This window comes from Diabrotica virgifera, chromosome 2 (genome assembly GCF_917563875.1).
Source record: "Diabrotica virgifera virgifera chromosome 2, PGI_DIABVI_V3a".
Classification (NCBI taxonomy): Eukaryota; Metazoa; Arthropoda; class Insecta; order Coleoptera; family Chrysomelidae; genus Diabrotica; species Diabrotica virgifera.
Window position 1 is genome coordinate 223,851,047 of NC_065444.1, and position 72,089 is coordinate 223,923,135.

General features: G+C 33.9%; 1 protein-coding gene and 1 long non-coding RNA gene across 2 annotated transcripts; one reads left to right on the top strand and one right to left on the bottom strand.

Moving 5' to 3' along the window:
* Window positions 1-990: 990 nt before the first annotated feature.
* Window positions 991-26,191, bottom strand: LOC114345135 (cathepsin B). Its single transcript, XM_050644259.1, has 5 exons — window positions 25,976-26,191; window positions 19,857-20,193; window positions 14,471-14,671; window positions 11,291-11,552; window positions 991-1,261 (listed from the first exon to the last, which is right to left on the bottom strand). Exons 2-5 carry the CDS (start codon window positions 20,181-20,183, stop codon window positions 1,056-1,058), a joined length of 996 nt encoding a protein of 331 aa, XP_050500216.1. The 5' UTR covers window positions 20,184-20,193; window positions 25,976-26,191; the 3' UTR covers window positions 991-1,055.
* A 34,829-nt stretch (window positions 26,192-61,020) lies between these two features.
* On the top strand, window positions 61,021-61,306 carry LOC126880424 (uncharacterized). The gene is made up of 2 exons (XR_007696589.1): window positions 61,021-61,069; window positions 61,168-61,306. It is a non-coding gene; the product is annotated as an uncharacterized LOC126880424 (long non-coding RNA).
* Window positions 61,307-72,089: the final 10,783 nt, after the last annotated feature.

The window sequence follows — 72,089 nt, forward strand, 5'->3', positions numbered from 1 at the left end:
TTTTTTGTCCACGTTTCGTTTTTCTTCTGTGTAATTTTTTCCGCACTCTTGCTTGTGCTTCTTTGTATAAAACCTTATCGGAATCTTTCTGTGTACTCATATATTTCCGGTACTTTTCTCTCTTATCGTCTATTTCGGTGGCTATTTCTAAGTCCCACCAGTATGGTTTATTTCTTATGTTGTCTTTGTACTCCCGAATGCCTCATATGCAGCTTCGTGTATACATTGTGTTATATGTGTATGAAGGTATTCCGTATTTATAAATGTATAGTGTCCTTTCAGTTTCTCGTCCAGTCGCTTTTCGTATAGCGTTCTTATGCTTGTTTGTTGTAAGCTTTCTAGGTTGTATTTCATTTTTGGTTCCAATTTGTTTCCTATTTGTCTTGTGGATTTAGATTTTTTTGAGATTTCATTCCAGGGAACAGTACTTCCGCTTTTAGAAGATGATGCGTCACTGCCGCATGTTGCTCCTCTATAAACCCTTACATCGTTAATTTTCATTCGACTCCGTTGTTTTATCAAAAGATAATCAATTATACTTTTCTGGTTCATAGTAGGTTGGGTCCGAATATATTTATGAATGCATCTATGCTGGAAGAAGCCGTTCATAATTCTTAAATTGTTCTGTTTACAGATGTTAATTATTCTTGTTCCATTATGGTTGAGTACTTCCTCGCCGTATCTGCCTACTACGTCATCCTGTTTTTTATTGCCTGTTCTGCCATTTAGGTCTCCTAATAATATAATTTCTCTGGCATTTCCTATTTTGACGATTTCATCGTTCAGCTGTTCATAGAACTCATCTTTGTTAGCTACCAGTGCGTCCTCGTTTACACCATATATTCCCAAAATAGTTATTCTATAGCCATATATGACCAAATTTAACCCAAAGCAGTTCTTAGATATTTCTATCAATTGATGTCACGGGAAAATCCTTAGTTCTTTGGTCTAATATTATAAGTGTTTTAATTATATTAATTAAAACACATATTTAGAAATAATTTTTTTATTTAAAATAAAACATATTAAACGTAACACTAATATTTCGTTTAAAATTAGACTTGAGCAGGTGCAGCAACAATAGAGTCCTCGAAGCCTGATTCATTATTTCCGCGACGTATTTTAAACAATCCCTTGTCTCCCCAATCTTCATTCCATGAATTAGCAACCAACCAATAAGGGACTCCACTCTCTTCTCCCCAACCTAAAATTCTGACGGCATGTCCTCCTAAATATTCTCCAGCAACATGTTGATAGACACCTAAAATAAATTTATTTCATGCATTAAGAATGTATACATAATGTGTACAGTATAATATACAATGTGTATTCTATCTCCAACCATATTTTTGATCTTAATCGACTGGGTCATGATAAGGCAACGAAAAATAAAACAGGAATTAGATGGAATGCTTTCGGTCAGCTTGAAGATCTAGACTTTGCAGATGATATATGTCTGGTGTCCGAAAAAAGACAACATATGCAGAAAAAAACAGAAAAGGTGACAAAAGAAGCAAGAAAAATAGGATTAGAGATTAACATAAGAAAAACCAAAGAAGCAAGAAAACTAGGATTAGAGATTAACACAAGAAAAACCAAACTTATGAAGATAAATACGGAAAGAGAAATGGGTATATTCATTGAAGGAGAAGTAGAAAATATACAGAAGTTTTGCTATCTGGGAAGCATAATTAACTCTAGCGGTGGAATAGAAGAGGAAATTAATGGAAGGATAACTAAAGCCAAAATGCGTTCTATATGCTGAAGAAAACATGGGAGTCCAATAAATTAACAACCAAAACCAAAATCAGGATATTTATTACAAATGTAAAGAGCATTTTGCTATATGCAGCGGAAACTTAAAAAATAGAGAAAAATATTATACAAAAGGTTCAAACATTTGTAAATAGATTCCTTAGACGAATATTGCAAATATATTGGCCAAATCGGATAAGTAACAAGGAACTTGGGAGAAAAACTAATCAAGAGTCGATAGCCAAAACGATAAATAGACGCAAATGAAAGTTTATTGGACACACTTTAAGGAAAAATGAAGATGATATAACCAAACAAGTCCTGGATTACCAACCAACTGGAGAAAGAAAACAAGGCAGACCAATGACATCCTGGAAAAGAAATATTACCAGAGAGCTAGAAGACAGTGGGTTAACATGGAAAGAGGTGAAAGCCCTGGCCAGAAACAGAGACGAATGGAGGGGGACTGTAGAGGCCCTATGTTCCAAATGGAATTAAGAGGAGTAAAGTAAGTATAGTGTTACTAAGTGTGGAAGTACGATTGCATCAAGGCTGGGTGATTAGTACTTATTTATTCTCAATAGTTTTGGATCAGATAACAACGAAACTACAGGGTAACATTCCTTGGTGCTTAATGTATGCTGATGATAATGTGGTGTTGGTTGGAAATAGTGAAGGCGACTTATAGTCGAGGAAATGAAGCATTTTGGCTCGCAATTTTTTCGTCCAGCATGGATTTACGTGAAATTTTCACAGAAGGTAGGGAATAGTCCAAGAATAATTTTCTATATCATGCTGCTGTACGCTAAAACCTTGGGGGTAGTTGCCACCCCATCTCGGGGGTGGGATTTTTTTATTACATTTTAACCATGCAAATCGATGTAAAAAGTAATTTTAAGAAAAAAATGTTTTTTACATTTTCTTCGTAAAACTAATATTTTTCGAGTTATTCGTGGTTGAAAGTAACAGTTTTTCGACGAAAAAATCGACTTTTTTAGAGGGTTTTTTGAGAATAACTCGAAAAATATGCATTTAATCAAAAAACTAGAGATATCATAATTGTATCTTTTAGTAACACAAACGAAACTGTTTTTCTATAATATTTTTACGACCAATACAAACCGAGATACGGCATGTTAAAGGTTAGCTTTTTTCGTCAAATGCATAATTTGAAATAATCAAAGCCAAATAACGGGAAAACTTTGCATTTTTTCAGGAAAACTCACCTAAGGTTTTTTCAAGCATACAATAAGGTTTTTCAAAAAAAAAATAATAAAAAGTTTCTAGCATAAAAATAGAGCAACTTATGATAAAAAAAAGTCGGTACCTCTTTTTCTCTACGAAAAAAAAGAACAGTGAAAACAACCCCCTAACTACCCTTGTAACTGAAAATTGGTCTTCTCCTTTCTGTAATTCCTTTTATATTTATATTATCAATATACCCAAAAAGTTTGACCTATTTAAACGGCCTAATTTTAGAAAAATTGGAGTTTAAAAAATATTAATTTTTTGCAATTTTGCATTTTTTATCCTTTTCTTCAAAATATCTCCGAAAATACTGGAGATACGAAAAAAATTATGGACTACTAAATTGTAGCTATTTTGATAGCTAAAATTTCCTTATGCAAAGATTTTCATAACAGTGAACAGTTAGCGAGATATAGCTGTTTAAAACATCTATTTACCAGCAAACATCCCCTTATTCGAGCCCTTTAAATCCACCTCAATTAAAAATTAAGGGATCTTACGGAATTTAATTTACAAAGTTTTATTACTCTTCAAAAATTCTACAAAACTATCATTGAAAAAACTTTTTATCGCCAAAAATGAAGGAGCTATGTTTATAAAACTAATTTTTTTTTTTTCGAAAAATTCGAAGTCCCCTTATAGAGCATTTTCAATGTACCTATATAATACCACAGAGCCGGTTCGTATACTGGATGACTAAAAACCTATTTTATGTGTATTTTATATATTTGTAAATTCGTATTTTTGTGTAAATAATAGTATATTGTACAACAAGAGAGAGAAAAGACATATTTCTCACGAGCGCAGAAGTTTGTTGGCACGAGCCGAGGCACGAGGCGAGTGCTGCAAATCAAGCGAGAGAGAAATATGTCATTTTCTCTCGTGTTGTACACTGTACTTTTTCTATGGATGCGTTTTTGTCAAGAGTTCAAATTTCAAAATTAAATAATTTAGGTGCTTTTAGGTATATTATATGCCTAAATTGAAATAAAATACATATATACACATATAGGTATTTAATATTCTTAATATTTATATACTTTATTTAAAATTATAATTCACAGTTGAATGGTCTTAAAAGGTAATTTTTGATAAGTTATGACAAGTTTGAACACATTTTATTTGACAAAAATAATTGTGTTTGTATTGTGCATGTTACCATGGAAATGGCGATCCTATGTATGTAAACCGGCGGTGAACCCGTGAGAAAAAATATTTCTCACTGCAATGGCCGACTTTTCTCACTGTCTGAGAAATTGTTCGTTTTGAATGTATGTAAGTAGTGAGAGAAGTTGCACATTGTATAGCATCCATAGAAAAATGTTTTTGTAATTCTTTAATTCTACTTTTTTTTCTGTATTTATTATATCTATTAAATTGTCTATTTATAAAAATTGCAAAGTTATTAAGGGTGGTTTTTAAGGGTTGAAATATTATGATATTATATCCTAAAGCATAAAACAATCATTATTTAACCAGTCAAAACCAAATTTTAGCTATATTAAAGTTTACAATGTTTTTATATAATTTTTGACAATAAGGGTAGTTTGCACCCCTAAAAATAATCAATGTCCTTGAGCATGATATAGAATATGTAGTACAGGGTAAGATGATCCTAACCCCAAATTTTTATGTAAATTGATGCAAGCCGAAATTATTCTTTTAAGATAAGTAAAGTTTTCATATATAGCTCCAACAAGGGTGGTTTTAAGGGTTGAAATATTGTGATATTATATCTTAAAGCACAAAACAATCATTATGTAACTAATAAGAAGCAAATGTTGACAATATTAAAGTTTAAAATATTATTTTTAATTTTTTACATTTAGGGGTGGTTTTCACCCTTAAAAAACCAAAAGCGTACAACGGCTCAATATAGAAAATGAACTAGAGGGTGAAATGAGCGTAATCCCAAATTTTTGTATAAATCGATGCTGGACGAAAAAATTGCGAGGTTTTGCCATTTTTCCAGCTTCATTTCCTCGACTATTAGAAAAAAAACTGGAACAGTGAAGACAAGCTCTTGAGGAAAAAGGTTTAAAATTTAGTAGGACAAAGACAGAGTATTTGGAATGTTCGTGTAAAGATGGAGTTACTACAAATAGAATAATATCTTTGGATGGTGAAATGATTGTGAAAAGTGAGAGTGTTAACTACCTATGATCGGTATTACAAAGTAATGGGGGAATAGATAAAGAGGCAGATGCATGCAATATAATTAGGGTTGTATGGATGAAGTAGAATAAAGCGAGTGGTGTGTTATATGACAGAGGACTTCCAATTAAGCTGAAAGGAAAATTCTATAAAAGAGCCATAAGACCGGCTATGATGTACCTACGAAACCGAATGTTGGGCAATTAAAAAGAAAGAGAAACAACGAATGCATGTGGCAGAAATGAGAATGCTTGGATTGATAAGTGAAGTAACAAAATGGAATAACAAAAAAAGGAGAAAATTAGGAATGAGTATATTAAGCGAAGTCTAAGGGTGGCATCAATTGATGCCAAACTGAGGGAACGTGGGTTAAGATGGTGTGGTCACGTTCAACGTCGAGACGTTAATCATCCAATACGAAGAGTTGCTGAACTGCAGATTCCTGGAAGAAGTAGGAGAGGAAGACCAAAGAAGACCTGGGCGGAGACGCTTAGGAGGACAGTCGGTAAAGGGGATTGATCTTGATATGACCCAAGAAAGAAACGAATGGAGAAATGCAGTTAGGAAAGCCGACCCCGCATAATGATAATAGCAAATAGAATGATGATGATATTATATGGAGCAGAAGCATTGTGTCGTATGAAAAAAGACGAGGACAAGCTAAGCATAATTATTGAAACAAACATTATGAGAATACAAGGCAAACTAAAAACACTAATAGAGAGAATCCATAAGGATGACAAATTTGGTACCCAACCAGAACATCAGTATTGGTGGGAAGGAAATAGAACTCGTAGATAGATATAAATACCTGGGACATGAAATTACGATTGGCAGGGATAACCAGACTCATGAGCTGAAGAGAAGAATCGGTCTTGGGTGGGCAGCATTTGGAAAACTGAGAGAAACTTTTAAAAGTGAGTTACCCACATGTCTAAAGAGAAAGGTATTCGATCAGTGCGTCCTCCCAGTCTTGACGTACGGATCAGAAACACTTACCTTAACTAAAGCCTCGGCAACTAAGAGTCACGCAGAGAAGAATGGAGCGGTCAATGTTAGGAATACCTCTGCGAGACAAAATCAGAAACGAAGAAATCAGGAGAAGAACAAAGGTGACTGACGTCATCGAGAGGATAGCCAGGTTGAAGTGGAGATGGGCAGGACACGTAGCCAGAATGACAGATGGGCGATGGACGAAGAGGTTATTAGAATGGAGGCCAAGAGAAAACAAGAGAAGCGTCAGTCGACCGCCTACAAGATGGACTGACGACTTAAGAAAGGTAAATAAAAACTGGATGAGGGCGGCGCAGGATAGATGGGGTTGGAAACGAGGGGAGGAGGCCTATGTTCAGCAGTGGACTTTTGAGACTGGATGATGATGATAAGGATGATGAAGCATGATATTATAATAAATATAACCGAAGGGGAAAATAGAGTAAAATTTATTAAAGCACAAAGACTCAGAAGGTTTGAACAAACACAAACAAGAAGAAGAAGACAAACTAATTACTTTAGGTTTTCCCCTTCTTTTTCTTCTTCTTCTTCGCGCGACTAGGATTACTCCTGTTTGTCTGCCTCTTATTCTGTTTCAGTTGTTGTTGACTGTACGTACATTTTCTTTCCACCTTTTCGGCGGCCTTCCAACGGGTCTTCTGCTATACGGCTTGTTGTTTTTACAGATGTTCGCTAATCTATCTGGTTCCATTCGGTTTACATGTTCGTTCCAGTTTTTCTTTCTTGTTTTTATCCATCTGTTAATATTTTGAATTTTGCATCGTTCTCGTATACTTTTGTTGCTTTGTCTGTCTCTCAATGATATGCCCGCTATTGATCTTAATACTTTCATTTCGATATTGTTGATTTGTTGTTTCGTCTTTCTTGTGTCGGTCCTTGTCTCCGCTGCATATGTTAGGATAGGTCTTACTGTTGCTTGTATACTTTTATTTTGCTTTCCGTGGTCAGATATTTGTTTCTCAATATTGTTTCTCGGAGGCAACCACTTACTCTTGCCGCTTTTGTTGCTTGTGTTCTGGTCTCTGTTCTTATATTCCTGTCACTAGTGATCTCTACTGTATTTTTACTACAAAAACGTTATTACGTAGGTCAAAATTTTTGACGTAAGAGAACTGTCAAAACATTAGAATGTGACTTTTCATTATTGCTATGTTTATTATAAACACGGCAATAATGAAAAGTCACATTCTAATGTTTTGACAGTTCTCTTACGTCAAAAATTTTGACCTACGTAATAACGTTTTTGTAGTAAAAATACTATAATTGAATTTCATTAATAGTCCAGGGCGCATCTGTTGAGATGGACGTTGAGAGGTGACTCAAATTTTTTTGCAGAAATTGCTTGAAAATAAATCAAATAATAATATTTGAGTTATCCTCCCTCTCAAAAGGGTCCGGAACATTGTTTAAATAATCAAAATGTCAAAAATTGAAGGAAAAATTCGATTTTTTTCTTCGTTTTTTGATTATAACTTCAATACTAAAAGTATTCATTTCCGAGAAAAGTTGTACTGACATAAAAGTTGCATAATTAAATTTCCTACAACATAGAATTGGTTAAAAATTTAAAAAATAGTCACCCTAGTTGCAAAATAGCAATAATTGCGAAAAAACCATACAAAAACAAGTATTCGCATTTTACGTTTTTCAACCATTTATTCTACACGTAAGACCTTTATATTTCACCCAGAAAAACTTCATGATACAGTAAAACAATATTGTAAATTTCATTAAGATCGGTTTAATAAATTTTGCAAAATAAATTTTGCAATCCAGCTTTCGCAAAAAAAAATTAATTTTTTCAAAATGTTACAGGACTGAAAATAAAGCAGATAGCAAGTTGAAATTTTTTTTTGCTTATAGAAGTGTACTGTACCTTTTATTTCCAATTTTCAAAATTAAAATCGATTAATTACCACGGCGTCAGAAAATTTTTGAAATAAACAATAATTTTTGGTGCTACGCGCAGGACAGCGGTGTTCGATTCACACAAGTTGATTTCCACCAAAATTTCTTCCAATCATTATCTAATATATTATTATCTTACTCTATATTTTGATGTATTTTAATATTTTAATTACACAAAAATCAAACTAATTTTATTATTGTTTGTGAAATATTGTTTAAACAATTGCATATGTTTTACTTTATATATACTATATACTTTTATTATTTAAGTTAAAATATATGAACAAAGAAAGTTTTTGCTAATAAAAGTGTTATTTTAAAAGATAGAGTATGTGTTTTTATTTTGCAATAAACAAATTTATTTATTTATATCGAAATGTAATAAAAATTAAAATGTATCAATCATTGTCAAAGGTCATTGGAATGCCCAATCAGAGCAAACTATCCGCTGTCCTGCGCGTAGCACCAATAATTAATGTTTATTTAAAAAAATTCCTGACGCCATGGTGTTAATCGATTTTAATTTTGCAAAATTGCAAATGAAAGGTACTTACACTTCTATATGCAAAAAATTTTCAACTTGCTATCTGCTTTATTTTCAGTCCTGTAACATTTTGCAAAAATGAATTTTTTTTACGAAAGCTGGATTGCAAAATTTATTTTGCAAAATCTGTTGAACTGATCTTAATGAAATTTAAAGTATTGTTTTACTGTATCATAAAGTTTTTCAGGGTGAAATATGAAGGTCCTAAGTGTAGCATAAATGGTTGAAAAACGTAAAATGCGAATACTTGTTTTTATATGGTTTTTTCACAATTATTGCTATTTTGCAACAAGGGTGACTATTTTTTAAATTTTTAACCAATTCTATATTATAGGAAATTTAATTACGCAACTTTTATGTCAGTACAACTTTTCTCGGAAATGAATACTTTTAAAGTTATAATCAAAAAACCAAGAAAAAAATCGAATTTTTCCTTAATTTTTTGACATTTTGATTATTTAAACAATGTTTCGGACCTTATTGAGAGGGAGGATAATTCAAATATTATTATTTGGCTTATTTTCAAGCAATTTCTGCAAAAAAATTTGAGTCACCTCTCAACGTCCAAATGTACTAATATTTTTACAGATGCGTCCTGGTCTATAATTGTTCTACAATTTTGCCGTCTATTCTAACTTGCATCTACGCGGCTCTTTACTTATCACTATACATTTAGTTTTTTCTACTGATATTCTCATATTAAGCTTATTTGCTGTGATATAGAAAGTGTGAAGCTGCCTTTGTATGTCATCCTCGTTATCAGCAATTAGTACTGCATCATCAGTATAGCATAGTATCGTGATTATATGCGCTCCCATGTGGTATCCATGTCGTTTTCTTACTTCGTGAATTATTTGATTCATCACCATATTGAATAACAATGGGCTGAGCGAGTCTCTTTGGCGGATTCCTTCTTTTAGTTCTATGCGTTCTGTTTCTCCTGTTGACATTATAACTCGGGTCTTGTTGTTCTTGTTAATTTCATTAATTAGCCTTATTATCTGGTGGTCTATTTGTTCAGCTTGTAATAAATAGTCCCTGTCGAAAGCACTTTTTAAATCTACAAAGCACATGTATGCTGGTTTTCCATATTCAATAGACTTTTCTACTAAGTATTTGCCTGATAATAAAAATTGCATCTATCGTGCTGCGGTTCTTCCGGAAGCCTTGTTGTTCATCTGCCATGTTCGCTTTTTCCTCGATTTTATCTTTTATGACTGCCGTCAACAATTTTAATGTGCTGTTCATCAGACTAATGCCTCTATAATTTTAAGGATTTTTCGAGTCTCCCTTTTTGAGTATCGGTAGCAGGAGACTTTCCTTCCATTCCGCTGGTACTACTCCGATATTTATTATATCGACAAATAATTTTAGGAGCCATTTGAGTAGTGTTCCTCCTCCATATTTTATCAGTTCATTATTTATCTTATCAGGACCAGGTGCTTTTCTATTTTTTAATTTTTTTATTCGTTCTTGTAGCTCTTCTTCTGATATTAGTACTCTATCGTGGGTTTCATTAATGTTCATTTCTCTGTTCTCTTCGTCTCTTTCTCCATATAATCTCGTGAAATGCTCAGTCCATTGTGTCGTAATGCTGCATCAATGACCATTTGACCTTGAATGCTGCATCAATGAAAAAACTAGAATCATTCGAGCTGTGGGTGTACAGAAGAATTCTGAAAATATCGTGGACAGAACACGTTACAAACAAAGAGGTTCTGAGAAGGATGAATAAAGAAATGGAAATCCTAAATACCATCAAAACAAGAAAATTGGAATATCTCGGACATATTTCACGTGGAGAGAGATACAGCTTGCTCCAATTGATTATGCAGGGAAAGATTCAAGGAAAGAGAAGCATAGGGCGACGCAGAATATCGTGGCTGCGCAACCTGAGAGAGTGGTACGGATGTACATCAAATGAACTTTTCAGAGCAGCCATCTCTAAAATACGAATAGCTATGATGATTGCCGACCTCCGCCGCGGAGATGGCACTTAAAGAAGAAGATTGTGTCGTAATGTTATCTATCCGTACAAATTCATTCATTTCTGTTTTTTGTCTCCTCTTGATTTGTTTATTACTAGTTTCCACTTCGTTATCTCAATTATTAAGAAGGTAACAAACTGGAAACTAGTAATAAACAAATCAAGAGGAAAACCAAAAGTATGAAGGCCAAACTGATAACGGGCATGCCAATTCCTAGAGGATATATCAAAGATGAAATCTGTAAACTGGAGAGATAGAAAAGATTCAGGACCGAAGAGAGCAGTGGAGTAAGATAGTAGATACAGCAAAAAACATGTCTGTGACAGATGCTAATGGCTGTGTACAGATCAAAGATATTATACACGGTAGATTAGGCTAGTCATATGCCTCTCAATGCATCGAGGTGTAACGCCCACATATGATTGAGTGGTCTAGCCATCTTTGTCGGTCACATGCGCGGGGTCGCTTGGTTAAAAGAGATAGATAGACCACCGATCGACTGTTTCCATGCTGTTTTCGCGTTACGCTTTTTTGGTGAGTATGCCGTGTCTACCCTTGACATGTCTCTGGTATAGATACCAAGAGTTGTCTAACTCGAACTGAGCCTACTTGGACAGTTTTATGTAACACGAAATAAATATTTAGTTTTTGAACTTGTTGCATAAATATGATTACTTACCACTTTTATAATTCACGAAGTCGCTGTACACATCAAAAGCTGCTTCTACCGGACCATTCGTCAATATTTCCTTTTGAATATTTGCAACTGAATAGAAGTTACGCACAGAACCTGAACCAAAAGTTAACTCGGACTTATAATTGAGTGCGGAATCGTCACATTTATGTTTACAAGAAGGTGTGTCATAGTCCAAAGTGCTGCATTGTACTTTATTACCCTCTGTATGATGTTCACATGGTTGAAGCGAATAAGGTTGACAACCCTAAAACAGTACATTTTAGCGCATAAAAGCATTTATTGATCTTATATATTGGGTGGAAGGCATTTATGGAATAAAATTATTTCTGTCCTTGTTTTAAAAAATTATAAAAAATGCTGAGAGTCGATTTTTATATATTTATAAATGTGCACGTTCTGAACGTAAATCTAAATGTACAGGGTGATTCACGCAAGCCTAGCATAAACTTTATTTTTAATGGAACACCCTCTATATTACCCCCTCCGTGGCTCAGTGGTACGAGCGCCTGCCTTTGGATCGAAAAAATCCGAAAGGTTGTGGGTTCGAATCTCACCAGGGTCAGGAATTTTTCATTTATTATACATTAATAAATAAATATAGTTTCTGTCCTTGTGGGATCGGTATACTCACCGGAGGGACCGCAGACGTTCGGATACAATTAGCGTCTCTTTGCAAAGACAATGACGTCGACTTTGCTAAGTAACAAGACACTTACTCAACACACACACTACACATTACTCCCCTGACTTAGTGATAAGTTATACAATTACGTGGCTAAAGGTTCTAGTTCTAAACCAAGGCCAAAATCAGAGAAAAAAAACCCTCTATATTTTTATATTTTTACGTAAAGATCTATTATGTAGGTTGTATTATGAATAATACAGGGTGAAATTGTAAAATTTTAAAGTACTAGAGATGTCGCTGTTTTGCGTCTCAAAGGTGGAATTACTGCATCGCGGTGATTTCCCTTAAAACGCAGGATTGTTGATTTTTTTTTCAGAGTTGGGACTGCATAGCTACACTGATGAAGCATAAGATGCAGAAATTGCTATCTGCAGATGGTGGTCCAACTCTGAATCAAATTAAAACAAAACTGCCTCCCCCCCCCTAAAAAAGAACTTTGTTTAAAAAAATAAAAAATAATTATGGGTGGGCAAGCCCCCTTTTTACTTAGTTTGGTCGTATCAACTCAGAAACCTTCCCAGGTTCATGTACAACAATTTTCATTAAGGTCATCATATGATCAAATGCATATTTTGCGAGTCTATAAGGTACATACATAAATACATACAAACATTCATTTTTATTTATATAGATGAGTTAATATTTAGATGGCTGTTAAAAAATAACGGTTGTGATAGAAAAGTGAAAATTTAGGGTTGAATGTATCTTTTAGTTCTATATCGTATAAAATTAAAAAAGAACAGTTTGTCCAAAAAAATAAAAAATAATTATTGGGGGGCAACCCCGTTTTTTACTTAGTTTGGTCGTACCAAATCAGAAACCTTCCCAGGTTCATGTACAACAACTTTCATTAAGGTCCTCATATGATAAAATGCATAGTTTGCGAGTCTATAAGGTACATACATACATACACACAAACATTCATTTTTATTTATATAGATGGAAACCACTTATAGAATAAAATTGTTTGTGTCCTTATTTTAGAAAATTATAAAAAACGCTAGGATAAGTCAATTTTTAATGGCGCATTATAAACATAAATCTAAATATACAGTGATTCACGCAAGTATAGCATAGTCCTTGATCTTTACTTTTAATGAAACACCTTGTACATTTTTATGTTTTTAGAAGCTACTTAACCACCTCATCTCAAAAAAGTGTATTCTGTAGGGTCTATTATGAATAATACAAGATGAAATTTAAAAATTACATAAATAGGTATGTATAATTTTCGTATAGACATTAAATACGATTAATAATTTAACGCACTTTAAATAAGGGTACCTAACTAAGTATCGATATATTGGGTTTTATATTCACAATATCTTGGCGAAATTTATATGTAAATAATTTCAAAAATTCGCCTTGTATATTCATAATAGGCCCTACGTAACAAAACAATGGTTTGTTAAATATATAAAAATATGCAGGGTCTTTCAATACAAATAAAGGTTTTGGACTATGCTAGGCTTGCGGTAATCACCCTGTCCATTTAAATTTATGTTTAAAAAGCGCACATTTATAAATATAAATCGACGGGTCTCGGCGTTATTTGTAATTTTTTAAAACAAGGACAGAAATAATTTTATTCCATATGTGCCTTCTACACTGTATAATATATACAGGGTGTTTCATTGGGAAACGAAAATACTTGAATGGCGAATAGAGGTCACTAAGGAGGTATCACGTTTATTACCCCACCAATTTTTATGTTTGATCTATTTTGTCCATTTCTTTCTGCACCCATAACTTTAGAACCACCTTGAAGGTCTTTTTGATATTTGGTACACATAAATATGTCTCATTTAGAACCCAAACCATCCAACTATTAATCACAAGAAAAATCCAGGTCAGGATTATCAAAAATATAAATTCTTTGTGACCTTAAAGCAACCTCTGTATTGAAATTTTCAAAATCCGTTTGCATGTTTAAAAAGAGCACAAAAAACAAAGTTTAATGATTCGCTTCAATTTTTTTCTCTGACAATTTATTGACTTTAATTTTAAAGTTAGATTGAAATTTTTAAGGACTCTGACATTATTATTAACTTTTAATAATAACTTATTTGAGTAAATACTCATTCTAAAAATAATCAATACTTATTTACTACATTGGAACGACCCACTTAGTAACCACAAGTAAAATCCAGGTCTGGATTAACAAAAAAATATAAAGAAATTGTGACCTTAAAACAACACCCTGTATATTGAAATTTCCAAAATAAGTTTGAACATTTGAAAATAGCACAAAAACTAAGTTTAATGATTGGCTTCCATTTTTTGCTCAGACAATTTGATGACTTTAATTGTGAAATTATGTCGACATTTTTAAAAACTGAAAACTCTAACAAAAATTGTCTAGTTTTCCAGTAGAATTCAAATTCAGTCGTCCTGAATAATCAAGCCTCTTACTTTCATAATTCATTGTGTGTAGATAATTAACTTTCTATATTGAAATTATTAATTGAAAAGTTTACCTGTTTGCTGCCATAAAGGCCTCCTGTAGTAATTCCTGTATCTATCCAATAACTCCATGCCATGGTTGGATATCCTCCTTCGCATCCATATCCACAGGAATCGCAGCAAGACAATAGATTTTCAGCCGAAACAGGTACTTTAAGCTTTCCCTGGGATGCTATGCATCGTCTGTCACTCATTGCAGAAGCTGCAGCGACGGCCTAAAAACAAATCTCTTATATAATCTCAAAACTATATGGCCTTAAGGTGAATGTAAAAAAAAACTAAAACAATGGTAATTTCAAAAAAGCACACATCTGTTCTAAACATCCTAGTCAACAATAATCTCGTTGAACAAGTGAAAAAGTTTAAATTCCTAGGATGTTGGATACCTGAAACCTTGGACCAAGAGCAAGAGGTTAAATGTAAAATAGAAAAGGCAAGAAATACCTTCTTAAGGATGCGACAGTTAGTCACTACCCGCAATCTTGATCTGTCCCTACGATACCGCATGATAAAGTGTTAAGTATTACCGGAGAACGGTAGTTCTCGTCAGTGGCGCACACACACACACACACCCCTACTCACGACACTATATATATACACGAAAATTGAGCCAACTCCCATGTTAAACTTCAGGAAAAGACTCACCCATTCATATGTCAACCATCCATTTTGGTCCAAGGGTGTGGATTTTACGGCCCTTCCTATTTAGAGTCTGTTTTTCGTTCTCATCCTCAAAACTCCCAAAAACTTCCGAAAATGTAAGTCCGACCTTTACGGCTTCTACTATGTAGTACTCATCATTACCTTTTCAACGCATGTCTAATTTTGAAAATCGGTTATACCATTCAAAAGTTACCGAGCTCAGAAATATGACTCAATTTCTATTTAAAAAAGGGAAAATGTTTGTGGATATGTATGTGTGTGGAAAAATTAAACCGATTTGAATTTTTTTCTGTGTTTGAAGAGGGGGTCAGGTCCGATTCAGAAACAGTGTAGTTTTTAAATTTTGACCAACCATAAGCAAGCTATAGGACTTGGTAGGTACAAAATAGCATATTTTTTGGGGGTATAATATATCTTCGGTTCAAGAAGAGACAGGAGAACCGCAAATAAAGCAAATCAATAGTGTTGAGTTATGCTTTCAAATTGTGTCTAAGCCGTCAGGATCAGACATACACACGGCTCAGTATAGCCGAAAAACTGAAAAACAAACTTTGAAAATTTTGGTTTTTCGACAATTACTCAAAATTTCAACCTACGAATTGCGCTAATAACTGAGCGTTTGTAAAAGAACTCTAGACGAATCTAACGGTGTATAGCTCATATCCGGGAAAATTCTAATTTTAAGTTATAGGCTTCATAAGTATAATCAAATCTATTTCCTATGGGAAAAACGGTTTTTCAAGCTCAATAATTCCTGTAATAGCTTTAGTTATCATTTATCATACTTGACCTTAGATGCATCAGATACTACTTGTCAATACGTTTTAAACTCACGTTTAGTGATCAAAATCGGTTAAGCCGTTTAGAAGGTATTAAGCTATAAAAGTATAATCCAATTAACGATTATTCCCGAAATGGTTTATGTAGTTGTAGTGGTTACGACGCTAAATTTGATCTGGCAACGGGCAATCCGAGTATATTTACCGACCGTCCCAATATTTTTTTCAATCTATTTCGAATAGAAAAAAATCTAGTGTACATTCGATGGACACTAGATCATTTGGGAGATAATGCGACAAAGGCGACCATTTATAAAGCTTAACGTGTAATCTAGAAACATTGCATTCAACTTCATGCATTTAATTTATAAATAACTTTGAAAAACTCCTGATACAAGAATAAAAAACCGCTAAACGCCGTAAAAATGAGTGGCGCATACAATATTCCAGCTACAAAAGATCTGATATGAATATTGCGTGGCGCGAAAATGTATTTTCATTTTGATGCAAAACAAAATTCTAGTTTTAAAAGATTTTTCCATAATAGGTTTGGATCCCGCGTATGAAAAAAAAGTTGATTAATAGCAAGCTGAAAATTTGTTATTAGCTTAAGGGTGTCTAGTTGGACAAACATTGATATATGGGAACACTGGAACAGGGGAAGTTTTAACTGTGGAACAGGTTAAAAATTTGGAACGGTCAGACCACGAAAACGGCACATGTATTTTGTCCGACAGAACAGACTTAAACTCTCCGAACAGAGATTAAACACTCATGCAAAAATCAGACTGCTATTTATCACCAAATTGGCGTTTTAATGAGTGGAACATGTAGAATATGTCAAACGACAGGAATTATGACATGTAATAAATAGCAGTCTGATTTTTGCGTGAGAGTTTAATCTCTGTTCGGAGAGTTTATGTCTGTTCTGTCGGACAAAATAGATGTGCCATTTTCATGTTCTGACCGTTCCAAATTTTTAACCTGTTCCACAATTAAAACTGCCCCTGTTACAGTGTTCCCATATATCAAAGTTTATCCGACTAGACACCCTTAAGCTATTAACAAATTTTCAGCTTGCTATTAATCAACTTGTTTTTCATACGCGGGATCCAGACCTATAATGTTTGCTAAATTTGAAGTAAACGCGCCACAGAAGAGTTTCAAAATTCACACTGTATCAAAGTTATTCTTTTGTGGCGCGTTTTACTTCAAATTGAACAAATATTATGAAAAATATTTTAAAATAAAACTAGAATTTTGTTTTGCATCAAAATGAAAATAGGTACATTTTCGCGCCACGCAATATTCATATCAGATCTTTTGTAGCTGGAATATTGTATGTGCCACTCATTTTTACGGCATTTAGCGGTTTGTTATTCTTGTATAGTGTACTATTACACGGCGTGGAAGCTTGGACATTAACAGTCAGCTTGTTACGACGTTTAGAGAGCTTTGAGATATGAGCATTTCGTCGTATGCTGAAAATATCATGGACCGACCGCGTTAGAAATGAAGAAGTTTTAAGGCGTATGAACAGAGGACGTGAACTCACAGAAATTGTCAAGAAACGTAAAACATCTTATCTTGGACACATATTTAGACACAACACGTAAAACTTCCTTCAACTTATTATAGAGGGGAAAATAGAAGGAAGACGCGGCCGGGTAAACAACAAATGACCTGGCTGCGCAACATCAAAGGATGGACAGGATTAGACTTTCAAAGTCTAATAAGAAAAGCCCAAGATAGAGAAGACTTTGCAGAAGTCATTGCCAACCTTCGCTAAGAAGACGGCACCCAAAGAAGAAGAAGAATGTGTTCTTTATTATCATTGTTCTTAAACTGTAGTTCAACTATTAGCAAACACATAACTCTATCAAATCTACGAAAAACAAATTAAATCTACCATGAATAAATGATAAATCTAGTCCAGTATCTTTCACAGAACTAAAATATGAACACATGAATATTCTAACAGGAATGGCAATGAACTGGTAAAATATGTGGCATAAATGTGCTTTCATTCAACCATCAATAAATATAATTCAGCCTTTATCTATTCATATCATCACTAGTCCAGAGAAATAAGATTTTTCTCGTGACACATCCCCCTCCAGGCCTAAACCAAATTTTTTGAGTAGTATGGACATCTATATTAATAAACTTTATGTTTCCTGCAGCCGATTTTGATGATATACATAATTATTATAAACAAATGAAGATCAAAAAATGGTAAATTTTCGTTTTTTCGTCTATAACCAAAAAGTTAGCATTTTAAACAAATTTGAGAGAAAAAACTGATAAATCGTCTAAAAAATTTCAATATGGCGTTCGCTGAATATGTTTGTCCTTATTGGTTGCTTAGAAAAATGCAAGATAAATCATAAATTTTGAGTTTTTATAAATATTTATAACTTATGTAAAAATTAACTTAGAACCTTCTTATTACACGAATTGCTGCGACTTCTGGTGCTTAAATTATATTTTAAATTTCAAAGCAATTGGTCAAATAGTTGAAAAGTTATTTAATTTGTTTATCCCAAATTCATTTTTTTTTGCAACACTATAAGCCAGAAAATTATGAGGTTACATTAAGACTTCTGACAGTCTATGGAAGAAGAACATTTATACTATTGACTTAATTAAAAAAAATGACAAAAAGTAATTTTAAACAGTGTAAAATTATTTTGCAAGAACACGTCGATTTTTTGCTTACTTATAAACAATTAGAATAACTTTTTAACCGTTACCCGTAGAAAAATTATTTTTTCATATTTGGAAAGACTTAATTTTGATACACATTTAGAAAGAAAAACAGTTGTCCTAGGACCATTAGGGACGAAGTTGTTAATTCACATGTTTTTGCAAAATAATTTTGCAGTATTTAGAATTAATTTTTGTCATTTTTTTTTAATTAAATTAATAGTATAAATCTTCTCCTTTTATAAACTATCCAAAGTATTAGTGTAACTTCACCATTTTCTGACTTATAGCGTTGCAAAAAAATTTATTTGGGATAAACAAATTAAATACCTTTTAAACTATTTGACCAATTGCTTTAAAATTTAGGGTATGATTTAAGCACCAGAAGTCTCAGAATTATGTGTAATAAGAACATTCTAAGTTAATTTTTACATAAGTTATAAATATTTATAAAAACTCAAAATTTATGATTTATTTTGCAATTTTCTAAGCAACCAATAAGGATAGACATGTTCAGCGAACGCCATATTGAAGTTTTTTATACAATTTATGAGTTTCTCACTCACAAATTTGTTTAAAATACTTAACTTTCTGGTTATAGACGAGAAAAGCGAAAATTTACCGTTTTTTGATCTTCATTTGTTTATAACTATGTATATCATCAAAATCGGTTGCAGGAAACATATAGGTTATTAATATAGATGTCCACACTACTCAAAAAATTTGGTTTCGGCCTGGAGGGGGTTGTGTCACCAACAGGATATTTTTTCCTTATTTCTCTGAACTACACAATAATATGAAATATAGCAGTGATGTTACAAGGAAATAGCCCATAGATATAATAACCTGTAGATTAGACAAAGTATGGGCCGCTCTGTGGATTGAGGTGTAATGCCAATATTAAGGATTAAATGGTCTAGCCATCTTTGTCTGTCACTTGCTCGGGATCGCTTGGTTAAAAAAGGTAGATAGACCACCGTTCGTCTGTTTCCGCGTTACGCTTTTTTGCTCAGTATGCTTTGTCTACGGTTAATATGTCTATGAAATAGCCTCTTTGAATCCTTTGAATTTTAATAGAAGGGTTATCTTCTTCTTCTTTAAGTGCCTTGTCTTCCCAGAATATTTGCGATCCTCCCAGAACATGATGAGCCTTAACACATGATGTTAATGATTGGCATGAGGATAAAATAGTAATTAAATACATGAAAAAGTAATGTATTGTCTTACTTATTTATTTAAATATTTCACTTACCCAGCAAGATCCACAATCGGATTGATCTACAACGGTGCTGATAACATCTGAACATTCTTTCCAGTTTTCTCTTGCATCGAAAGAATTGGGAACTTGAATATCTTCACTGTGTGTAAATTCTTTAGCCACGCCTAATTTACCTTTCTTTGCTCCTAACAAATTTTTGATCTCTTGGATTGAAAGGTTCTCATCAAAGTTTTTTCCAGCAACCCATGTACTTTGTTTGCTATTGATGTAGTTTATAAAGTCATTTGAAAGAGGATTTGGGTTACCTTTGTAACTTAATACAATAGGTAGTAGTAGTGTAATAATAAAAGCAGCCTTCATTTTCGTGAATCTGTAAAAGATTGAGAATTATAATATTTTTCTTTATATTATATGGTGGATAAATATATACCAATACCATTGAGAACTGCTAAAACTAATTCAGATTCAGAGAACTTCAAATTGGAGTGTGCCGAAAAAATTTACAATATCTTAGTTGCTATGGTACGCAGAAGCTTGATTAAATTTAATTAATTTAATTAAATTTAATTAAATTAATTAAATATTTTCATAAACAAAATCATAAAAGACATAAAAAAATCAAAGGTATTATAACTTTTTATGAGCTAAAAACTAGTCAAAATGGTTTTTTTAATAAAATCTTAAGGCCATATGGGTACATAATTCGCAAATATTTTTACGGCTATCCCTAATCTTTCTGTCTTTACATGGCAAATTACGTGTAGTAAAATTCACACTGGTATGAATATGTAAACATTACTAGAATGTCATTCTACTTGACAATGTCATAATTAACTTAAAGAGATGGCTTTTGAATATTCTTGGATAACTGATATTTGTATAATTGCAAATTATTAATTCAGTTAATAAATGTGATAATTTTTTCACTAACTATATATTCAGTGATTGTAATAATTTTTTATGTACAACAAAAACTAATACTCAATCGAGAAAAGAGGAAAAGTGGTAAAGTGATTTTTTAAGAGGAAACAGTAGCGATCAACAGGTAGCAACAAACGCGTTCCAAGATTGCGGCTGTAATTTTAAATATTTTGTCCAGATATTTGGCACACTTATTCGTAATATAATAAAGAATGGCGGTACATAGCCCAATTTCAGAAATATGTTAGTATGTGGAAATTACTCTATAACTAAATAAAATATTGCAAAAAGGAGCCTGTACCGCCATTAAGAAAGACAAAACATACACTTTCTTCAAATAAACCTTTTTATCCCGTGCCTAGATTTTGTGTCACATTGGAACTACTAAAAATCGATTTTTTTATAACAAGAAATCGAACGTCACTGACTTGGCAACATTTCGCACCTATGTGTATAAAAATTATCGTTTTTGATCACGGTTATTAGACTTTATTACGATTGCCTTGACCGACGGTGGTGGGGAGACTTATATTTTTATAAATTCTATCTTCTAAATTTTATATTTTCAAATTGGGCTCTGTACCGCCATTCTTTATTATATTATGAATATGTGTACCAAATATCTCGAAAAAATATTCAAAATTACATCCGCAATCTTGAAACGCGTTTTTGCTACCTGTTGATCGCTACTGTTTCCTCTTAATAATATATTGTTACTATGGAACGCTTAATATCTTGATGTATTCTCTGCTTGGATCTTCCATAAAAATACACAATAAATAACTTTTATAAAGTTCACGTCTTAAATCAATTATTTATCAAATACACTATATATCAATATTATTTAATCAAAAACTCAAAATATTCCCGATGCCATGTCAAATATTTAAAATTGTCAATGATTATCACCGACTGACAATATGCTGACAATATTCTATTCGACTGAGTGCGTTGTATGACAAAGAGATTTGGAAAATATTACCACGGACATTGTGTTCATTTTTTCGAATCCTGAAAAAACCAATAAATATTTTTGAAAAATTTAAACGCAAAATGAAAGACTATATTATTACCGAAGGCCGAAAGTCCCTTAGAATAAATAAAAAGTTTATTTTAAATGAGATATTTGAAATTAAAAATTACACTAAATTTTCTCTTAGTTTTTCACCCCTGTAACTTATTAAAATAAACATAGAAGTTCTCAGGGACTTTCGGCCCTCGCTAATAACGTAATCTTTCATTCTGCGTTTAAATTTTTCAAAAATACTTATTAGTTTTCTCAGGACTCGAAAAAAATCAATCCCCATTTGAATAGCATTGCAGCCGAAAATAAGTATCCATCCTCTTAATTTTTTTAAATATATTTTAATAGTATGGGAGCCCAAGCGGGGATTTTTGAAGTTATTCGAGCGCGTCAGATTATCACATGGGAAGAAACCTTGTACCCTGTAAATGTATTTCTACCATATATTGGCTCTTAATACAGGGGAGTTCGTTAAGAAAAAAATCCTTAGAAAAACTCGAAATCCTCAGATTAAGATATGGTTAAGTTAAGTACATGAAAGAGAGTGTATATTTCAAAATCTGACGATTTCAGCGGGGCGTAAGGAAATGTTTGAGTCACAAAGTTTTACAATAAAAAGCTAATATTTCGCGAAATGAACGTCAGATCAAAAAACTAAAAAATACGTGTTCAATATTTTTCAAAAATCTATCGAATGATATGAAACACGACCCCCACGATGGGGTGGGGAGTAAATTTAAAATTTTATATAGGAACACCGCGATATTTCGCGAAAGGAACATCAGGTCGAAAAACTGCAAAATACACTTATTCAATATTTTTGAAAAATGTATCGAATGGCACCAAACACGACCCCCCACGGAGGTGGGGTGGGGGTTATTTTAAAATCTCAAATAGGAGCCTCAATTTTTATTGCAGATTCGGATTCTTTACGTAAAAATAAGCAGCTTTTATTTTTTTATTTAAGACATTTTTTCGAATTATGGATAGATGGCGCTATAATATAAAAACGAATGTTGGAAATGGCAAATTAAATTAAAAAATGGAAAGTCCCCCACTTTATGAAAAACTTAACTTTTTTTAGGACCTACTATTGACAACCCAATAGGCCCCATAATGCTCGAGTAACTGCAAATTTCGTATACTTTGCTGCCCTACTATAATATATATTTTTTTTTGAAAAATGGCTTTGGCAGAGCCAATTAGCTAGACTTGTGTGTGATTGATTGCAGATTCATAGTCATAAATTTCTTATTTCATAACATAAGTACATACTACAATATTATTTTTAGATACATAGGTACATTGTGTTGCTTTTTTTTATTTTTTTTTTTTAATTATTTTACTGTGTTTTTTTAATATATATTTTAATTTGTGCTAAACACTTTTTTTACTTTTTTTTTTATTTTTCTTTTCTTTTTTATTTTTGTTTCATTTATATAATATTTATAAAATATTTAATATTTATATATTTACTATAATATTTAAGCCTCAAAAAATCGATTGCGATATGCTACATACCTCTGCAGTCACCGTTTGGGCAATTACAACTGTTTAAATAATCGTACTTCGCGATAAACAAACTAAATAACTTATAAACGATTTGGTCGATCTGGCTGAAAACTAGCACAATTCAATAACTCACTCATTTACATAATTCAAGTAGGTAGTTATGTTGCATGTCATTATGCAGAAAAACATTGTTAACATTTATAAGTTATTGCAAAAATAAAAGCTTTCTGTAATTTTAGTATCTCGGTCAATTGTTTATGTATTTTAATCTAGAAATTCGCAAATTAAAGAACATTTTAAGATCTAAGTACAATTTTTATTTGAATTATTTTTCTCTAAAATGTATAAGAAACCTTTTATAAGCAAAAACTATTTTTTTTAATTTTTAGTTATTTAATAAAAAAAAATAAAGAAAGCAAAATCAGCTTTACGTCTTCACGGATTCGTTATAATCTGGCCCTCATTTTAGAACTTTCAAATATTTTTTAAATATTTTTACGTGAAATCTATCATTTTTTCACCTATAGACTGAACTTTTTGTTTGGCCAAGATATATTAGTCCGTTCTTTAACGGTAAAATATTGCAAAACCTCTAAATTTTAAAGAACGGCTTGGATTGCCATGAAATTTGGCATACACATAGCTAACAAGTCAAAGAAAAAAAGTAATATTGTGCCGATATGTGCTTTTGCCCTGGGGGTGGTTTTCACCCCCTCTTGGGGGTGGAAAAATATTCGTCCAAAGAAAGTCAGGAAATGGATAAACTGGCTAATTTTAAGTAACTTTTGTTCCATAGAGTTTTTTCACTAAGTCAATACTTTTCGAGTTATTTGGCAGTGAATATGTTCATTTTTTCAACAAAACAACCAAGCTTTTAGACGGTTTTTCGCAAATAACTCAAATAGTAAGTATTTTGTCGAAAAAACATTCCTGGCAAAAATATAGCCTGTAAAAAATTTTAAAAAATGGTGTATATATCACGTCTCTACACCTAGTAGAAGCAGAGTTATAGCTAATGAAAAATAGGTTCACATTCGTCAAATTCCAAATGGAATATTTTAACGTGAAATAACCAAAAATGAAGCACATTTCGGGGAAAACTCATTACAACTTATTTAAAGAGTTTAAAAAAAGCTTCATTTTTGTTTTATAAAAAAAATTTCTAGCATCAAAATTAAACAAGTTACGCTCAAAATAAAGTTGTCCCTTTTGGTTTTGGTAAAAAAATCGAGAAAATCACCCCCTAATTAGTATCTTAAATGAACTTAATCGTTACGACTTCACAAGTTTCTTGACTCGTGTATATATTGTTTATGATCTGTAAGTTTCATCGGTTCAAAGTCCTTATTATTGAAAGGGCTGTAGTTAAAAGGGGTTGAACGAGTCACTGATCACGAATGTATGCAAATTTAGAAACACCAAATCTTAGTCAATTTTTGTCTAACAGAAAAACTCAAAAACACATGATATTCAGAAAAGCAAATCTGACTTTTTTTGTTTTTCGAGATTTTTGGTATCTCTAACAATTTTTAAGTTATTTTGAAAAAAGCATATTTTTCAAAATTTAAACTTTTAAAAATTTTACTTTGAAACCAAATTTTTTCAAAAATAAGCACTTTGAATCGATGAAACTTACAGATCATATAAACACAACATAAGTAAAATAACTTGTGGAGCGGTAACGATTAATTTCATTTAAGTTGCTAATTAGGGGGTGGTCTTCCCGATTTTTTTTTTGCAAAAACAAAAGGGACCAACTTTATTTTGAGCGTAACTTGCTTAAATTTACTGCCAGAAACTTTTTGTAAAAACAGAAATAAATCTTTTTTTAAATACTTTAAAAAAGTTGTAATAGATTTTCCCCGTAATAGATTTAAAAGTGCTTAATTTTTTGGATATTTCACGTCGAAATATTCTATTTGAAATTTGGTGAATATGAATATATTTTTCATTGGCTATAACTCTAGTTCTACGAGATCCAGAGACCTAACGTATACACCATTTTTTTTACTTTTTTATAGGTTATATTTTTACTAAGAAAATTTTTTTCGACAAAATACTTACTTTTTGAGTTATTTGCGAAAAACCATCTAAAAATGTGGTTATTTTGTTGAAAAATGAACATATTCACTCGCAAATAACTCGAAAAGTGTTGACTTGGCGAAAAAGCTCTATAGAACAAAAGTTACTTAAAATTAGTCAGTTTACCCATTTCCGGACTTATTTTGGACATATTTTTTTCACCCCAAAGAGGGGGTGAAAGTCACCCCCAGGGCAAAAGCACATATCGGCACAATATCACTTTTTTTTCTTTGACATGTAAGCTAGACGTATGCCAAATTTCATGTCAATCCAAGCGGTTCTTTAAAATTTAGAGCAAAAACCGTGAAATAATGGACTATATTATAAGTAAGATTTAATTAGGTATACAAATTAAGATTTTCGAATATTTGGTGAAAATAGAATAACTTATGAAAATAGTCCAAATTTTAAGAAATGAAATTACTTGGAGTCACTTTAATTCTACAAAAAGTAATAAACATGAAAATACATAATTAAATTAAGAAATACAGAAAAAGTTACAAACAATTTGCGTATTGCCTTACGTATATACAGAAACCATGTTTTATATACGTTTTAAATTAATTAAAAATATTTTTTTTTTGACAAATAATGCTGTAAGATTGTGACTTACCTGTATTCACTAAATACTGATTACGAAGAAAGCGTAAACACAATTTATATATTAGATACTAAGTCACGTGACTTAAATGTTTTTTAGTTCATTCAATATTACATCTATTGTTTAAATATAATCACTTTTATCTTTTGCAATTTTTTTATTCGAATTTTATACTTCGAACTTCTCATTTGTTGCAAAGGATTTCATCAGATTAATCCAAGAATATACACTTGAAAGATACTAAATCTTACTACTAAAATATTAAAGTATTACAAGCAGGTTTAATGAAATGAGATTAAAAAATATACACGGCGTGAAAAAATAGTACCATGCGGACAAATGGTAACGGACAATTCGTAACGGCGTCAGTTGCTAACAGCAACACTTCGTAACGGCGACAGTTCGTAACTCTACATATTCGTAACAGTACAATTCGTAACGCCAACATTTAATTTTTTTTCAAAGGAACCCGCAACATTCCTTATATGTGGAGCCTAGGTCTTCTTCTTCTTTAGGTGCCGTGTCTGTATTCAGACGTTGGCCGTCATCATGTTTACAATTTCCTGAAACCTCTCTCTATCGGCTGCTGCGCGAAATAATTCTTCTACTGTGCAGCCACACCATTCTCTAATATTACGCAGCCATGAAAGTTTACTTCGACCAATCCATGTCTTTCACTCCACTTTTCATTGTATTATAAGGCGAAGCAGATGATATTTAGATCCTCGAATTATATGGCCGTAGTATTCTGTTTTTCTCCTCTTTATGATGCTTATAAGCAGACGTTCTGAATTCATCATTTGAAGAACATCTTCATTGGAAGTGTGCGAAACCCACGATATCTTTAGGAGTCGTCGATAGCATCACAATTCTAATGTTTCTAATCCTCACAACCATACAATAGGATAGACCATACATAACATTTCAGGACCTTCTTTCTAATATTCATCGACAGGTTTCTGTTACATAAAACTGCTTTCCAGGTCATAAAAGCCTTCCGTGATATTTCGATCCTAGTTATTATCTCATCATCAGAGTCACAATTAACATTTAACCAGCTGCCAAGGTACAATGATTTACCCGTTTCATCTCATCTCCATCAAGAGAAAGCAGACCTTGATCTATATTAATATTTCCAACTGCCATCCACTTTGTCTTTGAAATGTTGATTTTAAGGCCTCTCCGGTAACTTGCTTCACTGACTAGATTTAGTAGCGTCTGAAGATCTTGTAAATTTTCTGCAAGAATGGCTGTATCGTCAGCGTATCTAATATTGTTGATTACTTCTCCGCCTAGCCTTACTCCCTCTTGTCTGTCATCCAAAGCATCCCTAAAGATTTCTTCAGGGTACTGAATAAAAAGGTTGGGTGATAAAACACAACCTTGTCGTACTCCACGTTTTACGGGTAGTTTTCCATTACTACTGTCTCCAATTTAGATAGAGTCTACAATTTGAATAGAAGTGAATGAAGTAAAAGACAGACGTACTCTCAATCATTTATTGTAACTTCCGACGACCGGTTTCGCTCTCTAAAGTATCTTCTTCTTCTTCTTCTTGACTGGCTTTACAACTCGGGGTGAGTCTTCGCCGCATCCACTATGGCCCTCCATCGTCTGCGATCTTGCGCTTCGATTTGCCATTGTTGTACCCCAATCCTAGATAGATCGGTTTCAACATCATCCTTCCATCTTTTTCTGGGACGGCCCACTGACCTTCTACCGTCTGGTCTCTCGAAGAACACTGTCTTTAGCACTCTGTCTTCCTCTGATCTTACTACATGACCTGCCCATCTTATCCGATTAGCTTTTATATGTCTGACGATGTTTTCAGTACCATATAGAGTCACCAATTCAGCATTGCGGCGCCTTCTCCACTCTCCTGTCAATTCATCTCTTTGAGGACCAAATATCATTCTGAGGACTTTCCTTTCAAATATCAGCAATTTATTTATTTCTCGCTGATGTAGAGTCCATGTTTCACTCCCATATGTAACAACTGGGCGAATAATTGACATGTACAGTCTTAATTTAGATTGTCTTTTCAGCAGCTTAGATCTTAATAATGATGATAGGGAGTATAATGCTCTATTTCCCGCAGCTATTCTTGCTGAGACCTCTTTTTCTATGTGATTGTCCTCTGTGATTACTGCTCCCAGATACTTAAACTCTTTTACTACTTCAAAGTTGTGGTCATTAATAGTTACGTTCTGTCTAACTCTTGGTCTTGGATTTTTGGTCAGCAGCATATATTTCGTCTTCTCTTCATTTATTCGAAGGCCCAGGTTACCTGTTTCCTCCTCGAGCTGTGAAAACACCTCTCTTACGTCTCTTGTAGAATGAGCGACTGCATCTAGATCATCGGCAAAGGCCAACAATAGTTTTGATCCTCGATTTGCGAATCCCCCTGTTAGTTCAGACGATATTTTACTTATTGCGTATTCTAAAGCCAAATTGGATAGCAATGGTGATAAAGGGTCTCCTTGTCTAAGCCCTGATGTTATACTAAATGGCATCGATGTTCTGTTTCCTATCTTTACCTGTGCATATGAGTCTGCCACGCACATTTGAGTGAGCTGCACTAATTTTCTTGGTATTCCCATTTCTAGCATTGCTAGCCATAGTCTGCTTCTTTTTATCGAGTCATATGCTTGCTGGAAATCTACGAAGATTTGGTGTACATCTCGGTTGAATTCCCAGTTTTCTTCTAATATTTGTCGGATGGTAAATATTTGATCTATTGTTGACCTTCCACTTCGAAAGCCGCATTGGTAGTCGCCTAGAATATCTTCCGAATACGGAGTGAGTCTCTTTAGTAAGATAATTGATAGAATCTTATACGCTGTACTAATAAGCGATATGCCTCTGTAGTTTCGGAATTGCTCTTTATTTCCCTTCTTATGTATGGGTATTATAACGCTTCCATTCCATTCTCTAGGCATTTTCTGCTGTTGCCATACTCTGAGAATAATGTCATACAATTTTTGATGTAAAACGTTTCCTCCTTTTTTTATCAATTCTCCATTTATACCATCTCTAAAGTATGCAGAGCATAATCAGGTCAACGGTTACAAGTCACTAAATGCTACAAATAAAAACCAGAGTTAGAACAATGTCTGGTTGTAAAAGATGCAAAAGATCCATAAGATTAGGCCAATATTGAACAACATACATAAAAGTAGTTAAGATAGCAGACACAAGCTCACAAACACATGCAGATGTATGCCGCCTATAATCATGCAATGATAACGTGTCTTACTTACATTCGGTTACAAGGAGCTTTAACCTCAGTGTTCATTAACATGATATTTCTGTTTAAGTTATGCTAACGGGATGTGGTGGAATAGACGGAGAATGTTGCAAAGGTAGACAAGTTTATGGAGTTTGGGAATTCTTGAGGGTGAAGAGATAGTTGGTGAAAGACAACCATCAAATCTGTGCCTGTTATTTTTGTTTGTTACGTAGACTAAAGTGAATGTCAAATATACAATTTTTTAAAATGTGATGGTTTTAAAGATTTTTTTTTCTATTTATTAAAAGATTTTTATTCCTATTTATATTTATTAAAAGACTTCTATTTATTAGCGTATGTGTTAGTGTAAGATTAACAACGTTTGGATCAAAACGGGTCAATATGTAATATTGATGTTCTAATGAAAGGAGTAGTGGTCGTATAAGGGATGAAAAGTCGGAAAGCTTAAAAAATTGTAGCTAAAAGATTATATTAGCAGTCATATAATAAAACAGTAATAAATGTGAATTGATATACAACAATGTAGGTACATGAAACTGAGATATAAATTAAGAATTAGAGTAGAAAAGAAAAGAAAGGAATTAAATTCAGTTGAAAGTAATTGATTGTAAATTGAGACTGTTTTAATGATATAAGCAGTGAAGAAATTTTAATAAACTATTGAATCTGATAAAAGAAAGGAATAGTAATAAAATATATTTTGGGGCTATACCTACATTGTGTTTTTAAATTCGTCAATAAATGAGTAAATTCACATCAAAATTAAAATTAAAATTAAAATCAAAATTAGTAAATTCACTCATTTATTGACGAATTCAAAAACACAATGTAGGTATACCCCCAAAATATATTTTATTACTAGTCCGTTCTTTTATTAGATTCAATAGTTTATTAAAAAAAATTTTTCACTGCTTATATCATTAAAACATAATCTCAATTTACAATCAATTACTTTCAACTGAATTTAATTCCTTTCTTTTCTTTTCTACTCTAATTCTCCACCCTTTAATTTATATCTCAGTTTCACGTACCTACATTGTTGTCTATCAATTCATATTTATTACTGTTTTTTATTATATGACTGCTAATATAATCTTTTAGCTACAATTTTTAAGCTTTCCGACTTTTCATCCCTTATACGACCACTACTCCTTTCATTAAAACATCAAGGAGTACTGACCTTAACAATTTACGTTACAGCTGCATATCCACATCTTACATACATATTACATATCGACCCGTTTTGATCCAAACGTTGTCAATCTTACACTAACACATATACACTAATAATTTTAATTTATATCTCAGTTTCACGTACCTACATTGTTGTCTATCAATTCATATTTATTACTGTTTTTTATTATATGACTGCTAATATAATCTTTTAGCTACAATTTTTAAGCTTTCCGACTTTTCATCCCTTATACGACCACTACTCCTTTCATTAAAACATCAAGGAGTACTGACCTTAACAATTTAGGTTACAGGTTACATACATATTACATATCGACCCGTTTTGATCCAAACGTTGTCAATCTTACACTAACACATATACACTAATAAATAGAAGTCTTTTAATAAATATAAATAGGAATAAAAATCTTTTAATAAATAGAAATAAAAATCTTTAAAACCATCACATTTTAAAAAATTGTATATTTGACATTCACTTTAGTCTACGCCACAAACAAAAATAACAGGCACAGATTTGATGGTTGTCTTTCACCAACTATCTCTTCACCCTCAAGAATTCCCAAACTCCATAAACTTGTTTACCTTTTTCTCCGTCTATTCCACCACATCCCGTTAGCATAACTTAAGAAGAAATCTCATGTTAATGAACACTGAGGTAGTAGCTCCTTGTAACCGAATGTAAGTAGGACACGTTATCATTGCATGATTATAGACAGCATACATCTGCATATGTTTGTGAGCTTGGGGACGTTTGTTACAGCCCCCGGTTTTATATGCATATGTATTTGTCTGCTATCTTAATTACTTTTATGTATGTTGTTCAATATTGGCCTGATCCTATGGATCTTTAGCATATTTTACAACCAGACATTGTTCTAACTCTGGTTTTTATTTGTAGCATTCAGTGACTTGTATCCGTTGACCTGGAGATGCTCTGCATACTTTAGAGAGCGAAACCGGTCGTCGGAAGTTACAATAAATGATTGAGAGTACGTCTGTCTTTTACTTCAGTCAAAATGAACTCTCACATGTAACCCATTCAACATTTTAATAGAAGTATTTCAGCAGTCTTATATCGTAGTGGTCAAATGCTGCTGCCTGCAGGCAATCGAAAAGTGTATCATGTTGTACTCGGTCGAAAGCTATCTCGAAGTTGATGAAACAAACATAAACGTTCTTTCGGAACTCACAACTTTTTGTTATAAACAGTGACATGACTTCCGACTTCAGTATACTGGGACCTCTGTCTAATTGGTTGTCACAGATAGTACTTATTTGGAGCATTTGGCCTTCTGAAGTTATTAGATTAATGTGCTCAATTAAGTTAAGTGCACTTATTCATGGTCATGATCGAAAATATTTATTATTGAAAGAAGAGAGACTCATTTTGTTCATGTCTATTTGCGTGTTGCATATGAATTCGTGGTCAAAAATAGATGCATCTTATTTTAGTCTTCAGAAAACCTCCGAAAAGGCCTCAGAAAACTGAAGAAGTGAGATAGAAAATGTGCTGCTAGAGCGACATAAGAATTATCATGTTTTCACGAATGATTCACCTTCTCCAATACCAGCATAGCTGCAGTTTCGCCTTATCTTCAGAAAGCGGCGGATCTACGGGGGAGATAGAGGAAATCCCCCCAAAACGGTAAAAAACTTAAAAAAATTAATAAACATACAGATAGTTAAATTTTGCCCGATTTTGCCGTAAACGATTCAAATTGAGCATAACATGACCTTAGCTTTTCTTACGGTCCCTATCAGCGCCGGATGTTGGCGATAACTTTGCTTGCTGCTATTTAGAATACTCCGATTGTAGATGTATTGAACCACTTGCTTAGGTTTTGAAGCCAAGATATTCTTGCCCTGAAAATTTAGTTACAACAAGCCACATCTCTATGCATTCCTTATAACATGGCAAAGGTATTCCAATTTACGCTTTTTGATTGTGTTAATAATCTGGCATTCTTTGCGCTCATTCTACGCAGGACCTCAACACTAGTCACACGATAGACCCATGAAGTAGTTGAAAACGGCAGAAAGTGTTCTACCGATTTCAGAAATGCAGCTTTAATTAATCTTTAAACAATATTTTACTCATATAGTTACTATTTTTTTCTACGACCGTTTAATAATATACTCATTATTCACTATTTTTGATATTATCGTATCTATTTCGTATCTTTGAAAACCCAAAGACAATTTTTGGGGTGCTTGGGACAAGGGTTAGGGTTAATATTTTGGGCTGAAATTTGAAATTTTGTAGGATACCAGAAAACAGCCGAGGAGATCAACATTTTTAAACTTTTAGTACGTTCTTTGAAGGTAAAATATTGCAAACCCTCTAAATTTTAAAGAACTGCTTGGATTGACATGAAATTTGGCATACACATAGCTAATAAGTCAAAGAAAAAAAGTGATATTGTGCCGATGTGTGATTTTGCCCTAGGGGTGAGTTTCACCCCCTTTTGAAGGTGAAAAATATATGTTCGAAATAAGTCCGGAAATGGATAAAATGCCTAATTCTAAGCAACTCTTGTTCTATAAAGTTTTTTCACCAAGTTAATACTTTTCGAGTTATTTGCGAGTGAATATGTTAATTTTTCTACAAAATAACTACGTTTTCAAACAGTTTTTCGCAAATAACTCAAAAAGTAAGTATTTGGTGGAAAAAAAATTCTAATCAAAAATATAGCACGTAAAAAAGTGAAAAACTTGTTGTATATATTTAGGTCACTGTATCTAGTAGAAGCAGACTGATAGCTAATGAAAAATAGGTTCATATTCGTCAAATTCCAAATCGTATATTTTAACGTGCCATAACCAAAAAACGAAGCCCTTTTTTGGGGAAACTCATTTTAACTTTTTTAAAGTGTTTAAAAAAATGCTTATTTTTGTTTTAAAAAAAAATTTAGCATCAAGAGTAAACTAGTTACGCTCAAAATAAAGTTGGTCCCTTTTTTTGGTAAGAAATCGGGAAAATCACCCCCTATTGTGATTGTTATCACATTGAAATTGTTATCACTTCACAAGTTTTTTACTCGCATATGTATTGATCATACGATCTGTAAGTTACATCGGTTCAAAGTCCTTATTTTTGAAAGAGCTGTAGTTAAAAGGGCTTGAACGAGTCACTTATCACGAGTGTATGCAAATTTAGAAACACCGAATCTTGACCAATTTTTGTCTTACAGAAAAACAAAAATAAAAAATATTCAGAAAAGTAAAGCCGACTGTTTTTATTGTTTAAGACTTTTGGTATCTCTAACAATTTTTAAGTTATTTTGAAAAAAAGGATTTTTTTCAAAATTAAAATTTTTTAAAATTCTACTTTAAAACCAAATTTTTTTCAAAAATAAGCACTTTGAATCGATGAAACTTACAGATCATATAAACACAACATAATTAAAGTAACTTGTGAAGCGGTAACGATTAATTTCATGTAAGTTGCTAATTGGGGGCTGATCTTCCTGATTTTTTTTGCCAAAATAAAAAAGACCAACTTTATTTTGAGCGTAACTTGCTTACATTTGATGCTAGAATTTTTTTATAAAAACAGAAATAAAGATTTTTTTAAACACTTTAAAAAAGTTGTAATGTGTTTTCCCCAAGAATGCTTCATTATTTGGATATTTCACATTGAATTATTCTATTTGGAATTTTTCGAATATGAACCTATTTTTCATTAGCTATAACTCTGCTTTTGCTAGGTATAGGAACCTAATATATATACCATTTTGTTCACTTTTTTATAGGCTATAGTTTTGCTAAGAATATTTTTTTCGGCAAAATGATTACGTTTTAAGTTATTTGCGAAAAACCTTCTAAAAACGTGGTTATTTTGTTGAAAAATGAACATATTCACTTGCAAATAACTCGAAAAGTATTGATTTGGCGAAAAAACTCTATAGAACAAAAGTAGCTTAAAATTAGTCAGTTTATCCATTTCGGAACTTATCTTGAACATATATTTTTTTACCCCCGAGATGGGGTGAAACTTACCCCCAGGGAAAAAGCACACATCGGCACCATATCACTTTTTTTCTATGACATGTTAGCTATGCGTATGCCAAAGTTCATGTCAATCCAAGCGGTTCTTTAAAATTTACAGCAAAAACCGTGAAAGAATGAACTATTTGGTTTTTTCGGAACACCCGCCTAATCATAGATAATAGTAAAATTTTAAAAATAGTAAAATTATTATTATCTTCTAGACACATCGTCATCACATTATTTTCTTAAACGAACCTATGAGTGTATTATTATTATGGTAGAATATCTAAATTACGTATTAAAAAATGTAAAATAGTACTTTCAATCGGATCAACAGAAGTTTAAAAAACTGATAACGAATATAAATAGATCAAGTTGAATTTACATTATTTGAATTTTTTCGATCTGTATCTTTAAATGTGAATTACCTTACAAGTATTTTAACAGATAAGTTTTACATTTACGACTTTCACTTTTTTCTGGAATGAAATACCCAAGTGTATGACAGAGTATGTTGTCTAAGCTAAATGTATTTATTTGATTACCTTAACAAGTAGTTAATGAAATTATTTCAGCATTTTTAGCACCAGGAAATTTGGTGGATTCACCCATAAGAATTTACATGGGCACCTCCACCAAAATATAAGGTCCATTCTAGTAATTTTTCTCTCGTTATGTGGACCAGCTCGTCAGATCGTGACGTATGAGGGGTCGGTGAAAAAGGGTATAGTACCTAATAAAGGGCTTGAGGCTAGAGAACGGATTGCCAAAGAGGCCTTAAGTTAATAACGCCCAAACGGCTTATAGCCTAGTCGGGATAACATTAAGATCTTCAATTACGAGCCGCCCCAAATTTTATTTTTCTAATATTTAGAGGGGGTCAATAGTAATGTAAATTTAAAATCTCGACTGAATTTCGCCGTAGCGTTAGCCGCCATCCTTATTTTAAACGAGAACCGTTTTGCTCAATATCTCCGCCATTTTCAACTTTTCGACAAAAATTGTAACAACTAAAATTGTTGAAAATGTGATTTTCTATAATTTATTTTATTAAGTACAATTTCCTACAATTTCTTTTTAACAATTTTTTTCATGTGGTTGATATTTTTCGGAGTTAAGTGGGAAAATAGTGAAAAGTGGTGGGGGAGCATAATTATTGAATTGAATCTTGTTTCCGAGCTGCCTCCAATTTCGTAATTATAACCTTTTGGAGAGATAGATAGTAGTGTAAATTTAAAATCGCGACTGAATTCCGCGGTTGCATTAGCCGCCATATTGATTTTAAAGGAGAACGGTTGTTGCTTAATATCTCCGCCATTTTCAACTTTTCGACAAAAACGGTAGGAATTAAAATTGTTGTAAATTTCCTATTATTTCTTTTGCATAATTTTTTTATGCGATCAATATTTTCCGAGTTAAGGGGGAAATAGCGGAAGCGGAGGGGAAGCATAATTATTGAATTGTCTCATTTATTATTAACTTTGCGACATAATTGTACCTAAACAAAAATAAAGAGAATTATATTTTATGCAATTTTTGAAACTTCCAATGAAACGTCAACCAAACTAAGTATATAAAAGACATAAAAAGACACTATATGCATTAAGTTCACTTAATTTTATTAACTAGCGAGTTTTATTGGTTGAATTTGTCGGTCGATATTTTAAGTTTTATGTCAGCTAATATATCGTGATGTTTCAACAATTTTTTTTTTTAATGTTGGAGCCTGTTGGGGGGAATTTTCCCAAGTTCATAAAACACTAAGGGCCGGTATTTCAATAGCTACTTAAGCTTTTGCTTAGCTAAGCCTCTGTCAAAAGTTAAGGAGAAGCTTAAGCCGGGTGCCGTATTTCCATCATTTCCTTAACTAAACTGATGCTCAACTGTAAAGTTAATTGGTTTGGTACCTCTGAATACGTCAAAGTGCCAAAACTAACTGTTCTGAGGTAAAAACAGGTAAAAACCACTACAGTTGACGTTTAATTTTATCTTGTCATCGGTATCAATGCCATTTACTTCACTTAATTTTGTGTATACCCTATTCCACGAACATACGCCTGTTTTGGATTACTTCGACAACGAATATTTTACTGTGCAAAATAAGAAGAACGAAAGTAAATTGCAAATTACATTGTTGTTTATTGGAATGATTATTAGCGCCATTTAGTTTCGTACCTCTTATGTTGCACAGTAAAATATTCGTTGTCGAAGTAATCCAAAACAGGCGTATGTTCGTGGAATGGCCCATACATGGTGCATGTTTTGTTAGTTTATTTTATTGTCGATATTTTCTCTAATTATATTGTTATTGTTATTTTGCATAAGCAATAGATCCGTCTTTGTAATTTTGTTTATTGAATATATTCCTTAAAATGTCAAATTCGAATGTAAGTTTATTTTTGTAAAATAAATATACCTACCAAGCATTGTAGAAATAAATACTTTTCATGTGCCTATACCTTCCAAAAATAGTAAGAATTTTAATAATCGTTATTACGATTAATAAATTAATAGATTATTAGATTATTTAATAATCTAATAATAACGTTACTACTCAAAAGTTGGTTTTCAAAATAACTCTCTAATTAATAATCTATAGAAATAACCTCAAAAAACAGAAAACAAATTTTAAGCAAAGGCTTAAACCAACTCCTGCGCGAGCTTAAAATTATTTGGTTTAAGCCTAGGCTTAAGCCTCAATTTGAAGTGGAAATACAGGCATCTCAGCTTAAGCAAAGGCTTAAAGTAAGCTTTGGCTTAAGTGAGGTTGGAAATACCGGCCCTAAAGGCCGGTATTTCCAACGGCCCTAACTTTGCGACATAATTGTACCTAAACAAAAATAAAGAGAATTATATTTTATGCAATTTTTGAAACTTCCAATGAAACGTCAACCAAACTAAGTATATAAAAGACATAAAAAGACACTAATATGCATTAAGTTCACTTAATTTTATTAACTAGCGGGTTTTATTGGTTGAATTTGTCGGTCGATATTTTAAGTTTTATGTCAGCTAATATATCGTGATGTTTCAACAATTTTTTTTTAAATTTTGGAGCCTGTTGGGGGGAATTTTCCCAAGTTCATAAAACACTAAGTACATAAAAAACATAAATAATAACTTATATGCATTAAGTTCATTTAATTTTATTAACTAGCGGGTTTTATTGGTTGAATTTGTCTGTAATAAAATAAATAGTAAAATAAAGAGGACTATGTTGTTCTGAAGCTATTTCCTTGTGGCATTTTTATGATTAATTATTTATATGGGAAATAAGCCACAATTAAAATGAAAAAAATAATTTTATTAACGTTTCGACGCCCAAATCGGGTGCCGTTGTCAAAATACAAAATATTACTAAATAAACAAAAATGTTGTTGCTAAGCAAAAAAATTCTTCTAATAATTTATTTAATCTGACTCATTTATATTGGCAATTTAGACATATATTATACATTTTAAAGTAGAAGACTTTAAAATGATATTGCCAAAATTTATGAGTTGCGTTCCTGGGACGACTTACTGATTTGTATTTATATATATACTGTTGATTTTTGTATTTATATAATATTTGTATTTATATAATATTTGTATTTATATAATATACTGTTGATTTCATGTAATCGAATGAACTATCTTTCAGTAAGTCGTCCCAGGAACGCAACTCATAAATATTGGCAATATCATTTTAAAGTCTTCTACTTTAAAATGTATAATATATGTCTAAATTGCCAATATAAATGAGTCAGATTAAATAAATTATTAGAAGAATTTTTTTGCTTAGCAACAACATTTTTGTTTATTTAGTAATATTTTGTATTTTGACAACGACACCCGATTTGGGCGTCGAAACGTTAATAAAAAATTATTTTTTTCATTTTAATTGTGGCTTATTTCCCATATAAATAATTAATCATAAAGAGGACTATATTTCCTACTATTTATTTCCCGACAACATATGTCTATCACCCACCGTTTAGAGGGGGTGGCGCCCCAAAGTTGACAAATTAAAAAAAAAAGATGTTTTAAAAAAAAATATTTTTCCCTAACTGTAATGAAATTTAAGAAGAAACCCTGCGGCAATTAATCACAAATAAGTGGCTGATTTTTTGGTAAAGGTTTCATTTATGGACAATTGCAAATTTTTTAATTACAGGGTGTTATATTTTAAAAAACCCCTTTTTATATCATATGAACCGCCTATGCTAGAGTAAAAAAACTTTCAGCGATCATCCAAGTACTAGTGTTATTTACAAATTTGTATAATTCACCCCCATATTTTCCCCGGAACCACCCAAAAAATAAGGAGAATTAATAAATAAAATAATCAATAATTGATTTTGGGCCACCACTGTGGCTTTAGGGTGCAAAGAAAATAAAATATGCATAGGTCATAATGTGTAGCAGACAGTGTGTTCTTTTATTTTCCATAAGTACATTATCCATAAAATGAATAGGTGACCAAAAAAAAACAAAAACTGGAGCCCTCCAAAGCATTTCTGAGGTTTACGGCGCCACTGTGCCGTAGCGATTGCTTATATGAAAAAAATGCATAGGACCCTTTTGTAGAGAAAATAGTGGTCTTGAATTCTGTATAAGTTTTGTTTTAAAAAAATGCATAGGTAATGATAAAATCGTCAAAACATACTCTCCAAGGGATAGGGGTAGTTTCTGCAGTTTATTTTCAAGGATAGGGGTAGTCTCCGCAGGGATGTTCCAATAATCATATATACGGGTCGAAAAGCAAAAAAACATTTTTTCAACCCCCCCTTTATTTATTTTTTTTTTGGCTACAGGGGTTGCATTAAGAAATCGCTTTTGGTGTCCATGCGTGGGTAATACGAACGTGCACAGAATAATATATTATGAAGTATTTTAATAAAGGGTATGGTGTGTGAAGGATTCCAAAAAAATCACTTTCTTTATTAATTCTCCTTTTTTTTTGGTGGTTCCGAAAAAAAATGGGGGTACATTATAGAAATTTGTAAATAACACCAGCACATGGATAATCGCTGAAAGTTTTTTACTCTAGCATAAGCGGTTCCGATGGTATAAAAAGGGGTCTTTTAAAATGTAACAGCCTGTAATTAAAAAATGGGCAATTGCTCTTAAATGAAACCTATACCAAAAAACCAGCCACTTACTTGTGATTAATCTCCCCAGGGTTTCTTCTTAACTTTCATTACAGTTAGGGAAAAATAATTTTTTTAAAACATCTTTTTTAAAAACTTGTCAACTTCAAGACGCCACCCCCGCTAAACAGTGTTTGATAGACATATGCTGTCAAGAAATAAATAGTAGAAAATATAGTCCTCTTCATTTTACTATTAAGTAAATTTTTTGCAAAACGTACAGGAAGGGCTACGTTTCGCAAAAACCACAAATTACCCCCTTTAAATGGATAAAAAGGGGGTTCCGCGGCGAAATTTTTTAAGAAAAATTAGTCTTATAATAAGCACCAATTGATATACCAGACAAAAAAAAATAAAACCTGACTTGTGTCCATTTTGCGAGGGTCAACCTCTATTTCCTACACTATGTCAGCTAACATATTTTTATTATTCAACAATTTTTCTTTAATTTTATACCCTCTTGGGGGGAATTTCCCCTTTCCTCCCCCTCGTAGACCCGCCACTGCTTCTCTCGAAAAATTGTAGTAAATCGTAATTGCAACAATTTTAGCTGCAGCTTTTGAACTGAACTGAGTAGAGAGCTGTGGAAGAGTTTGATATGGAACTCTAAGGACCTCATTGCCTTATCTATGTACGAATAGAAAAAAAAAGTTTTGACTGGCTAATTGACAACCAAGTCTATGCCACAAAACCAAAAAATAAACAATTTCAGTCCTTACATTTTTATGTCAAACAGTTGAAAACGGCGGAAATATTGAACAAAAACCAATGCTATAAAATTAATCGGGTCTTACGCTCGCTCATTTACCGCATACGTACTACCGTAAATATTGATTTTAGCAAAAAGAATGAAAGAGATCAAAATTGTATAAAATTTAATTTTCTTCATTTTTGTATAGGTACATATTTGTTGAAAAACTAATAATAAACGCGATAATTCAATAATTCAATAATAATTATGCTTTAACTGTTACTATTTTCCCCTAATAACTCGGAAAACATTGACTGCACGAAAAAATTATAATAAATGAAATGATAAAAAATCACATTTTCAACAATTTTAGTTCATATACTTTTTGTCAAAAAGTTGAAAATGGCGGAGACATTGAGTAAAAACAGTTCTCGTTTAAAATCAAAATGGCGGCTAACGCAACGGCGGAATTCAATCGAGATTTTAAATTTACACTACTATTGACCCCCTCTAAATATTAGAAAAATAAAATTTGGGGCAGCTCCTAATGCAAGGTTAAGCCTGTTATTCGTCTAACCCGACTAGACTATTACCGTACGGTGCAGGCACGTACGAGTTGGCATATGATATAGAACGAAAAAGATGTAACAAAAGGGGCATGAAATTGGGGTGCGACGGCTTGTTGACAAGAGGATGAGGCGAGAGGCACAATATATACATGTGTAGTACAGGGTCTTACCCTTCTCAAATTGTTTAATGTATTTTTTGTGAAGTCCCAATGTGCTGTTTCTAGATGTTTTATTTTTTCAATTTTGAATAAAAAACTTTCAACCAAGTTTCTCCAAGTTTTTTTTACTTTATAAGAAATTTTTCAATATTTTTTTAATAAAAATGGGATCCCTCTTTTGTAGTGGTACTTTATAGTTTTTAAACATAACTCTGAAAATGGCTTTGTAAACCGAAAGCGCTCAGATAGTAATTATTAAATATTGTTACACACTTCAAAAATACTTTTTTTTTTCATTCATTCATTTAAATTGATCAATCAAACATGCTCAATTGGGTTTAGATCTGGGCTTACTGCTGGTCAATCAAGAACTTTTGAATACCAACCTCTTGAAGATATTGCATTGATATTCTAACAGCGTGCGGGCGAGCGTTGTCTTGCATAAGAACGAAATTATCTCCAATAATTGAAACAAAAGAGACGACATCTTCTTCAAGAACCTCTCTTTATATACCGATTAGCTGTCTGGGGCCCACTAGGAAACACTGTTAATTCTGTCTGACCTGCAAAGTAGATGCCTCCCCATATCATAATCAAGTCAATTCCAAAATTTCTGACTGCTCTTATGTTACACTGAGCAAATCGCTCACCATCAGCGCGTCTGGACTGGAATACGTCTGTTGGAGCCACAAGGTTCAAATATTTACTCATTAGTAAATAGAATATTAGCCCAGTCGTTAATATCCCAATCGGCATATTCTCGTGCGAACCTTAAACGTACCATACGGTGTGCCCCCGTTAACAGTATACCAGTACAGGCATTCTAGCTCTCATTCCAAATTCCCTTAATCTGTTTCTAACCGAATTGACACTTATTCGTGTTATGACGAGCACGCCACTGTGTGCGTTTTTATCCCAATATCTAGTCTCCATCGGAGATAAGAAACATCCAGCTGATAATTTCGAGGTGTCAATGATATGTGCTAGGACCATGAAAGGTTTTAAGAAATTTTGTATTCATTAATTTAGAATTCAGTATCGTTTTGTATTCTAAGCTGTCAACAACTCAATAAACGTGTGCATTTCCTTCAGTAGTTTTGTTACTTAGTTCTACAACGAACACACATCATTTTATACAGAATAAAAGTGGCGCAGTCAGTAGGATTTCCAATTAGAAAAAGTAATGCCTTTTCTTCGATTTTAATCGTTAATTGGGAAATTGAGAATTAGTGACTTAGTAGTTGAGTTCCCAGTGTAAGGCCACGAGGAAGGAAAACTGAAGGAACCCGTAAGCAACTTCGAAGAATTCCAAGTGTAAGGCCACTTGTTGTGTAAAGCCACAAAGTAATTCGGAAGTTCTGGGGAGGCGCAACTAGCAACTTCGTGAAATCTTCTCAACCACCAGCTTCAGTGAAAAGCCACTCGACCCTGGAAACGGTGAAGCATTTCCACAGAAGCAGCAACAACATCCCGGCTAGTATACCGGCTACATACAGTTTAGAATTTCGACCAGTTCCAGTGTAAGGCCACTTGATCTGGAAGGTACAAAACGTACTCACACCCGTTCCAGTGTAAATCCACCTGATCTGAGACGCTGCAACGTTTTCGACCCGTTCCGGTGTAAAGCCACGTTCTCACGGAAGTACTTGAGGTTAGTCGAATTATATTCATTTTGAATTTGATTTCATTTTTTTTTATTTACCTACTCTGTTTCGCTATTTTCAAACTTGTAAGATATTATACATAGTATTTGCCTTTTTTTAATTTTTTTTTTTTGTTTTTGTTTGGTTTAATTTTGGTTAATACAATGGCAAAAAGTAACGTAACTTGTCTTTTACAAAATACAAAAATCCAAAACGCTAATTTAATAATTAAATTGGTGTCGCGAAAAAAAGTCGCCAACAATTGGTCGAGCGAAAAAATGTCGCGCACATTTGAGCGCGTATCAAAAGGTCGCCGGCGAAAAAACAGCGCCGACGAAATAAGGTCGCGTGCAATTGATCGCGCGAAAAAAGATCGCGTCATGTTTTACATTATTAAAACCATTCAATTGGTTTTCAAAAAGGTTCTAAAGAAATTCTATTTGCATACTTTAACTTTATGCATTATGAGCCGATTAGTCTTGGAATTCCATCTAATTACTTTTTAATGTATTTTGGATGTATAAGAAGATGGGAAAAATAACGTATATCTAAATACTTTTTAATGTATTTTGGATGTGTAGGAAGATGGGAAATATAGGAGAATGGGAAATTACTTCATATGGTATTTTCAGGTTATTCAAGTGAATATACTTGAAAATTGAACAATTTTTAACATGAAGAAAGTATTTTTTTGTTCTACGTGAATAATTTTAATATATGGATCTAAATTCAGAAAGGTACTTTCCTTCACACTTTTTACAGGCTTAGGACTGTCAGCAAAAAACTGGCGTGTTTAAAAGTGTTTGCTCTTCCTAATCGGATATCGTTAAAAATGTACAGTAATAATAGTTCTATTTACAGTATATATTACATACAAACGAATAGCAGGTACCAGTTTACCTATTTTTGGTATTTTCAGAGAACGGTAATTAGCATAATTGGTTCTTAGTAGAAAGTCGTTATGCAGATTAGTGAAGAATAAGTAGTTTAGATAAGGGCACCTTATTGTGTAGGTATTTATTAGGAATTCCATGAAGTCATTACGATAAGACATTATTGGAAATGCTAAAATAAATATTGTACAAAAGTTCTTTGTCTAATTGTGCGTTATTCACTAATGTGGTAATTATTATTCCATATTCGTGAAACGTACTTTTATTACTTTTTAATGTATTTTGGATGTATAAGAAGATGGGAAAAATATCGTATATCTCATTATTCATTAGCTTGTCGATTTGTCAAGATGGTCTTAACTTACGTAAAGAGTCAAAAAGGTGCCAATATGTTGGTGTATAATGGATATATCCATAGAAAGGAAAAAACGATTGATCAAAAGACAATTTGGAAGTGCGCTCAGTACAATAAGCATAAATGTACCGGGAGAGTTCACACAGTGGGAGATGAAGTAGTGAAAAGTACAAGTCACAACCACGTTGCCGATGCGTCAATATTAGAAGCAAAAAAGGCTTGTAACAGAATGAAAGAACTGGCTCATCAAGTTGAACTAACAACACAAGGAATCATAGCTACCGTTTCACAAGAAGTGTCTGTGGGTGCAACTGGGCAGCTACCTTCTATTTCATCCCTAAAGCGAACTATTCAGAACACACGCCAAAGAGTGGAAGCTATTCCGGCAAATCCAAGAAGCTTAACAGAGCTTATTATTCCGGAAGAATACACCAGAAACAATAACGGCGAACCGTTTCTTTTATTTGACAGTGGTCCAAACGAACAGAGAATTTTAATATTTTCCACTGAAAGAAATTTAACTTTGATGGCGAGCTGTGAACACTGGTATGCCGATGGAACATTCACATGTACTCCTCTATTGTTTGGTCAGCTGTATACAATACATGGCGTACAGTATAGCAACGTTATTCCAACTGTTTTTGCTCTACTTCCTAATAAAACTCAGGCAACATACACTCGACTCTTCCATGAATTAAAAACGTTACGAACAGGTTTACGTCCTACAACAATAATGGTGGATTATGAAAAAGCAGCAATTAATGCTTTACAACAAGAGTTTCCTGAAGTCAGAATCCGTGGATGTTTCTTTCATTTCACACAATGTTTGTGGAGAAACATGCAAGGTACAGGACTGCAACAAGTTTATACAGAAGACGCGAATTTTGCTCTACATCTGCGACAATTGGCAGCCCTAGCCTTCGTACCTGAAGTAGATGTTGTTGCAACATTCGGAGAGCTACTGGACAGCGAGTTTTACACTCAAAATGAAAATTTACTAACACCTTTAATAAACTACTTTGAGGATGTATGGATAGGCAGATTGGATCGACGACAACAAAGAAGACCGCCAATGTTTCCAAGGAATCTTTGGAATTGCTTCGAATTTATAGAGGAAGATCTACCGCGTACTAATAATGCTGTCGAAGGTTGGCACAACAGCTTCTCCTCGATATTAAATGCAGCACACCCAAATCTATGGAAGTTTATTACGGGGCTAAAGAAAGAAGAGAGTTTAAATCGATTAAAAGTGGAGCAATACATAGCTGGAAACCAACAACCTCAAAAAAAAATTTATAAAGATACAGCGCGGCGAATAAAAACGATTTGTTTGCAATACGGGAACCGGCCAAATCTAGAATATTTAAGAGGAATTGCCCAAAATTTTCAACTGCAAGTATAAAAAACTAAAAAACAATTAAAAAAAAATTTAAAAAAAACAAAAAAAAAATAAAAATTAAAAAAACACAAAAAAATAAAAATAAAAAAAAAATAAATAAAAATTAGAAAAAAATAAAAAAATTAAAATTAAAAAAACTTTTAAACACGCCAGTTACTAACTGCCAGTCCTAAGCCTGGATAAAGTGTGAAGGAAAGTTAAAGTATGCAAATCTGTTATTAATATAAATGTATTCTTTAACTATGATATCTTCAATAAGTACTCACCAGTGACAATGTATTAATGAAATTGTGCCTGTTATATAATTTTTAACCACAATATCATTATTTTATTTGGGAAATTTTATTTTAATAAAGATGGTAGCCCTTAACCTACCCTATCTATATGTAGTATATACCCTGTAAAATATATTAAGCTTATATTAAAACTTACTCTTAAATAACCAAGGGTAAATTTTGCGACACTGCCAAGTCGTGAAATAATACCTCTAGGTACTTTCCCTACAACATTTACAGTTAAAATTACCTTAATTCGACCATTAAATTGGTCGAACATTTTACATGATCAATTTCAAATAGGATTATTTACTTCCAATTATTTTCCTATTATTTAAAGTGGAAAATAAAACTAAAGTCATTTAGAAGTCAATATTGGGTTGACGAAATATTTTTTACCAATAGGTTAAAATGACTAATAAGAAAATATTTAACTGTTTGGGTCATTATTTAACAGCAATCCTTTAGTTCTATTGCATCATCTAAATCTGACCTAAGCCTGGATTAAGTGTGAAGGAAAGTTAAAGTATGCAAATGAAAACATATTTTCTGACGCGATCTTTTTTCGCGCGATCAATTGCACGCGACCTTATTTCGTCGGCGCTGTTTTTTCGCCGGCGACCTTTTGATACGCGCTCAAATGTGCGCGACATTTTTTCGCTCGACCAATTGTTGGCGACCTTTTTTCGTAGATCCAATTAAATTACCACCTTAAGGGGCTACAGTAGCGATCAACAGGTAGCAACAAACGAGTTCCAAGATTGCGGCTCTAATTTTGAATATTTTGTCGAGATATTTGGCACACATATTCGTAATATAATAAAGAATGGCGGTACAGAGCCCAATTTCAGAAATATGTTAGTACGTGGAAATTACTCTAAAGCTAAATAAAATATTGAAAAAAGGAGCCTGTACCGCCATTACGAAGAAAAAAAAATAAACTTTCTTCAAATAAACTTTTTTATCCCATGCCTAGATTTTGTGTAATCTTGGAACTACTAAAATTTTTTATTTCTAACAAGAAATCGAACATATTATAACTAAATAACTGATTAGGCAACATAGAGAAATTATCACTGTCATTTTGACAAACTGCGTCAGATTTTCTCTAATCTGTTCTGTCATCTTTATCGATATCTGTTCAGTGCAGTAGTGTGTTAATTTAAGAATTCGTTTTTGTTGTTTCATAGGAAAGTAGTGTTTATTGATAGTTAATTTATTATATATTTGTTGTTGTTGTATAAGTTGTTGGCCTCTTTGAAAGAATAGATTGTTGTTAATTGTGAGTTTTAGTTATATGTAGGTAGGTAAGTAGGTATATTTTACGTAAAAATATTTCGGAATTCTAATGCGAGTATATAAAGATTTAGGAGGATTTTTTATTCTAAAAATATTATCAATAGTTTAACAAAATGGAAAAAGTAAATCAAACGAAAAATAAAGTGAAACCTTCCAAGAAAAAGTCCATTAAAAACCGTGCCAAAATTATACAAAAATCGAAATTTGTTTCGCTTCACAACAAAAAATGATTATTTATCATTGTTTAATTATTAGATATTTCATGCAAATACCTTTCTAAATACCTACCTATCTTAACATAAAATTTTCACCAATTTTGGTTTATTTTTATAAATATCTATTTATTAATAATAAAATCGTTTTCTATTACTTCCATTTAGCGCGACTATGATATTGTCAAAATATTAATCTTAGATAATGTCAAAGATTACCACTGTTGCCAAAGTTTATGATACTATCTCCCGAAGTTATATTTTGTTGCTACCTGTTGATCGCTACTGTTTACTCTTAAATATGTAGAATACAATAATTACTGTATAAATACACAATTAGTGTAGCTAAAGAAGTGTTATATAGTTATTGTTTACATAATTTCGTTTGGCATCTATTTCTGTTTATATTTATATACCTAAATTTATTTTATGACTGTATAACCACTTGACTTTATAACTGATCGGGACCCTAATGTCTTTATCATGAATGAGCTCTAATTCGATCCGTTTAGATAACATAGGCTAATGTGATTTCCGTATTTTCAGTTTCAGTAGGTATTTTAGTGTCAGGGCATTCAATGATAAACTTTTAAGGGTAACACATGTAGTATTTTTGATACGGAAATAAAGATAATATTTTATTTTGAAAAAAAAAAAAAGAACGAGCAAGTATTTAATTACATTGATACATTAATAATTACAACAAGACATTAATAATAAAAATATTTTATATCTTTATAATGAAAATAACAGAAATTATTTTGAAATACACGACATTTCTCCTAAGTAGTCCTTAGTCCTATAGTAGTCCTATTGGTGACTCAATATTTGAAAAATAGTTAAAATTAAACATCAGTTCCTGGAAAATTTTAATACCTGTACACCTTATCTTTTTTGATAAACAAAAAAATGGTCACTGTTATAGTTAATCCAACGAAATTTGCGCAAGCTTTATTTTAAGTGATAAAATTTTAAATACCTACACCAAAATCAGTATTAAATACAGGACCGTATGCTATTCATTCTTGAAGTCAATGAAACCAATAAAAGTCTAACATTTAAGTTGGATAACGAGGTTATTCGCAAATTTCATTTTAATGTAAAACCATTTTATAAAGCGATTAACTAAACGAAGTTGAAGTGTAACACGGCAAGTAGTAGATATGAGGTTTCATTATACATATTATAAAGGAATTTAATCAGTAATAACTGCAATATATAATTCGATTACCTTGTGGTACACTTCATCTTCGGCTTCATCATAACAACAAAAGTAGAATGAGTTATTGCCGGTTGGTTTCTTTGTTTCATGTGGCCCTACCTGCCCTGTGCGAAGCATGTCCAGAGAGGCTCTACACTACAAGCCAAAACTTCGTAGGTGCAAAAGACACCCCAGCTTCGGTCTTCAGGAGGGAGGTGTTATGGCTAGCACGCCACTGTGTGTGTTTTTATCCAAATATCTAGTCTACATCGGAGATGGAGAAACATCCACACTGATAATTTCGAGGTGTCAATGATATGTGGCAGGACCATGAAAGGTTTTAAGAAATTTTGTATTCATTAATTTAGAATTCAGTATCGTTTTGTATTCTAAGCTGTTAACAACTCAATAAACTTGTGCATTTCCTTCAATAGTTTCGTTACTTAATTCTCCAACGAACACACATCATTTTATACAGAATAAAAGTTTCGTAAGTACATTACGGACTATAATAAGATTATTTCGCAGTTGCCTAACATGACGTGTATGCAAAGTCTGCAGACGTAAATAACGATCATCTGCGGGGTTCGTGCACCTCCTTTATACCTTCTTAAAGCTCTTGAAACGCTGGATTGGTGGATTCCCATATCATCAGCAACATATTGCTGTCTCCAATTAAAGCTACGATTTGGGCTGCTTCTGACGTTAAAATAAATTACTCATTTTTTTTTAAAGAACGCACCTCCTCATGGAAAAATCAAGCAGACCTGGTACACAGATCAAAGTCTCGAACACAAATATCAAAAATAAATATTCTGTCTTATCAACGTTTTGTTTAGTTTTTTTTGCAAAAACACGATTCCACTTGAAATGTTACCTATGGGTTTGTAGACACCTAAAGGAGACCATAGACGAGTAGGGGAGAGTTGGACAAAACCGGATAGGTTGATAAAACCGGGTGCAACTTAATTCTTCTAACTTCCCAGCAAACAGGTTTGAGCCCAGTTACGTGATGATTACGTTAAATTTACGGCAAATTTCAACGAATACGTAACTCGGTGATTTATGACGGGAAAAAAACGTATTTCAGTGCCAAATCATTCACCGATATATTAGTGCTTCCTTTATACATGTTTGACATTAGAATAATATAAAATCATAATGACGAATATAGTACATGTTTTTTATAATAGGTGTGAATGTCGGTTACATCGCAAAGGTACGTTTATTTCACGTAATAATCACGAAACAGAAATAACTTCCTTTGGCTAAATTTTGAGAAATATTTTGGAAAACAAAATTTTACAACGGTGTTGGTTAAATACGTAACTTGAATTTTACTCACTGTATTTTATGGACGTCGAAAAATTAGATGTATTTCACGTAAAAGTAATGTAAATATTACCAATATATAACATAAAGTTTATGATTTCGCTTTTAAAATCATTTAGCATAACTATTTCAATCCAACCTTGATTTGAAACTATTTTTGCTATTTTTTTCTTTAAAAATATCACAGGAGCTAAAATGATGTTGATAGTCTAATTTTCAAATCGCGCGCGGTGATGACGTACTACCAAGCCTTTCTCCTCCTTTAAATACTATCACGTGACCACGGTACGTGACTGTGACTAACATAGTTGGTTCGAAAACTAAATTAATCGATTTATCGAATAATAGATACGTTTCGATATGATTATTTTTTATATTATTCTGGTATTGAAATAGATTTTTAGTAAGACTAAGACCAATTAGTTAATAGTGGAAGAAATTTAAAAACAAAAAGAAAATACGTAATACTAATTTAAAGTAAGTAGAATAGTTTAACTGTAATTTAAAAATAATCGATTTTATAATCGATAATCATAACCCCTAAGCTTCTCACATTTCTTAAGCATTTCTCACAACAAAAAGTGAAACGTGAAGAGCTTTATTTCCCTCGTTTTATTTTAGGCGGGTTTATTTATAATAATGTCTCTCGTATTAACGTTTATCTCACTGCTCGAGGGTTGAAGTGCCGGTGCCGATGATGCAATGAGAAAAAACAAGAAAGTGTCGAAGTGTGTGGAAGTGTCCTCATCAAAATAAAAAGTGACCTGTGTTGTGTTTTGTGTTGGCAAATTTTTTAATGTGTCTTTAGGTCAGTACCATTTTTGGTTCATTATCTTGTATAATAATTAAACAAAACATATGTTTTAAAGTCTCTAAATTATACCAAATAAATACATTGTTCATACTTTATATGCTTGTTTTATTTATATCATATGAGGATAATAATTACGTGATTCGTAAGTTAATTAAGGTCGAATTATTTACGTGAACCGAGGACGTATCTTTCACGTGAATACTAATATATACATTTCCTAAAAGATACGTTAATCAACACGTATTTGCAACGTGAATTTCCCTAAACATTTTATTGCTATTTAAGGTGAATAAGACGTCTATTGAAGACGAGTTATTCACGTAATTTAAATACGTATTTTCAATATGTGACATTCCAACCAAATTTTCACGTGAAATTCACGTAAGCAATTTACGTATATTGGTGAGATATGTACCAAAAATTCACGTAATTAACACGTCGGTCTGTTTGCTGGGTTTCTGCTGCTATCTATCAGACAATGTTAAAATTAGTGTCCCTAAACCGCCAACAGTCGCGTGTATTCATTTCTATTTCATTTGAGTAATCTGTGCCGGAGCAGTAAGACTTCACCTGTATTTTGATGCAGTAAACTCGATTTTTAAGATAAGTTGATAGCTGTTTTTTCCTCTACTGAATAACTAATGGCCATTTCAAAATTTAATACATGTAAACTAGTATATTACCTTTAATTTGGCCAAGAATTTTAATATTATTTCATAACTTAAAAATTTAAATAATATTTAATGTCTGGTTTACGAGTTTGACAAAACCGGGTAGTCCGAAAATCGATAAAACCGGGTACCTGATTTTATCAGACCTGTTGTTCCTTCCAGTTTATGCAGTGCTTTTTTTGCTTTTAGTTAACTACAACATGTACATTATAAAAGAAAAACTACTCGTCGGCCATGGGATCAAGAGAGCATGCAAAATGCAATAGTTGAAGTGCTAGAACATAGGATGGTACCTATACAAAAAAGCTTCTCAAAGTTTTAATGTTCCGCAATCCACTTGATCGCAAATAGGTACACTAAAAAAAATTAAAACTAAATGAACTAGACAAAAAAGGAAAGAACGTGGTAAAAATGGCTGCACTAAAAACAAAATTGGTTCCAAAATTACCAATTGCAGATTCTGAGAGTTTGGAGGAAGAAGATAATAATGACGATGTGTGTCTATTGTTTTAATAAACTATTTTCAAATTCTAGGGCGAAGGAAGGCTGGATAAAATGTCTGTGTTGCACCAAATGGGTTCATGAAGCCTGTAGTGCCTATGATGATATAGATGAATATTTTTTTTGTGACTTCTGTTCATAGATTTTCGATTTTTGTTCACATGCTTTTAATAAATATTTTGTTTTCTGCCCATTAGTCTTTTTACATGGTAAAAAGGTTACTAACCGGTTTTATCACACCGGTTGGACACAACCGGGTATTTTGCAATATTTTCATAGAAATAAAAGCAATTAACAAAAATTGACATTGATATATCAAACTTAAGTCATTTAAGAATATTTGTCAATTGCAGCAAACTTTTGCTACTCTAACACACGGTTCACTCTAACATAGCACAATATACAGACGGTTTTTGGACTGGTACCCGGTCTTGTCCAACTCTCCTCTATTATAACATTCTGCTAAAAATTAAAAATTACTTTCAAACTTTTTTCTCTTTTAAAAATTATGCGCCACTTTTTGTGATTAGTGTATTTATGTTTTTCTAGTCCTTTTGCTTTGCTTAAACTTGATTTTAACTTAATTACCACTTTATACTTCGTTCGCTTCCAAGCTAAGTTAAGCCTCCATATTCAAACGCCTGAGCGATACCAATTTTAATTGATTTCTAACCAATGACAAGCTGCGACGACACGACAAACCCACCGATCAGGCGTCTGAAACTGGCTTCTTAGCTTACCTTGGAAGCGAACGAAGTATAGTGACCGGATATTATAATCTTCCTAAAATCCATTCATTTTGAATTTATTGATGTTCATTTTTGAATTTTTGCGATAGGTACTACATATACCAACTAGAAGTAGGTACATAATCTAAATTTACAATCAAGATGCAGTATATAGATGGATTTTGGATTTATTAGTGTTCTTTAAAAATTAACGGATATTTTGAAGGTACGTACATATATAGGTATTAAATAAAAGTAAATTGAGTAATTTAAGATGTAATAATAATATTGTTGCGTATCGGAATGGTTAAAAAAGAAACATAATAGTATCTTTATATGCTTTTTAGGTATAATGATGGACAACTCTGAAATAAAGGAGCTTATTATTCGAACTGGGAAATATGCCACAATTTAAAGCTGGGGCAGAATGATATAATATATAGCTTCAGAACAATATGAAGAAAGGAATTATTAACCAACTGCGGGGCCTTCCAGAAATGGTAGAACTTCATACATGTAAGTACCTTTTTAAAAATGTGTATACTTATGTATCAACTATAATAGGTTGCTTGAATGTATCGTCTTCTATAAAAATATACAATACAACGCTATATCAAACATGGCGGGTGCAACGCTGATGATGTTTTCTGTTAATTTATTTGAGATAAAGAAATCTGTTAGTCTAAAAGAAATATATGTTTATGGTTAAGAAATGTTATTGCCGAAAACCGTGAATTAGTTAATATATATTAAATGACTTAGATGTAAACTAATAATACTTTCCCGTAATAAAATTTCTTAATGATTAGGTATGCTGTCTCTTTTAGATTATAAAAATTAAGAAAATTACATATTATTATGTCTGCTTCAATGTTTAACATTGGTTGTATTTTCCATCTTGTTTTAGCTAAACAATGTTTATTGTGTGACTTAATATTATACAGATAAATAACTAATATTTCATTAACAAAAAGAAAGAAATAAACAAAGATGTGTGTGTAGGTTAAATAATGCCATGTTTGAACTAAATATGATTGATTATTGTTAGTATTATTAGTTCTTATGTGGGGCCGTGTATTTGTTTTTTTTTGTATTTCCTAAATTTGTCAAAATAAATATCTATATCTTTATAAAAAAAATTTTATTAAAGTAAGTTTACTCTTTCTACATAACGATTTTGTTTTAGTGAATTGCTGATATACAAAGTGCTATTAAAAAAGAAGGAAAATTTGAGGAAGTTGGATTTGCCTCTCCATCCTTTTATTGTTGTGTAGAAGCCAGTGGTTTAGGTTTACGAGTGGAGAAAATATTTGTATGTAATAATGACGTTTTGTATCTTGTTTTATTAATAAATAATGATTTTACCTTAACACAATGATTTATTTCGCCGTATGTAATATCACTTTATTTTCAAGAAATTTTAACTTAACTCTAAATATACGTTTATCTCTGCGAAATATATTTCTTAACATCAAATACATTAATTATTAATAGTAAAATAATAATATTCCTTACTAAGAAATATTATTGCTCAGAAAGAATAGTTTTGTAATGTGTAGAAAATATATTTTTATGACTAATAAAATTAATTAACATCAAGTGTAATTTCTTTCTGATAAATGGGTTTGAAGTTTGCCAGAAGGTGATAGTTCAATCATGTTTAAGATATATTTCTTTGGCTATAGTAGAATTTATTTGAAATATTTTAGAAAATTATATCTTACATACAAAGATATATTTCTTAGGCAATATGCCAAGTCGATCTTTCTTAAATATTAATAAAGTTTCTTTATGTCAAGAATTTTTTTCTCTCGGTGTAGAAATTAACAAACTAAGACACGTTAAATGCTACTAGAAGCACTCCCGAATCATAATTTACAATGTATAATATTTGGAAATCATCATTTGGGATTTACAACGTATATACATTGTAAATTATGATTCGGGTGTGCTCCTAGTAGCATTTAACGTGTCTTGGTTTGTTTATTTCTACTGCATCTTGATTGTAAATTTAGTATAGATACCTACATACATATAAAATACGAAGAATAAAACTATATAAACTAGTTCTTCCAATCGCATTAACATAGGTTGGAACAATAATTGAATGGTGGGTTGCAACAATGTTGTAAGCGACATATTGGTCAAAGTGAGGTTTTAATGCAATATTATTGTAGGGGAATTTCGGATATGATGGTCCCCTCGACTTGATGGTCCCCTCATGAAATCTCGTATTGTTGATATGGCAACGCCGTATGGGTAATCATTAGGTTTGTTCTAGCGTCAGTTTCAAACGGTTTGAAACCATCAGGAACGTGCGCATTTGTTTGATGGCGTTCAAGCAAACAGATTACTAGTTTGAAACTACTGGTCGGGCGTTCTAACGACAGTAAATTTTGATTTGGAAACTGGCGTAAAACGGTCAAAAGAGTTTGCGGATTTTGTCCGGATTTTAAGTTTGTGCATTGCGCAGTGGAATTATTTGTTTGACGTTTACAAATTTTAAATGAAAGTAATAAGTTTTGACTATGTTACTTACTTAACATTATTTACGTTTATAATATTAATTTTTAATATTTAGCATAAGGCTACGGCTCCACGGGCGAGAAATTGACGCTAGCAGTAGCAGTAAAATGAACTTAAGGTTCCGCGGAACGGAATGGGAATAGCCGAACTGAACCGACTGCGCACAAGTCCTGTAGTCGGTACAGTTCGGCTATTCCTATTCCGTTCCGCGGAACCTTAAGTTCATTTTACTGCTACTGCTAGCGTCAATTTCTCGCCCGTGGAGCCGTGCGCTAAATCTTGAAAATTTGGATACTTATAAGTGTAATGTTATAATGTAACACGTGGTAGGGTTCCTAGGTTAACTTTGGAGGATAGGTTATAATGAAACAACTTGTATCTATCGTGTCTAGATTCAGAATGGTTTTATTTCCGTTTCACTGTCCTTGTCACTGTCACGTCACTCTTACAATATTACCAACTTGAGTGCGTTCCGAATACTACCTATTTACATACATCACATCCCCCTCTTTTTATAATGACAAAATAAACATAACTTTCTTTAACAAATCTTTAAATAAACATTTATAAATTTCCACAATTGTTTCATTCACCCTTTACCCCCTTTTATTTTATAATAAAATTACTTATAAATCTAGTCTATCAGGTTTTTTAACAATTCGACCTGAAGAGGTTTGTGGAGGTAAGTTTATTGGAGAGTGATGATCAGAATGGTTATCAGAGACACTTTCAAAATTTTGTGACTCACTAGTTTCAGATTCGTTATCTGAATGTTCATCGTCAGAAGTTGCAGGAATGCGAACTAAAAATTGTCTATTTCTTGCAATTTCTGACCCAGAATCTCTTACCTAATTTAATCGAGTAGGTTTTATCTCTTAATTTATGTGTGATAAGACCTTCTCTCAATTTGTTTTTATCTTTAATATAAACTTTTTCATTATTTTTAAGCGGTTTTAAATTTATTGTCCCTCTATCATAATAAGCTTTTTGACTGTTTTGTCTTTTCTGAAAATCGCTGATTACTATTTTAGAATTACATAATTTTGGTTTTAGAATTTTGTCAGTGGTGGGAATCTGAGTTCTAAGTACTCGTGACATTAAAAGTTGAGATGGTGATGGTAAATTTGAATCAATTGGTGTATTTCTAAGTTGTAGCAATGTTAAATATGTATCTTTACCATCTCTAAGAGATTTTCTTAGCGCTTTTTTATAGGTTTGAATATATCTTTCACTTAGACCATTAGATCTATGATTTTCTGGGCTTGACTTTATGCTTTTAAATTCCCATTCTTGACAAAATTTAACAAATTCATTGGCTGTGTATTGTGGTCCACCATCAGAGTAAAATATTTTTGGTATTCCATGACGAGCAAATATCGATTTTAAATGTGTAATTATAGTTGAACTGGTTGTATCGTTCAACAGACAAATTTCTGGATATTTACTGTAATAATCTACCACCATTAAATAACTTTTTTGACCTATGTAAAATATATCAGAGCCAACTTCCTCCCAGGGGAGTTCTGGGATATTGTGTGGAGTCAAAGGTTCTCTCTTTGCATTTTCAAATTGTGGGCAAATTGGACAACCTTTAACTTCATTCTCAATGTCAACTGTCATGGAAGGCCAATATAATGATTGTCTAGCTAACATTTTACATTTATTTATTCCTTGATGGCCATAGTGAATTCTTTTTAACATTTCTTTTCTCATTACATGAGGAATTATAATTTGACTATTCCTTATCAACAAACTATCAAAGAAGGTTATTTCATCTTTGTAACACCCACCTAATATCACCATATTGGGCTGCATAGCTCTGACTACCAGAGGCCAGCCTGAGAGAAGAGTGACCGTTGACTTTAGACAGTTGAAATATGAATATAGGATTCTTAACCTACCATGCCCCGCGCACTCTAATAGCAAACATGTAATCGTATTATAACGTGACTAGTGTAATTACTTCTAATTACAATAAAACTAGCGGTTCGTAATTTATATACGACTTTATTTATATAAGTTACAGACGAATTTATCTTATACACTAAACTTATTCACAAAATATGCCCGTATTTATACCCAGTTGTTATTCTGGAACAATCGACTCCCATCTCGAGCTATCGGCTTGTTCCGCCTACGTGACGTACCTTCCAGAATTCTCCGGCGAGGCCTAGCACATCCGATTACGTCATTCTCGAGGTGTTTACTGTTATACGGGGATCGGCCAAGATTTCTCTTCCGCTACACTGCTCCCCTCTTAAGATCTGAGCGTCTCGATCAGCAACTCTAAATGAAGGCCCAGGATGGCGGAATCTACACGACTCTCCAGCTCTGCATACACCCTTCAAGAAGAAATAACAGTCTACTGTCTTTGAAGGGTACGACATCTTCGGGTTCATGCAACACACAATGATTTGTACACCAGTTCCTCTGAAGACCACTTCAAGCATGCTTCTCACAATCTTCCAATCCAGATTTTCTACTGCATGGCCTATTTTTGGTAAAGCCAAATTTTTGATGTCATAATTACACACGATTTTCTTCAAATTAGTTAGAGCACGCCATATGTTCTCGTAGCTTGGCGTGTCCGTATAAGACTTTCTGGTCACCATATACAGCAAAGATCGAGGACCATCTTCCAATCGCAGTACTCTTCCAATTTTAGGCTGCTGATTTCTTAACTCGTCCAGGCGGCCGAACTTTCTATTGAATACGGACGATATTCCTTTAGTCATCTCGAGGTCTTGGGCAACACAGTGGGCCAGAGAGACGTTTTCTGGAACACCAAACAGATCTTGCTGAACTTCTGTGGTCACGCTGAATCTAGCACTCTTTCTCGCTGCGTAATTTGACATAAATTGATTAAAACTTGGCTGTGCGACATCTTTCATCTCCTGTTGGAGGACTCGTGCTTCTTCTGTTTCATTTGAGCCAGCATATGGTGCAAGACGATTTATGTGAATAACTTTTGGTTTACCGTTTGGCAACTTCTTAATTCTGTATATTACGTCATTTATTTTCTTCTTAACTTCATACGGACCTTCCCATTGTCTTTGCAGTTTAGGACACAAGCCTCGACGACGTTGCGGATTATAAAGCCAGACAAGATCACCTACTTCGAAGCTTTCATTCTTGCATCGAGAATCATATTGATCTTTCATTCTGTTACTGGCTATCTGGATGTGTTGTCGGGCAAGTTCATGAATGTTGTTCATTCGTAATTTCAGGCGGTCAACGTAGTCTTCGCCTGCAACATGTTCCTCGGAAGGTCCGCAGCCAAACTCTAGGTCGCAGGGCAACCGAACTTCACGACCCAACATCAGGCAGGTTGGTGTTTGACCTGTAGTTTCATTTACGGCCGAGCGGTAGGCCATCAGGAATAAATGAATGTGTTGGTCCCAATCTCGCTGATGTTCAGATACAACTTTGGACAAGTGTTTACCCATCGTTCGGTTCATCCTCTCGACCATCCCATCTGATTGAGGATGCAGGGGTGTTGTTCTGGTCTTATTGGCACCAATCAATTTACAAACGTTTTGGAAAAGAGCTGACTCAAAGTTTCGCCCTTGGTCGGAGTGGATCTCCAAGGGAACACCAAATCGGCTAAAGAATTCTTTAACAAGTACCTCTGCAACGGTAGCAGCTTCTTGATTTGGTAATGCATAGGCCTCAGTCCATTTTGTAAAATAATCCATGGCTACCAGGATGTATTTATTTCCAGCATCGGTTTCTGGAAATGGACCTGCAATGTCGATAGCTACTCTTTCCATAGGACTTCCAACATTGTACTGTCTCATGGGTGCTCTCTTTTTACCAACCGGACCATTACCGGATGCACACGGTTCACATTTTCGGCACCATCTTCTTACATCATCTTTACAGTTCACCCAATAGAACCGTTCTCGAACCTTTTGCAGAGTCTTCGTAATACCAAAGTGTCCACCTGATGTACCGTCATGCAACTGACGCAATACTTCTGACACTTTACTTTTAGGTACAATTAACTGAAGCTTAGATTCTGTACCATCATCGTTCTCAAAGGTTCTGTACAGAAGATCATCTTTTAGTACCAGGCAATTCCATTGGCTCCAGTAGGCCTTGACTTCTGGACTACATGCACTAATGTTCTGCCAACTAGGTCTCTCACCTTGCCGCATCCAATCCAATACTCTTTTTATACATGGGTCATCTTCTTGGGCGTCTTGTAACTGTTCGGGCTGCCATTGCTCATTAACGACGGTGGTTCGTCTCACAGGGCAAAGCTGCTCCTCTACTTTAAGCCGGTGATTACAACTTTCACCGCATGGCCGTATTGAGGAAGCATCTGTATTTGAACCAACTCTTCCAGCCCTCTTCATGCGTCTCTTCGGCATCGTGTCACGAATCACCCTCCGTACCATTTCCACCAAACGTTCATCTATTCTCTTATCGCCTTTTTCCACGGTTATTACTCGATTGTTTCGTGAAGCTTGGCTAGCTGCTTCGTGTTCCAAGGCAATAGCAAGTGCTTCATCTAAAACTTTCGGTCTTGCTAGTCGTAAAGCTTTCTGTAGTTCACTATCTTTCAGCCCATTGACGAAGGTATCTACCGCAATTTCTTCTAAAACGCTGTCTGGCACCTCTGGATAAGCCAACCGCACCACACGAGCCACATCTGCTTCAAATTCTTGCAGATTCTCACTTGCTCGTTGACTTCTACTTCTCAGTTGTGCTTTGTATACTTGTTGTAGATGGGCATCTCCATAGCGTTTTTCTAGACGAGTGAACAAGGTCTGGTAACATTTTTCTTGACCCTTAGGAATTGATCTTAATATATCTGCAGCATCACCTCGCAAAGCAGCAGTCAAGGAAACAGCCTTTTCTTGTTCGGTCCAATGGTTGGCGGTCGCAATAGCTTCGAATTGTCTAAGGTATATGGACCAAGAGGACTTCCCATCGAATGGTGGTAATTTAAATCTCATATGATGCGACGTTTCGTCTCTCGGTAGTTCATCTTTCACTAAAGGATCTAACGTTGCTGCATTAACTGATGGTTGTACTTTTGTATCGGTTATCCTGCTCTCTAGCTGTTTGATCTTTTCTTCTACGGTCTCTACACTTTTCTGCATCTTATCGAATGTTCTAGAAACTTCTTCAAATTTCTCATTGTTCTGTTTACAAACTTCTTCTAGTTTTTCGTTGTTTTGCCTACAGACCTCTTTAATTATTTGAGAAGTCTCATCGAATCTTTTAGCAACATTTTCGAATTTCTCGTCACTTTTTCTACTAACTTCTTCAAGTTTCTCGTTGTTCTTTATAGAAGTTTCATCGATCTTTTGAGAAATGGTTTCGAATTTCTCATTATTTATCTTAGAAGTATCATCGATCGTTTCAGAAACAGTTTTTAATTTCGATAAGATTGCTTGTTCTGCTGACTGGAAGTGGAACGTCTTTGGGTCTTCTCCGTTCTTCGTTAGGACATCCTCGAGTCGTGCTTGTAGGACTATCTTGAGCCCACTGCTGTCCAGATCCCGTTCCTCGAGCTGTTCACGGAGCTGTTTTACTGTAAGTTCTTGTAGCAACATCTTTGGTCGGCACACACGTACTTTCCAAAATGTCTTTTAACAGTCTTTCCGAATACCGAACAATCAACGCACTTTAACTATTCCCGACGAATAAAGTCCAAAAGTATTTTGAAGTCTCTCTGTAATTTACTTATTTATATCGCACTAAGTTAACCGAACACCGACACCAACTGTAACGTGATTAGTGTAATTACTTCTAATTACAATAAAACTAGCGGTTCGTAATTTATATACGACTTTATTTATATAAGTTACAGACGAATTTATCTTATACACTAAACTTATTCACAAAATATGCCCGTATTTATACCCAGTTGTTATTCTGGAACAATCGACTCCCATCTCGAGCTATCGGCTTGTTCCGCCTACGTGACGTACCTTCCAGAATTCTCCGGCGAGGCCTAGCACATCCGATTACGTCATTCTCGAGGTGTTTACTGTTATACGGGGATCGGCCAAGATTTCTCTTCCGCTACAGTATTTATTTTCCTTCCAATTTGTCAGAGGCGCTGATGTCGGCATTGTGATTGGTGGAACATGACTTTTGACAAATCCTGCGCTATCTGTGAATCTGTGTTCGTGTTCGTTCGTTCGTTGTCGTACAGTCATTTTATATGGTCGGTTTATGTGATGTGTTTGTGTCACCATAAAAAGCTGATATTCATTCAGTCGTGTTTTTTGATATTTTGTAATCGAGTACCTTTTTAAAGGTAAGTTTTTCTGATTGTAAGTTAGAGATTTTCTGATTGTAGGTACTGTTTATCCAACAGTTTTAAAATACACATTTTATTTCGCGTTTTGTTGTTAGGTCTAATGGCTCCCATCAGGTGTTGTGTGCAGACGGAGGAAAAATTCAACGAGTAAACATATATTTAATCCAAATTAAATACTCATATTTCTATGTAAAATGTCACATTATTGTATAAATAAATAATTAAGAAACAAAAGTTGTTTGTGTTGTACCTTTATTGTCCACTTGAATAAAATATTAAATATTGGAAGTAGCGTATGGAGGCTATGATGTACCTAGCATGGAGGCTAGATTACGCCACTCTTCCTATCCAATCAACAACAAGAACGTTTAAAATTTCACACCTATCATGTCGAAGCTACAGACCACTTATGTGGAGGCCAGATTTGTAGTACCCTTCCATTTAACCAGGTGCTGAGATGGCGCTGAAATACGTGACATATTTTTCAAAGAGTAAGATCGCATTCTACCAAATCACACAACACTTTTTTCTATGTAACCTACTTTGTACACGTTGTAACGCTTTTACGATTTTCTCGAATAAAATAGTTTAAATGTTGTTTGATTTTCACAGTTTTGGTAAATTCGAACCCAGGGAACAAATATTCCCCTTACATTGGCGCCCACTGTGGAACCTTAACGTGTGAAATAACTTCAAAATAGAGGACTAATTCGACAATTCGTGCAGGACTTTTGTGCAATATTACGTCGTGGGAACGTCGTGTCTTCCACATATTGCAAGTCAAGATCGTGTCTTTTGTGCAAATCGTGTCTTTTGTGCAATCTTACATCGTGGAAACAGTGTGTCTTCCGAATATTGCAGTCAAGACGGAATTAAGTATAGGTTAATCAAAAAACTGTAAGTACACTTTTATGCATACATATCCCCTTCGGTCAAAGTACCCAAAAGCAGCTACTAGCCGTACAGAAGACAATTCTACTCTACAGCGGAGATGGCATCGGTTACACTTACAAATGATCAATTCCAAGAATTATTGCAAAAATTGGCAGTGACTACTCAACTACCGCCCGTGCATCAAGCCGGCAACTTATCAAAATGCTGTTCGCGATTCGATGGATCTAAAAATTCGGACGTAAACGCTTTTCTAGACGCGGTCACTATCTTTAAAGACTGTTCGCAGGTATCGGATGAAAATGCGTTGAAAGGAATCCCAATGCTGTTAGACGGTTTTGCTGCAAACTGGTACCAAGGCGTTAAAACTACGGTTAAGTCGTGGGATGAAATCGTGCAACTTCTACGTACTACATTCGGTCCACAAAAGCCCGCATATCGCGTGTATAAAGAACTTTTCGAGAATGAGCAAGACTCACGTACTGCTAGCGATATATTTATTTGTAAAGCTCGCGCTATACTAGCACAACTACCTGAAAATACGCTAACAGAACCTGTGCAACTAGACATGGTTTACGGTCTGCTTCATAAAAGAATTCGTGAAAAAGTCCCTCGTGACAAAGTAAAAACTTTTAACGAACTTCTAACTCAAACACGGTTACTCGAAGAAACTTTTGATTATGACACCGAGTCTAAACCAATTAAAGATACTAAGAAAGTACGCTGTGCTTTTTGTAAAAACATTGGTCACGTAAAAGACGATTGTAGAAAATTAGCTGCGGTAAAAGCAAAAGAAACCGATTCCGACAAAGCTAACTCGCCAAAAACGTCACAAAATTCAAATTTTACAAAATCTCAGTCTGCTAATGCACCGACGCAGAACTCTATTGCATGCTATCGATGTAAAACCCCAGGATACGTTGTAAGCAACTGTCCTAAGTGTTCTAAAAATGCTCAATCAACCTCCTTTTCTTCTTCTAACACATCTGAGTTTCTATTAGCGGAAATTGACAATGACAATCATGTCTTGAAGGTTCAACCTTCACACTCCAAACCTATAGTTCAGATTAATGTTGAAGGCCATCATGGTCATTGTTATTTAGATTCTGGAGCTCAATGTAGTATTGCAGGTTCGATGCTAAGAGACATTCTTTTAGAAGATAAAACGCCTTTCACCACGAGAGTAATGCAAATGACTCTTGCGGATGGTCGAACAAATTCAGTTAATGTTCTTTTATTTAACGTTTCCATTTTATTACAAAATAGATCACATGCTATCACATTGATTTCTGTACCTGAACACATTCAAAGTAGAACATTGCTAGGTGCCGACTTTCTAAAGAAAGCAAACATAATTTTAGACATACCACGTGACTCTTGGTCTTATGGTGATATATCAGAGTCTCGTTATCCTTTCTCGTGTGACCCCCTTCAAGGTAATACTTGTACACTTAACACTATTACTATGGCTCACTTAGAAATTAGAGATGATGAAGGAATTTCTCTTTCTCCTCCCAAAAAGAATACACTTAATATGTTCCTCAAAGAAAATGCGGATGTATTCGAACGAAGTCTTGAATCTACCCCATTTGCTGAACATACAATCACCCTCACAGATGATAATCCCATAGCTGTTCCACCATACAGAATGTCGGATATTAAAAAGGAACAACTACGTCATGAATTAGACCAGCTATTAGAAGATGGTACAATAGAGGAATGCGAGTCCCCATACGCGGCTCCTGTTGTTTTGGTGCCCAAAAAAAACGGCGGTGTTAGACTGACAGTAGATTATCGACGTTTAAACGCTGTGACCCGAGCTGATAAGTACCCTCTTCCCCGAATCGAAGATATTTTACATGCATCCAAAGAAACCAAATTTATGAGTACCCTTGATCTAAAATCTGGTTACCATCAAGTATCGGTGCGCCCTTCTGATCGTGACAAAACTGCTTTTGTCTGTCCTTTTGGCACTTTCCGATATACCAAAATGCCATTTGGTCTCTGTAATAGCCCCTCTACTTTCCAAAGGCTCATAGACAAGTTCCGTTCTGGCTTGCAGAATCTAAATATTTATGCTTATCTGGATGACATAATCATCCTTTCCTCTGCTTTTGAAGACCATCTAAAAGACTTACTTCAATTATTCGATAGATTAAGGCTCTTCAAGTTATTTTTAAATCGTGAGAAATGCTCATTCGCATGTCAAGAAGTGCATTACTTAGGTCACATAATTTCATCTCAAGGTATTCGCCCAAATGACGATAAAGTTTCAGCCATACTACAGATGCCTCCTCCTACCAATGTGACCCAACTTCTTAGATTTCTCCAAACCTGCTCATGGTTTCGCCGCTTCATTGAGAACTTTTCCCATGTTGCCAAACCATTATCAAATCTGACTAAAAAGAAAACAAAATGGAATTGGGGACAAGAGCAAACCGAGGCTTTCGATCTCCTAAAATCCTTGCTCTGTTCCGCTCCCATTCTAAGACAGGCTGATAGTAGCCTTCCCTATGTCCTTCGAACTGATTCGAGCAGTTATGCTCTGGGGGCATGTTTACTACAGGGGGAGAGTGAAGACGAGAGACCTGTCGAGTACGCTTCTAGACTACTGACACCCGCCGAACAAAATTACAGCACCACCGAGCGTGAGGCTCTTGCAGTTGTTTGGGCTGTCAAACGATTTAGAGGTTATCTAGAAGGCGCTACATGCACATTACAAAGTGACCATCAAGCATTAAAATGGTTAATGTCTTTGAAGTCACCTACAGGTAGGTTGGCCAGATGGGCCCTAGAGTTAATGCCATTTGATTTAAAGATCGAATACATTAAAGGCAAGAAGAATGTCATTGCTGACACATTATCGAGACCGTCTCGTGACGATTCACTAATGGCCTCAGGAATTAACTATGTCACTATAGATTTCCCGACACTTAGCATAGCTGAAGTACGAGCTGAACAATTAGAAGAACCCGATCTTGCCAAGATCATAAACAGCTTAGAAAATCCCTCAGAAGCAAGTGTAGATTTTAAGAAATGGACTGAAAGAGGTTTTCTAATGGTAAATGGAATTTTATATAGATATGCTCCTGAAATCGATGAGGACGAACCTCAGTTAGTTGTAGCCAAATCTCGGATACCACACATCTTGCATGAATACCATGACTCGGAAACGGCAGGACATTATGGTATTGAGAAAACCTACCAACGAATAGCCCGACGCTATTTTTGGGTTGGTATGAGACGAACCATCACCGATCATACACGCAATTGTATTGAATGTCAAAGGTACAAAGTCTCAAATCTTAAGCCCGCAGGTTGTCTTCAAACCCCTGCATACTCTCAAAGATTTGAAATCCTCTCCATTGATTTGTTTGGGCCTTTGCCCCCCACTCCTCAGGGTTATACCTGGATTTTTGTCATAGAAGACACAGCCACTCGTTGGGTAGAGCTGTTTCCCTTAGAGTCTGCCACTGCTCTTGCCTGCGCAAAGCATTTAATTGATGAAGTAATTTTACGCTATGGAGTTCCCCGTCGAGTTGTTAGCGATAACGGAACCCAATTCGTAAGTGCGGTTATGCAACAGGTAGCACATTGCCTGGGTTTTCAACAAAACCTTATCCCTGTGTATCACCCGGAATCCAACCCGGTCGAAAGGAAAAACAGAGACATTAAGACTCAGTTAGCTATTCTCACGAAGTCTGATCATACGTCGTGGGCGGACAAATTACCTAGTGTGCGTTTCGCGATGAACACCGTGATGTGCAATTCGACTAGTTTTACCCCCTCATATCTTACGTTCGGAAGAGAACTGCGAACTCCAGACGATGTTAACAGAGACTTTCGAGCAATAATAACAAACGAAAATTTCGTAACTCAAATCACGCCTTACTTACAAACTATAAGTGACGTTTTAAGTGCCGCGCGCGAAAGACATGAACTATGCCAGGATAGGCGAAATATCTATAAAGACTCTCATCGCCGTTGTGCAACTTTCGTTGTCGGAGATAAAGTGCTAATAGACAGTCACACCCTTAGTGATTCGGCCAAGTCGGTTACTTCAAAGTTTGCGCCCCGACGCGACGGGCCTTATGTGATTACGAAGGTTATCTCTCCTACTACTTACCAAGTTTCACCTGCTGACAACTTAGAGACTTTTGTTGGAAAATATCACGTGTCAGCCCTGACTCCTTACCGTTCGGAGGTCAGTGACCCCACACCACAACCAGTGCATGCGATCCGTAAGAGAGGTCGTCCACCGAAGATGGCTCCTGTAGATCTTACTCCCGCTCCTGTGGAAATCACCGTCGATGAGTGTCCCGAAGAGGAACTTCCATCTGTTAGCTTAGCTGCTGACCTACCAGGCCTACCGTCTCCAGATGCTGCTAGCAGACGTCAACGAATACGAACCAAGAAGTCGTGTTCTTGTTGTTCAGATTCCATCACCACTCTTGCCCCACACGCGAGACGCCAGTGCGGTGCAAAGGGGGAGGATGTAACACCCACCTAATATCACCATATTGGGCTGCATAGCTCTGACTACCAGAGGCCAGCCTGAGAGAAGAGTGACCGTTGACTTTAGACAGTTGAAATATGAATATAGGATTCTTAACAGGAAAATTGTTATAATAGTACATTATATACCGCGGGACTGAAGTAGTACATTTAATCCTGAAGGTAAAGTTTATGGCCCGACCGCAGGGAGGGCCATAATTTACCTGAAGGATTAAATGTACTTCAGTCGCAAGGTATATACGATACTTTTCGTACTTCCGGTATGATTTTATTAATTATTTCAATAATTTCAATCAGTTTTTTCTCTCTTCAACTCATTTAATAAACTGTCTTTAAAATAAGTTACCATAGTAACATTGCGTTGTGACAGTTATAATTTAGAAACATTGTCATTACTAGTGTCATTGTAAAGAAACATTGTTATTGATAATTATTGGTATCATGAGTGAAGAAGGTGTATCTGATATTGATAAAAGAGCAGCCGAAGTAGGTGAAGAATTGTTACCACCGAAATCTAGAAAACTATACGAGCAGCAGTACGATGCTTTTAAAAAGTGGTGCCGCTTAAAAAATGTGAGACAACCTACTGAAAATGCGCTGTTAGTCTACTTCGATGATAAATCAAAAGCGGTTTGTGCCTCAACTCTCTGGGCACATTACTCAATGCTGAAATCGGTTATTAACATTAGAGAAGATATTGATATAAGTAAATTTCCAAAATTATTAGCTTTTTTGAAGAGAAGAAATGAGGGATTTAAGCCAAAGAAGTCAAGAATTCTCACGTCTGAGCAGGTAGATCAGTTCTTACGGGAGGCTCCGGATGATAAATATTTAATGCTTAAGGTAAATTTAAATTAATTACCATTCTAATTAATTATATTTTTCAATAAAATATCCCTTAAATTCGTTTGTTTGTGATTTAATCGTTCCGGGAGTTTCGTCAATATTTAATCCCGGAGGGATTAAATGTGACACTTTAGTACCTGTCACAAGGGAGTGAAGTTGTCACTTTAGGCCCGGAAGTACGAAATAGTACATTATATACCGCGGGACTGAAGTAGTACATTTAATCCTGAAGGTAAAGTTTATGGCCCGACCGCAGGGAGGGCCATAATTTACCTGAAGGATTAAATGTACTTCAGTCGCAAGGTATATACGATACTTTTCGTACTTCCGGTATGATTTTATTAATTATTTCAATAATTTCAATCAGTTTTTTCTCTCTTCAACTCATTTAATAAACTGTCTTTAAAATAAGTTACCATAGTAACATTGCGTTGTGACAGTTATAATTTAGAAACATTGTCATTACTAGTGTCATTGTAAAGAAACATTGTTATTGATAATTATTGGTATCATGAGTGAAGAAGGTGTATCTGATATTGATAAAAGAGCAGCCGAAGTAGGTGAAGAATTGTTACCACCGAAATCTAGAAAACTATACGAGCAGCAGTACGATGCTTTTAAAAAGTGGTGCCGCTTAAAAAATGTGAGACAACCTACTGAAAATGCGCTGTTAGTCTACTTCGATGATAAATCAAAAGCGGTTTGTGCCTCAACTCTCTGGGCACATTACTCAATGCTGAAATCGGTTATTAACATTAGAGAAGATATTGATATAAGTAAATTTCCAAAATTATTAGCTTTTTTGAAGAGAAGAAATGAGGGATTTAAGCCAAAGAAGTCAAGAATTCTCACGTCTGAGCAGGTAGATCAGTTCTTACGGGAGGCTCCGGATGATAAATATTTAATGCTTAAGGTAAATTTGGAAATTTGTTTATATTCAGAAATTTTAAGAAATCAATTTTTTTGTAGGTTGCACTTATTTTGGGCGTTGCGGGAGCTTGTCGTGGAAAAGAGTTGGTTGATTTAGAAATCGACGATGTGAGAGATTTGGGCGATTCCTTCCTAATTGCGATTAGAAACACCAAAAATAAAATTGACCGAAATTTTGTGATCAAAAATTCAGAAAACAGTGCCATCAGTTTTGTGGCGATATTTCGGAAATATGTGGCATTGCGAAAGACAGGGACAACTCATTCAAAATTTTTTGTTCAATACATCAACAAAGAATGTACTACGCGAGTAGTAGGAAAAAACATGTTTGGTACAATTCCACGGCAAATAGCAGCTTTCTTGAAATTAGAAAATGCGACGTCTTATACGGGACATTGTTTTAGACGCACATCTGCGTCTTTGTTAGCTGATTCGGGAGCAACAATAGACGTGCTGAAGAGACATGGAGGATGGAAATCCTCCAACGTGGCCGAGGGATATATTGAATCGTCTATTAAAAATAAACAAAAAATTTCAGATAAAATATTTGGTCAAGTCGCCGATTCGTCCACTATAGTTATGCCACAGTCCTCATTCTCGCTTCCTGTTTCCGGAGGATCTTCGAAACAAACACCAGTTCAATATGAAAAGGACCTATCTGTTACTCGTCAGTTACCTGCTGCATTAACCCAGGAAAGACTGGTCAATATGACGAACTGTCACAATATTAATTTGAATATTAACGTTAATTACCATTCTAATTAATTATATTTTTCAATAAAATATCCCTTAAATTCGTTTGTTTGTGATTTAATCGTTCCGGGAGTTTCGTCAATATTTAATCCCGGAGGGATTAAATGTGACACTTTAGTACCTGTCACAAGGGAGTGAAGTTGTCACTTTAGGCCCGGAAGTACGAAAATTAAGTAATTATACTGTAGATATAGTTAGTTAGTGTTTGAACATTAATTTAGTAGTTAAATTAAAAGTTAAAACGGGATAATACGTTAGTAGTGAATTAGAAATACTAAGGACTTTTCTGTAAGTTTTGCCTTTATATAATCATAGTAGCAGTAGTATAGTAGAGTAGAGGCTGGCTTAGGAGATGGACACTAACTCTCCCGGCCCCCCTGACAAAGGGGGCGGGATCTATGCTTTGCTTTCATTGAACTCGCAAAATTTTTTAAATTCCATACACATGCTAGCCCCGAGACATAAAAATAACATTAATTTAATAGAAAAAGAACTCTGTGCTTTAAAAAATAAATTCCAAAACGATCAGATCATGTTAACAGAAGTTAATAACTTATCATCTAGGATTGAAAATATTAGTAGAAGAAAAGTTGAATACAAGGACACTGACTTTGGCCCATTCCTTATTATGATAGAGAGTGACAAGGGAAAAGCAGGAAATATCCATCCTATGGATATTGGGAAAGTATTTCATACAATGGGTACGACTGGAATTAAAGAAATTAGTAGAAAAGGCATGAATAGAATTGGAGTAATTTTTAACACCTCCAAACAGGCAAATATGGTACTAAATAGTACAGAAATCCTTGAGAAAGGATTTCTTGCTTATATACCTCAAAAAATGCTAACATCAAGGGGTATTATTAGAGATGTAAGTATAAATATTTCAATGGAAAACATAGTTAACGACAGTAAATTACAAAAAAACGTGAAAATTATATCGGCCAGAAGACTTAACAGAAGAGTTTTAGATAGCAGTGGGACCGTTACATACATTCCAACAGGAACTGTACAACTACTCTTTGACGTAAGAACTCCCCCTAAAGAAATAATCATATATTCAAACTTGGTAACAGTAGATCCATACATCCCTCCTGTACAGCAATGCTTCAAATGCCTAAGATTTGGGCACTCACAAAGACAGTGCAGGGGAAAAGCAAGATGCCCGAAATGTTCCGATGAACATACAGTACAAAGCTGCACAGTTTCTGTACCAAAATGCCTATACTGCGATCTTGATCACCTTGCCACAAATAAAATTTGCAAAGAATTCGAAAGACAGAAAAAGATAAATGAAGTAATGGTCTTCCAAGATCTCACCTTTTTTGAAGCTGCCAAGCTGTTTCCCCCAATTAAGGAAAAGCCAGAGAATTCGAGAATGTTTCAGAGGAGAAGTAGGGATTTTCCTTCTTTACTATCCAGCTCACCCAGAGCATTTACTCAAGCACTTCAAAAATCCCCATCCTCCACTCCCCATTTCCAGAGTCAAAGTCATGTGGTCCCAGTTAAAAGGAAAAATAAAGTAATTCTTAAAGACATTAGTTATGACAAAGAGGCGCATAAAGCTCTATTAAATGAGGATCTAAGCAGAAATTTACCTAGATTACCGATTTTAAACAAATTAAATGATTCACAAAAGTATACGGGATCACAAGGCCCAAGTTTTGCACTCTCATTAACAAGCAATCGTGTACATTCTCAGGATAGTGTATTTTCAAAAAACGTTGATTTAACCTCTGATAATAATATGGATTTTGCAGGTTTTGATGAGTCACATAATACATCTAATTTTAGTAAAAGTAGTGTTGACTGAATTTTCATTTATTTCTTACAGATAATATAATATATTATTTTTTATATTAAAAATAAAAAAAATAATAATAGTAACAAATTATATATATAGTTATGATATTTAATATTTTGCATTGGAATATTAATGGTTTCTTTAACAATAAGCAAGATCTAATGGTGTTTCTTAACGAATACGATGTTAATATCATTCTTCTAAATGAAACACATCTGAAATTTTCACAGCACTTGCATATTCCCAATTTTTACTGCTATAGGGATGATAGGATTGATGGATGGGGTGGAATAGCTGTACTTATTCATCAGTCTCTGGCAGCTGATAGGATAGACATTTCACATATTCACTTGCCTGAAAAATGGCAGGCTATCATTATCAAATTTGAAAAAAATTTTATTATAGGATCGTATAAGACACCAGATGTTCGTTTTCGTAAGGAGATCTTTAGAGAATTGGTTCAAATGTGTGATAAACCGTTTTTCTTCATAGGTGACTTGAATTGCCAACATTCTTTATGGGGTTCATCATCTAACAATCCGAACGGCAATCGTCTTGCAGATCTTTTGGAGGAGGATAACTTGTGTTTTCTCAATACGGGTGAGGCGACAAGAATCTCACCGCCTGACTCAAACAGTGTCCCTGACGTAGCTATAGCATCTCCAGGTTTGGCTGTGGACTGCCTCTGGGAAGTTTTTCCAGAGATAGGAGCAAGTGATCACTTTCCTTTTGTAGTGTGTTACGGGCAGGATAGAAATAGTCCCCAAGGAAATGACCCTCTTCAAGATCGCAGTATCTTTAATGTGAAAAAAGCCAATTGGGAACAATTCAACCAATATATTGAGTCTAACATTAACAACATCCCTAATGAGTCTTACACAGATTTTCAAAACCTAATATTAGACGCAGCAAACAGGTTCATCCCTAAGAAAAAGCGTGTTAGATTCCATAAACCACAATTACCTTGGTGGGATGAAGAGTGTTCAGTTTTAATTAAATCAAAGAGGGAGGCAGTCAAGAAGTTCAAACAGGTACCTTCTTTAGAAAACTTCATTAATTTTAAAAAAATTAGGGCACATTGTAAAAAAGAACTTAAATCCAAAAAGAAAAAATCATTTGTTGTGTTTTGTTCCACAATTTCACCTGATACTCCAATATCAGTAATGTGGAGAAAAGTGAGAAGTTTCCATAAGGCTTTCACTAAAGCCTCAGTTAGAACTCCTAGTAATTCATCGTTAGGGGAGGAAATGCTTTGTTCATTGACTCCACCTGTATTTG

Bases quoted from the DNA above. Each gene is read 5' to 3' on its own strand.
- LOC114345135 (XM_050644259.1), bottom strand. From the start codon at position 20,183: ATGAAGGCTGCTTTTATTATTACACTACTACTACCTATTGTATTAAGT. The intron at 14,672-19,856 runs GTAAGTGAAATA...ATTTGTTTTTAG, and splicing joins CCGATTGTGGATCTTGCTGG to GCCGTCGCTGCAGCTTCTGC. The intron at 1,262-11,290 runs GTAAGTAATCAT...AATTTATTTTAG, and splicing joins CTTCGTGAATTATAAAAGTG to GTGTCTATCAACATGTTGCT.